The following is a 72089-nucleotide window of genomic DNA, read 5'->3' on the forward strand; positions in this document are numbered from 1 at the left end:
TCCTACAGTCTCTTTTGCAACCTCACTATTACTATCACTAGGATGAGACAAAATCTTCCTGTTTTCTTAATAACCAGGAAATACTTGGAATAAATACCCTGCCCTCTTTCTCCTGTTGAACTGGTTCGACCACATAGGCCTATAAGAAGGAAGAGATTTCCTCTGTAAGTAATTCCTGGAGTTGAGAGCTTAACTTTGATATTCACAGAGGGCAATTTGAAGGGACAGTTACCAATTGTCGGGTGTAATCGCTCCAGACTATTTTGAGAACCCACTGGTCTGATGTTACAAGGGGCCGCCTTTCTTGGAAAAAAAATTCAGCCTCCCTCCTACTGGAAGGTCAACTAGACCTCCTGGGGCCAGTCAAAAACTCATCCTTTGTTTTGACCAGGGAGACTGCTAGGACTTTTAAGACTTTTGCTACCTTGGGCGGGCGGGAGCAAAACCCCTGGTTGTTCTGGGGTGGCAGAGGTGAGGGATATGTACACCTTAGAGAGCAGTAGGTTCTCAATAGCCCTCCACCAGTATACCTCCCAGATATAGAGACCAAGCCAGGAGTGGGCCTGGACAGTGACTTGATGGAATCAATATGTTTTTTGATGAGGTCCGCAATCTCTTCAACCTTGTCACATAAAAGATTATCACCCCACCACAGAACGTTCGCCAGCTTCTCCTGAACCACAGGTTTCAAATGTGAGACATGCAGCCAGACAAGTTTGCGTAGACCAATACTCTTAGCAGGAAGCTCTGGATGCCATCTTGAAAATATTAGAGGTTGCCCAACGCATGTACTTTCCACAGTTCCACTCTTTGGCTACTAGCTGACTGGGGGCCAGATGCACTAAACAATCATTAGAGCCCTTCCCTTACCGATTCCCTTAGCGAATCGGTAAGGAACGGGCATGCATTAAGGAAAGGGAATGCAAATGAGCTGCTCGTTGTAGCTCACTTGCATTCTCTATTCCATCGTTAAACAGTCGGCCAACTGGCCGGTCAAGCATGCGCAGAGCTGCCAAGCGTTATGCTGGCTGCTCTGCGAATGCCAAATATGCCTCTCTATGCCGCCCAAAGACGCCGCGCTGCTCACCCCCTCCGATGCGGCTCGATCCAGAGGACAGTACAGTTGAGGACGCCCATCCAAAAAAACAGTCCATTTTGGCCATCATTTCCTCCCCCCCCCCCCCCCCCAATAATAAAAACGTCTTTTTTTGGCAGTGCTTCACTCAGCTGAGAGACCTGGAAGTCCCTGAGCCAATCACAACGCGTTTATGTGCTGTGATTGGCTCAGAGACTTCCAGGTCTCTCAGCTGAGTGAAGCACTGCCAAAAAAGACATTTTTATTATTGCGGGGGGGGGGGGGGGGGGGGGGGAATGACGGCCAAAATGTACGTTTTTTTTTTATGGGTGTCCTCAACTGCACTGTCCTCTGGATCGAGCCGCATCAGAGGGGGTGAGCAGTGCGCCATCTTCGGGAGGGGGGGGAGGGAAATGACGGACAAAATGGACGTTTTTTTAAAGCGGAGTGCTTTTTATTATGTTACTTTTGTTGCAGTTTTTCAATCCCGCGCAGCCCCAACAAGAGGTAACGACCTCTCGTTAGATTTTCCAGCATTAAGGCAATCAGAAAAGGTTAGTTAGTGCATCTCATTACAATAGGGGTTGTACACAATTTGCTCATCTGCATTCCGTTTTCGTTAGCTGCTACCATGGTCGGAGAAAAAAATCTTTAGTGCATGCCAGGGTTTACTACTTGCTCGTTAATGGCTCATTAAGTTTAGTGCATCTGGCACAGAGTTCTTCTGCTTTCCCTGGGGGGGGGGGGGGGGGAAGGTTACAAACTCCACAATGTGCACAATGTTCTGCAAGTGCAACCTCATTAGGAGCTAGTAAGATAAGATGCTATGCGAGAAATAAGCATACTGTTCTGCTAGCTATGCTATATGATTCTTATATTCTGCTAAGTTCACAAGAGATTCTAAGCAGATTACAAACAATAAATCCTTCAGGAGAATTTACAATCGCATATCTAATACATTGGCAGCTGGAAAGCCAGTTTTAAAAACTATATTTTATGTTAAGTAGTAGTAGTTAGTCCAATGTAGAGAGGTGTGGTAGCCGTGTTAGTCCACTTTTTAAAAGTCCAATAAAAAGGGATTACCTTACTTTTCATTTTCTTTTTATTAACCTTTAAAGTGAACTCACACTGCTACAATTCTACAACTACTCCGTCACCGTTCAACTTCACGCAGCTGCCAGCCTGTGTTCATGTGACATGTCGCTAAATATTTTAAGAAGGGTATTTGATACCCACTGGCTAGTTAGAGCAAATGTTTTTTTTTTTCAGTCAGTGATTCGATTGGCTATAGTGGGCAACCACGCTACCTCTAAACGTAAGTTGTGGTTGGCCAAAAAGGGTAGCGTCACGCGACTCTTTCGCCTGGCTACAATCAAGGAAGTTTGATTGGCTACAAAACCTACAATGGACGCTGCTTGACGGGCTGCCAGTGCGCTCACTGAGACAAGATGGCGGCCGAGGGCCTGACTCGGATCGTCGATGTAGACATAGATTCGGACGGTGTTTTCAAGTATGTCCTGATCCGGGTCCACGTAACCCAGCCTGTCGGCTCTGAAGAGGACAAAGACATCGTGCGGGGTTATAAGTGGGCCGAGTACCACGGTAAGCAAAGACGAAGAGGCAACGCGTGGTGAATGACAGGAATTCGTGGATGGCACACAGGCGCCACCTAGGATGAGCGCGTGCTTACTGCTTTCCAGTATTTGGGACCAACTTAAATCTCCTTGATTGGGACAAACAGGGTCCCATGACGGATCGCGCGCCGACGCATGCGCATAGTATACCGGTCCGAAATGGCTGTGAACGTGCGTATCGGAGCATGCGCTCTCCAGGGTGCTGACTGCTGACCCGGTCTCGTCACCGGAAGCCTGTCGTGTCGCCCAATCTTCTCCGTCCCCACCAGTGGTGGCGCTGCAGAAAGGCGAAGTAAAGGGAAGTCATTGTGTGTGGCCTCGCCTGATCAGCTTTTGGCCTTAGAAGAACTAGCTCTGGGCTACCTATGTGACGTGGTCTAGCAGTGGTTACATCCCATCTTAAGCACTTCCCCTCCCCCGAGCTTCAATACTTCCACCTGTAATTTCCCTGTATCACAATTTACTGGCCAAATCCCTCATATAGACTTGTAATGCAGGGGTTAACTTTCGTGCCTTTGGGGATGGAGTATCCAGCATGTACGTTTAGAAACAGAGAAACGTACAGTCATGATGGCTGCCCATCCATTCTGCCTTTCCGCCGTAGCCACTAACTCCTCCTTGTCCTAAGGGATCCCAAGTGCCTGTCCCACACTGTCTTAAATTACAACACAGTCCTTGTCTCCACGACCACTACTGGGAGGCCATTCCACGCATCCACCACCTTTTCTGTGAAATAGCATTTTCTTAGATTCCTCCTAAGCCTATTGCCTCTTAACGTCATCCCAGTGGCGTACCAAGGGGGGGGGGGTGGTCCACCCCGGGTGCACGCCGCTGGGGGGGCGGTGCCGCGTGCCTGTCGGCTCTTCGTTTTCATCCTCCAGAGGGAGCATGAAAACGAAGAGCCGGCAGGCGCACGGCACCCCCCCCCCCCCAGCGGCGTGCACCCGGGGGGGTTCTTTCGCCGGGGGATCAGGGGGGTTTTCGCCGGGGGGGGGGGCGCTGCACCCGCGGGGGGCAGGACGCATCGGTGATCCGCCCCGGGTGTCAGCCCCCCTAGGAACGCCACTGCGTCATCCTATGCCCTCTCGTTCCAGAGTTTTCCTTCATTTGTACGTAAGTATTGCCATACTGGGAAAGGCCAAAGGTCCATCAAGCCCAGCATCCTGTTTCCAACAGTGGCCAATCCAGGTCACAAATACCTGGCAAGATCCCAAAAAAGTACAAAACATTCTGTACTGCTAATCCCAGAAATAGTGGATTCTCCCCCAAGTCCATTTAATAATGGTCTATGGACTTTTTCTTTAGGAAGCCATCCAAACCTTTTTAAAACTATGCTAAGCTAACCACCTTTACCACATTCTCTGGCAACTAATTCCAGTTTAATTACATGTTGAGTGAAGAAGTATTTTCTCTGATTCGTTTTAAATTTACTACATTGCAGCTTTATTGCATGCCCCCAAGTCCTAGTATTTTTGGAAAGCATAAACAGACGCTTCACATCTACCCGTTCCACTCCACTCATTATTTTATAGACCTCTATCATATCTCCCCTCAGCCGCCTTTTCTCCAAGCTGAAGAGCCCTAGCCGCTTTAGCTTTTCCTCACCTCCTGCACATTAACGACACTGAGGTATTTAAACACCTCTATCATATATCCTCTCTTCTAGCATATACATGTAAGGTCAATAAGCCTGTCCCTATATATTTTATGACAGAGACCGTTTACGAATTTGGTATCTGCCTTCTGGACAGACTTCATCCTGTTTATATCTTTCCACAGAGTCTCCAGAATTGGACGCAGTACTCCATCTGGGGCCTCATCAGAGATTTATACAAGGGCACCATCACCTTTTTTTTTTCCCCCTGCAGGTCTTCCCTCTCTTTTTGCACCAAAGCATCTGTCTGGCTTGGACTGTCCTTTTCTACCTGCTTGGCCACCTTAAGGTCTTTGGACACAATCACACCCAAGTCTTGTTCTTCTTTTGTACACAGAAGTACTTATATGGTACTGTTAGGCCCAGCATAATGGCCACTTTTGCACCCCTGTCTTTCCCTGTTTTAGCTTCCTCTTCAGTGACCATGTCATCAGTGAAGCCTTTCCTAACCTTCACTGCCTTGTACATCATCTAATACGCCTACCACCCACACTGTCCTTATTAACAACCCTGGATGTTAATGCAACAAATATAACACTTAAAGAAATAGTAGTACATTTTAAAATATTTTTAATTTAAAAAAAGTGATTAGTGAAAACAGTAATATAAGTACATAAGTAATACCACACTGGGAAAAGACCAAGGGTCCATCGAGCCCAGCATCCTGTCCACGACAGCGGCCAATCCAGGCGGCCAATGGTATAGGATCTTAGTGTCCTATACCATTCATTTAAAAGCATTTGTATACCATCTTTCAACCATCAAAACTGCTTATAATGTTGCAAAATTCTTAATCCTTTCTGTCTCGTAAGCAGATTCCTGTTCCAGGATTTGAACTGCAAAATGTTTTTTGAAATCTGCTTTAGCAAAAAATTAGAGTGCTTATTCCAAAGTTAGCTCAACAAACCGCCAGTTTTAGAAATCCTACAGGGAGGTTAATCACAGACTAAGATAAAAATTGAACAACATTCTCCTGAACCAGTGCTTCCACCAATGATCATGACTGACCCAGAGTCTAAGGGCCAGATTTTCCATGAGCTCATTCCATACATTCAGTAGAAAAGATGTAAGTATTGCCCATGTCTTTATCTCAGTGTGTCTGGATGGCTCAAAGTATTCAGTTTGTGTGACTTGGAGGAAATAAATGCTATTTACCTTATTGTCTCTCTAGACCAGCCCAGACTGATGGGTTATGCGCTCCTACCATCTGCTGGAGACTGTGAATTCCTTACTTCTGGAGTAATCCTATAACTGTTCTGTGCAGTGTTCGTAGTAAGTCAGTATTTCAAGATCTCCAGCAGATGGTGGATGTGGTAAGCCTGTGCAGTCTTGGTTAGTTGTTAGTTTTGTAGGCCTGTTTGGGGGGGGGGGGGGCTGTCTCAGGGGTTCCCGACAAAAACAATAATAATAAATCACTCCCTCTAACTGCTATTTGGATGTACTTGTTGCTGATTAGGAGCTGAGACCCATGGAGGGTTTTGTTGCCCTGGGGGCCTGGGGGGTGTTACACTAGGCTGACCATGAGTAGTGACAGGCACTTCCACTATTTGGGTTTTCACACCGGAGTGTTGATTCTTTGAGGCAAGGATAAATCAAGATCAAGTATACGTATGATGTATTGCTTCATATCATATGCAATGAGTTTATCTTATTGGGCAGACTGGATGGACCATACAGGTCTTTATCTGCCATCATCTGCTATGTTACAATCAGGCTCATTTTCGAAAGAGAAGGACGCCCATCTTTCGACACAAATTGGAAGATGGGCGTCCTTCTCACAGGGTCGCCAAAATCGGTATAATCAAAAGCCGATTTTGGGTGTCCCCAACTGCTTTCCGTCGCGGGGACGACCAAAGGTCACGGGGGCGTGTCGGAGGCGTAGCGAAGTTGGGACTTGGGCGTGCCTAACACATGGACATCCTCGACCCATAATGGAAAAAAAAAAGAGCGTCCCTGACGAGCACTTGGACGACTTTACCTGGTCCTGTTTTTCTTACAACCAAGGCACAAAAAGGTACCCGAACTGACCAGATGACCACCGAAGAGAATCGGGGATGACCTCCCCTTACTCCCCCAGTGGTCACTAACCCCCTCCCACCCTCAAAAAACATCTTTAAAAATATTTTGTGCCAGCCTCTATGCCAGCCTCAAATGTCATACTCGGGTCCATCACAGCAGTATGCAGGTCCCTGGAGCAGTTGTAGTGGGTGCAGTGCAATTCAGGCAGGCGGACCCAGGCCCATCCCCTCCTACCTGTTACACTTGTGGTGGTAAATGTGAGCCCTCCAAAACCCACCAGAAACCCACTGTACCCACATGCAGGTGCCCCCCTTCACCCGTAAGGGCCATGGTGGTAGTGTACAGTTGGGGGTAGTGGGGTTTGGGGGGCTCAGCACACAAGGTCAGGGAGCTGTGTACCTGGGAGAAATTTCTGAAGTCCACTGCAGTGCCCCCTAGAGTGCCCGGTTGGTGTCCTAGCATGTGAGGGGGACCAGTGCACTACAAATGCTGGCTCCTCCCACGACCAAAGGGCTTGCATTTGATCGTTTCTGAGATGGGCATCCTTGGTTTCCATTATCGCCGAAAATCAGAAACGACCAGGTCTAGGGATGCCCATCACTAAGGACGACCTAAATTTCAAGATTTGGGCGTCCTCGACCATATTATCGAAACGAAAGATGGACGTCCATCTTGTTTCGATAATACGGGTTTCCCCGCCCCTCCATCGGGACATTTTACGAGGACCTCCTCAGCAAAACTTGGGCGTCCCTTTCGATTATGCCCCTGTATGAGTCAGTTTTGTGGAGGCATTAAGAAATTGGCATCAGCAGTTACTTTGAGGATGCCTTAAGAGTTTGCTTATCCGTAATGTGTGCCTTTTTCTAGTCTCCTTGCTGGTCAAGGTAGAAGGCAAGGGCTATCAGGGAGATACTACAAAGGCTGGCACAGTTGCATGTAACGAAACAACAACCACAGAAGAGCAAAAGTCCTCCGCACAAGAGCAGCCAGATAAGCAAACACAGCGGGGGTGACACGAAAGATGATGCAGCATAAGCAAGGTTGGACTCAAATTTTTATTCAAAGTTAAAATGGACTCATAATAAAAGCTTATGATATGAACTCTTTTGAGTCCATTGGACTTTGCTTGTGCTGCATCATCTTTCTGGCCATCCTTGCTGTGTTTGCTTATTTATACAGTTGCATGTAAAGCAGCCCTTTCCACTCAAGGTCGATATTCAATTTGTAGTCCCAAAGAAAGAGGAGATCCTTCAGCCTTCTTTGGATTTAAAGAGGATGAATCAGTCTCTCAGGGTACCCAGGTTTTGTATAGAGACTCTTCATAGTAACATGGTAGATGATGGCAGATAAAGACCTGAATGGTCCTTGTGGTCTGCCCAACAACCATACTCATTATCAATTCATGATTAAACCAACAATGAATGTGGTATAAAATACACATAGTTGATCCTAATCTTTGTTTGCCATTTTGAGGACACAGACTGTCTGCCTGGCATTGTCCTTTATGTTCCAGCTACTGGAGTTTCCATCGAAGCCCTCTCCAGCACATTCTAATCTTAACTTGCCATACACAGGACACAGACTGTAGAGCCTTAGTTACTCACAGCCGGAGTCACCATTCAACGTGCATGCACTCAAGTTTTGTCTTTTTACCATTCTTTTTCTAATTAAGGATCCTCTGTGTTCATACCACACCTTTATCACTGTTTTTGTCACCATCACCATAGAGAGGCATAACCATCAGAAGGGTATTGATGCCTTTGTATAAATCATTGGTGAGGCCCCACCTGGAGTATTGTGTTCAGTTTTGGGGGCCGTATCTTGCTAAGGATGTAAAAGGACATGAAGCGCTTCAGTAGAGGGTGACAAAAATGGTATGGGGTTTGTGCCAAAAGATGTATTAGAAGAGACTGGAAAATCTGAATATATATATATATTAGCTCTACCCGGCCACGCGTTGCTGTGGCTCAGTCTGGTTAAATGGAAAAGAAAGAAAAGAGGAAGCGCACGTTTCTAATATGTTTAATTTCACAATGCTTGTGGGTATACAATATTTTTTGTTGTTCCATTGTGTGTGCAGAGATAGAGATTGTCTGGTTTGCCGACTGTAGAACATGCAACATATAATTGTCCATGTGAGAAGCAATCCGTGTGTAGATGTAAACGGGTGAATTCTAAAGATTGGCCCTGAGCTTTGTTGATGGTGATTGCAAACGCCAATCAATTGGGAATTGCAATCTGTTAAATTGAAATGGCATATCTGTTGGAATCATAGGAATGCGAGGAATGAGGACATGTTCGGTCCTATCAAGATTGTTGCTTGTACGACATTGCTCATTAATTTTTTTACTGCAAGCCGCGTGCGGTTAGAAAGCTTTGGCTGGTTGATATTTCGCAACATGATAATTGGCACGCCGATTTTCAATTGCAGTACGTGCGGTGGCATCCCAGGCAGATCGAGTGAATTGAAAAAGTCTGTTGGATAATTAAGCTCTTCATCTGCTTCCAGAACAGTGTCGACGGACTTTTATGTGAGTGGCTCGCTTTGAATGTTAGACTGAATAATATTGTTCTGTTCGTAGACATCTTCTTGGCCGCAATAATAGCTAGTTCACTCAACGAATCATGATTCTTATAATTGGTTTGAATATTGGGAAATACTTTTTCAACCAATTGTTCTTTTGAGGTCACTAAATTGCAGAAGTTATGAGGCAATGAAATTCATCCTGAGGTCAGATCAACCGGCACCTTTCCGTTCCCAATTTTCAGCAATTGATGTGAGAATATCTCAGCTGATTGATAGTTTTGCAGCTGGACACGCATATTTGTAGTTAAGTTTAACGTCTTTACATGTTGCCACAAAGTAGAGTATTTTAGGCAAGCATTTATTTCGTCCACTGGTGTTGATCGAGGAACTACAGGTTACGTTTGCCTGAAATCTCCTGCAAGCAATATTAATGTGTTCCCAAATGATCCGATGTTTCCACACAAATCTTGCAATGATCGATCAAGAGCCTCGAGCGATTGTTTTTCGCTGTGCTGTTTCCTCGGCACGTATTTGAGCCATTCTTTGTCTGTTTCGCTCGTTCGCTGATGCCCGTTCTTCCTCAGTTTGATTTGCAATTGTAGGTATATAAAAACGCGCGTATTCGAATGCAATGTTGTGTCGAAATTTCAAAGCAATCGGTGAAGAACTTTTGGAGATTTAAGCCACTGTCAGCCTGTCGAGTTGATTGTGTTGAGAACGAAGCAGATCTGAAGCTGCAGAACGCGATCGCCGTGCTCGCAACTGTGCATCGTCAAGTGTGGCTGCACGTGGCTCTGCTGCTTCCTCGGCACGTATTTGAGCCATTCTTTGTTTCGCTCGTTCGGTGATTGCCGTTCTTCCTCAGTTTGATTTGCAATTACTCGTCGCACTGCTTCCGCTCCGCGAGTACGACAGCTGTGACATCTATATAATAGTAGGTATATAAAAACATGCGCGTATTCGAATGCAATGTTGTGTCCAAATTTGAAAGCAATCGGTGAAGAACTTTCGGAGATTTAAGATTTTGAACAAATGAACATTTACATTGTTATTTATATAGATATAGATAGATAGATAGATAGATATCCTATATAATAAAACGCACCTCCAACATTCTGAAGCTGACTGCATGGCTGAGGCATTCCTGCTCTCTGTATCCATCTCCTGAATTGACATCACGTACTTCCGGGTTCGTCACAAGCAGAAGTGACCAACCACACGAGGTTTCTCGGCTTCAGAATGTTGGAGGTGCATTCTATTAAATAGAATTGGTCAGTTCCTTGAAGCACAGCCAGAGCTCAGCGACCTGCATAGTAACGCTCAGACACCAGAGAGAGAGGGGGGGGGGCTGACACCAGAGAGGGGTTGGGGGAGGTATCTCTGTCACACACTCTCTCTCAAGTCAATGTCTTTCTCTCTCTCACTCTCACATACTCTGTCTCACACTCACTCTCTATGTGTCACACAGCCACTCACACACTCTCTTGGTCTCACACACTCAGTCTCACAGAGAGTCTGTGTCTCACACACAAACACTCTCTCTCTCGCACACACTGTATCTGTGTGAAACACACTCTCTCACACTGTGTCTCACATACGTACTTGCACACACTCGCACCCAGACTCACTCTTTCTCTCTCTCTCACACACACACACTCGCACATTCACTCTCTCACACACAGTCACTCTCACATACACTCTCTCAAACATACACACTCCGAGGAAAACCTTGCTAGCGCCCGTTTCAATTGTGTCAGAAACGGGCCTTTTTTACTAGTAGATATATAATACAGTGCAAGGGTCTGGGACCAAAGAAATACATGCAGTTAACCGGAGCGTGCACTTAACCGTTGTGACCCAAAGAAGCTTGACATCTGATAAACATATGTACTGTACTGTTTATTATACGTACAGTATACAGTCTCCGTTATATGACGTTAGGCTTACTTGACGTAATTAGTCATTGTCCTCTGTACACTATTGTGTCTGTGAGTTCCATAGACTGTCTGCCAGACGGTAAAAACTGTCATAGCACTGACATCCAGTGGCCTCCTGATAGGCCCGCACGGTGTTGAGACTCTCCAGCGCTCTTGCAAAAGTGACAGGAGGTTGTTGAATTTCGTCAGCATGTGCCTCGCTGCTCATTTCATCATCTGTTTCATCATCAGCCGTTGCCTGCATTTAGGTGCATATCTGGACATCAGTGCTGTCGTCAGCTGTTTGTAGATCGTAATCAACAGTGTTGAAACTTCTCTTCAGTAACACTGGCTGGGATGTCAATAGCCTGTTCATCTGACGCGTTTGCAACAGCTGCATCTGTTTCGTCCCTCTCCACATCCTTAACAAAGCTTGTTCGCTTGTAGCAATTCACAATGGTTGCCTGTGTAACATGATTCCAGGCTTCTTTCTGTATATGTAGGGAATCCAACAGTGATAGATTACGAGCCAGTTCAACAGCACGTTTATCCTTGCCAGTCTGGTCATCCATAACGCTCATCAGACGACTTAGCACAAGAGCCCGATAATGTTGTTTGAAATTGGCTATTATGCCCTTATCCATAGGTTGGATCAGAGAGGTAGTGTTTGGTGGCAGGAAGACCACCTTGACGGTAGACAGCCTGACATCATCACTGTGTGCAGCATAATTATCACAAAGGAACAAAATCTGACGCTTGTGTGCTCGCATTCTAGTGTCTAACTTCTTTAGCCACTGCTTCCAAATTTCCCCAGTCATCCATGAATTTGCGTTAGCCTCGTATGTATTGTTTTGCCAGTCTTCCAGAAGCTGATCTTTCTGCTTCAAGATACATGAAAATTTGACTGGGATTGACACCATATTCTTTAGCAATAGATGCTTGACTTTGTTTGTTTTCTGATTTTTTAAGAACTTCTATTCGTTCAGCCAGTGTTAAAGTCTTACAGTTGCGCAATGACAACAACTCCAGTGTACACTCTAACAACGTTCTTTCGCTTATTCTGCCTGTGGCAGATAACCAATGAGATTTCAAATTTATCGCCTCTTTGTCACATGCCAATCGGCTTCCATATTCCGTGCGTGCGCTTATGTGGAGTCTTTCCTACAGAGGAGCAGTCTTAAACCATGCATATAAGTGAATCTTGCACTTATCAGTGGTGCGCTAAACCGAAGTTTGTCCCCATAGAAATTGATGGCGCCAAAAACGGGACCGAAGTACGTCATGCAGTTAAACAGAGCATGCGCTTATCCGACGTGCATTTAAATGGAGTGCACTGTGTGTGTGTGTATATGTGTATATGTATATATATATATATATATATATATATATATATATATATATATATATACACACACACACCCTCCAGGGATAGGGGAGAGATGATACAGATGTTTAATTTTTTAAACTGATCTTTTCCATAGGCAGGGAAATAGAGAAACTAGAGGATATAAATTGAGGATATGGGGAGGTAGATATCCTCTAGTTTCTTTAGTTCCCTGCCTCTGGAAAAGATCAGTTTAAATATTTAAACATCTGTATCATCTCTCCCCTATCCCTGGAGGGTATATATATATATTCAGATTTTCCAATCTCTTCTCATACATCTTTTGACACAAACCCCATACCATTTTGTCACCTTCTATTGAAGCGCTTCATGTCTTTTTACATCCTTAGCAAGATATGGCCCCCAAAACTGAAAATACTCCAGGTGGGGCCTCACCAGTGACTTGTACAAAGGCATCAATACCCTTCTGATGGTTATGCCTCTCTATGCAGTCTTGCAGCCTTTTGGCTATGGCCACCACCTTCTCTGTGCATATCAGTCTCTCACCTTCTAGCACATACAGCTCCCTAGGATTTCTACTTCCGAAATGTATCACTCTGCACTTCTTCACATTAAAATTAACTGCCAAACATTAGACCATTCTTCTAACGTTAGCAGATCACTTTTCATGTTGTCCACTTCCTCCCACCTTTCTTTGCTCTGTCATTGTGGCTGTAAGGAAAGGGGGCGTTTCTTACCTACCTGGACCTGTCAGAAGCCTACCTCCACATTCTGATTCAACAGGGACACTAGAGAGTTTTTTGTTTTGCTATTTTGGACAGCATTATCAATTCTGTGCATTCCCCTTAAGTTTGGCTTCAGCTCCTCATATGTTCTCCAAGATGATGGTTGTGCTTGTGCAGAAATGGCTTGGATCACTTCATCACCTTTCATTTGTTTTCCTTTCTCTTTGTTAAAAAAAAAAAAAGAAGAAATCAACAAAACAAAACTGCACTAACTCCTCACAACTCTACACCAAACTGCCACCCCTAATCTTTCAAAACCTATGAAATTCCCCTATTCAGAACAAGAAGAGGACATTTTCTAGCCAGGGCAGCAGATTCAGGAGGGACTTAAGGAAAGCAAGTTAACAGTTAAGATTTAATTTCTCGTTCCTTAACATCCTTCCAGCCCAGCCTGATGGGAAGTACCAAAGCAGTGACCCTTAAGGGCAAAACCCTAGGATCCCTACAAAGAAGATTCTTGCCTCAAAGGCCGCATCCTGTCTAGCCTGAAAGTCCACTCAATAGTGTTGAGCAAAGTAATGCAGTGATGACCAGACCACCACTCTGCATATCTCTTGAGGCGGAACAGCAAGTTCTCTACCTATGAAGCTGCCTAGCCCCTTGTGGAGTAAGCCGTCAAGGCTTCCAGAATCAGCCAGCCTCAAAGATACAAGCTGGCACAATCACTTCCTTTATGCAACTGTTGCCTTGGACACTGCCTTGTCTGTCCTGTGATCTCCTAGCAACAGGACCAAATGGTCTGAACAGCAAAAGTCCTCTGTCTTATGCTATTACGAACACAATGCTCTCTTGACATCCAAATGATGCAACTGTCACTGTTGTTAGGTTCCCTTGCCCTCCAGCAATACCGACACCTTTTTTTCCTTCAATGCATTTTTCTTGTTTGGCCTGCAGGTGGTGTCTGACCTTTTGCATTTTAACAGTAGCAGAGTGCTTATTTTTTTCTTGCCTTCCCTGAGGAGGAGAGGGAGCCCTGAGGGAAAGTAACCTGCAGTGCTATTGGCCAGATACCTTCAAATTTAATGTTGTGGGCTCTAATTGGACCTGAAGTACAAAATCCAGCCAGAATATTCTGGATTCTCTGTCTCGGAGGGAGTGCGGAGAGTAAAGATCTCTGCACTGAGACCTTGTTCAGAATCTGCGAGCAGTTATTTTCCTTAACTCCCCAGGTACTAAGGTAGTAAGAATGTGTCTAGTTAGTTTAATGTTGATACCTGTTATTGTTACTATATTATGTTTACATCTTTTTTTCTCTGTTCCGCTTTTCTGATAATAAACCTGTTAGTTTATTAGCTCTGTTGTCCTGGTCTAAGTATCCTGGTAGTTTGTGTTTGGGTCTGTGGGTGTTTTCTAGGAACTGTGGGACCCTTGGGTTTGTGGCCCCAGTGTCCTTAGAAACCACCAAGGAAATAACTTGTGGGTGGGAGACTCGTTCAGAGGCGAGTGGTGTCTAGTACATGGGGTGGAGGGTTGGCTAGTGTAAAGCACGTGCACAGGTGCAGGCAGGCCTGAGCAGTACTGGGGACAGCCACAAGGTTAGTCTCGAGTGGGTGCTAGGCGTTCTGTGACGCATACCTTTGTCCCGTATTGCACCTATTTACTCAAACGACCTCCCCAATTATTGGCACTAATTAGCTTGTTATCCAGTTAATTTGTAAGCACAAATTGGGTTCACACACAAATTTTGAGCACAATTTATAGCATTTTGGGGTTAACGCTTGGTAAGTGTCCAAATTAACATATGCTGTAAGTGCAAAGCCTGAGCGCTGTTGGGCATTCCCAGCATGTTCCCCTACAGTTATCGCATGGTAAAGGGTTTTTGTGTACTGATAGTGGTAAGTGCATTCACACTATTTGCACCAGTGATAGCATGTGGTAAAGTTGGTAAAGTACTGTGTGCTAATTGTAATGAACAATCCTCATGCATAACTTGTCCATTTCATGTCTTGTAATTTATTAGGCAGTAGCACGTAAGTTAGCACATGCTGTCAAGCCAGGGTGATAAATTACAGTGCACACAAATTCACACACTAACTGTTTGTGGACCCTTTTTACTAAAGTGCTCTTACGCCTATATTTACTAAGGTGCGCTATGGATTTACGTGCGTTAAACGCTAACACACTCAGAAATGTATAGGCGCGTTAGCTTTAACGCGCCTTAAATTTAAAGGCAAAACACTAATGCACTTAGTAAACATACCCCTTAGTGTGTAATGTGTACTTGAAAGTCCCAGAAAACAACAAGGCAGAGGATCTGCAAAATCCAACGTGGAGAACAAACTAGCAGATCAGTCTAATATCCAAAAAACTTTATTGAAGATACCGTATATGAAACAATTGCCCGACACAGGCCATGTTTCGCCCAACAATAGGGCTGCGTCAGGGGCTAAAATAAACAACAAACATATCAATTTCTAAAACAGAGAGAATAAAATATATGTATGTAAAAATATATGAAACAATAATATGAATGCTAATGTACATGTAAAACAAAGACATGAATTAAAAATATATAGTCTAATAAACATTTAAAAATATTTTTTTAAAAACATATGGAATTATAATAAATAATAATTTAAAAGTATGACATAAAGATGCACATAGATATATATGAAATATATAAACAAATATATCAGAAAAATATTTTTAAAATATATCAAAAACTTGTACATTATACATTGAAAACTAAAAGTTGTCGACACGTATATTACATATATATTACAAATTACCAGCAAAGAAAGGGCAAACTTTTATCTTCAATAAAGGTTTTTGGATATTATACTGATCTGCTGGTTTGTTTTCCATGTCTACTTGAAATACACCCACTGGGTGGTCCTGGTGTTTGGACAGCATTTTATGTTCTTTGACCTGCTCATTAAAAAGTACTAACTTTCTGAACCTTAGGAAATATAAAAGTTGCCTCAAAGGAAATATGATTGAGGTTTTTCATTTGTTATTCCTTCAGAAAATCCATCAGAAGAAAATGGTTCATCTGCCCAGGTTTGTCTGCTTCTCTCGACAGTATATTACTTGCACTTCAAAAGAGTGTGCACCAGCCCTTTAATGATTCTGTTATACTCTCTAAAATAGTTTGCCAGAAGCCTTCATGTGTTTTCTTTCTCTTTTTCTGTCCAGCTGATATTTATGACAAAGTTGCTGCTGAGATCGAGAAGCAGGGCTATGACTGCGAATGTTTGGGGGGAGGAAGGATAATGCATAAGAGCCAGGAGAAGAAGATCCACGTCTACGGATACTCAATGGTAAATAAACAAGTGATGGAAAGTGACTGGTGCAATAGTCATTTTACGCAAACTGGTTGCTGATAAATTGAAGAAAAATATTTACTGCCTAGTATTCAGCAGATAAGTGCCACTGACCATGGCCATACCCAGATTTTCAGAAACTTGATTGAGATAATACTCCTGAAAATCTTAGTTCTTCTGATGCTATCTGGGGCCAAAGCTACAAGTTACCTAGAGACCAGTGACTCGGCACTGATAGCCAGATAACTTAGGACAACATGTAGGTAATGGTGCCGAATATCACCATTAGCCAGATAATTGCTGCCCTACCCATTGTTCTTGGATATTCAGTGCCAATATCTGGATAGTAGCTGGTGCTGGATGTTCAAATACATCTTCAAACACCCCAATAGTCATGTAAATGACATGCCAGCTGCAGAGTTTGAACATTGACCTATTAGAAAACTTCAGCCCCAGCTCATCCAGCTCAGAGTTTTTTCCTCAATTGGATTTTTTTGTTTGTTTTTGGTCCTGTTATGGTAGTTTCTTTTTTTTTTAATTGCAATTTTAGAAAATAACAGACAAGTTATACACTTGAATAAGCAACATGGAATCACAACCATATATATAGGATAAGAAAACAATATCAGGAAAAATCAGTCATTCCTTCTTAAACCTCGAAAATCAGAGGGGCAGCGGAACACCAAGGTAAGAAGGAGATCATAATAAAGAAAATACTAAAGAAAAAATAGCATGAAAAATAAAAACCCCTCCTATTAATTTGATTCGTATAATACCATCCATACTGGACCTTTCAAGTGACAATTTTCTTTAAATCCAAGAAAGCTCTCAGTTGTTCAGGCTGAAAAGAACAGATATTTATGCCCAAGTATCTTATCAAGCATTTACAGGGGTAAGCTAAAAGAAAAGACACCACCGCCCCCCCCCCCCCCCCCCCCCCCCCCCCAAAGTCTGTGTTTCTTGCCTCATAGCTAAAAAGCTTTCCTGTGCTCTTAAGTTTGCCTTGTTACATCAAGATATAGACACACCTTTTTATCATTAAAAAAAGCCAGAGAATTCCGGAAATATAACTTCATAACTGCATTCAAATCCTGTTCAAAAACAAATTTATACCAACAATGTTGCCCTTTCTAAGTCTTCAGTCATAGATGATTCAAGTATTGCTGATATATTAAGATCCTCAGTTCTTGGAATTTGAGCCATAGTCTCTGGCGATCTCCTGACAATAAATCTTGAAGGAACATAATAAATCTTGTTTAATGGAGGAATAGCTTCAGCAGGAAACTTTAAAATTTTTGTTAAATATATTTTAAACACATCCACAGGAGTAATCCCAGAAGACCTTGGAAAATTCAAAAAACAGAGGTTTGATCTATTCTCTATAAATTCAATCTTTCATTGGATAATCAATTTATCCGTAATTATAGTTTTCTTGTGTGTCTTGCAAAGTTTTTACCTCATCTTTGAGAAATAATCTGGCCAGAAAACTCACATTTGCACCCCTGTTTAGAAAGCCTCGCTAGCAGCTGGCAGTGCATTCACTTTGAATAGGCTTTGTCGGCAGTGCTGTGTGGCAGCTGCTAGCATGGATTTGTAAACAGAGGAGCTAGTTTTCTCCAATATTTTAGTTAAATCATCAAGTTTACTCACAAGCTTGCTGAGACTGCCACTGTTGTCTAAGCTCTGCAGAGTCTCCCATATACGCTCCAGAGATACTGCTCAAGGATTCTTACTGTCAACCCATTGCTGATTGCTCCCCAAAGTTGGCAGTTATCTCCAGCAGGTTGAATGGTAGCATTGGCCTTGACTGAGGTCTCCAAACTTGCGCCTTCCGCATGTGGAAGCCCACATCTTCCGCAGAGACTGATGGGTAGGGTGGCGGGTAGGACCCCAGAGGAGAAAGTGACGCATTAGACCCTGAAACCAAAAGTGCTCCTTCACTCTGTGCTACCGTCGTGGATTTTTCTTCTCGGTAATCTGTGTGTGTGGGGGACGGGTGCTCTGGATGCAAAGTGCTCAGTCATCTGCTGATGAGGGGACGAAGTTATGGTGGCCAAGGAATCCACCCAAGTCTTTTTCTGTTTAGTTTGGGGCATAATAATTTTGAAGAAACAAGAAAGACCAGCAGAAAGGTAAAGCTCTTCCAAACATATTGAGGCTCATATTGCCATCTTGCCACTCCCCGAAGCGCATTTATGTCTCTTTTGTTGTTTTACTTTGATAATTTATTTTCATCTTGTAGGGAGAAGAGGGTTTGTGTGTTAGCTTTTATTTTTCTCTTTTTTTTTTCTTCTTCTTCTTTTTCTCTTTTATTCTTTTTGACTCTTTTGCTGCCCCCTTTCTCCAGTTTCTTCATACTGTTGGTGACTTTCCATAGGCCTGGGAGGGCTTATCTGCCATTCTACGTAAGCCAATATCAGGCATTAAATTTTAGGCTACTATGTGATAAGGTGCCTTTGGTTTATGTACTCCTGTGCAGACTCGGGGACCCTTTTACAAAGCAGCAATAAGCCCAACGCGGGCTTACCACACGCTATCCTGGAACTGCTTTCAGCGGTAGTTCTGGCTCGAGTGCATGCCATTTTTTGTGTTCCAGAAAATATTTTATAATTTAATAGTACGGCGCTAACCTGGCAGTAATCGGGCATCGCCGGGTTACCGCAGGAGTACTCTTACTCCATGGCCATTTTTTTTTTTTAAGGAGCTTTTTATCTGCTGCAGTAAAAAGGGTCCTGACACATGGGGAAAAATGGCCCCCGCTGTTACCGTAGAGCCCTTTTTCCCACAGCTTAGTAAAAGGACCCCTGAGTTAACTTTTTCATTCAGGATTTACAGTGTTTTGATATCACAAAAATAGACCATCAATTCTTGATTATATCGGGTGAAATTCGTCAAGGGCTGTAATGTTGTGGCCAATGTTAGTAGGTTACTAGGGGTGGTAGAAAAGATACATCATAAGGACCTGAACACAATCCTGGTCAATTTCGATCTCGAAGATCTTCGGTAGCATGTTATGGGATAATTTCTGGTATGCCCTGATGTAATTCAGCTTTATGAGACTGATAGTTGACTGGATCAAGTTCTGTACACAGGCCTGAGAGCATAAATCCTCATGAATGGGAGAGTGTCTGCCCCAATTAGCTCAGGACATGGTATGTAACAGGGTTACCTTCTTATCCTAAACTTTATCCTATGTATGGAACCCTTAGTACAGAGATAGGATGGTACAGGGGATAAGAGTGGGAACCTATGAACTGAAGGCTTCCCTATTTGACTAGGATTTGCTGGTAATGCTGGAGGACCCCAGGGGTCCTTATAAAGGGAGGGGTAGGAGGTGTTGATGCCTCTCTACAAGTCGTTGGTGAGGCCTCACTTGGAGTATTGTGTTCAGTTTTGGAGGCCGTATCTTGCTAAAAAGACTGGAAGCAGTTCAGAGAAAAGTAACAAAAATGGTATGGGGTTTGCGTAGCAAGACATAAAGAGAGACTTGATGACCTGAACATATATACCCTAGAGGAAAGGAGAAACAGGGGTGATATGATACAGACATTCAAATATTTGAACGGTATTAATCTACAAACCTTTTCCAGAGACAGGAAGGTGGTAGAACTAGAGGACATGATTTGAGGTTGAAGGGGGGGGGGGGGGGCGACTCAGGAGTAATGTTACCAAGAGGGTGATAGATACCTGGAATACCTTACTGTGAGAGGTGATGGGATGAAAACAGTAACAAAATGTTAAAAATGCATGGAATAAACACAAAGGAATCCTGTTTAGAAGGAATGGATCCAAAGAAGCTTAGCAGTGATTAGGTGACAACACCAGTAATTGGGAAGCAAAGCAATTGCTGAGCAGACTTCTACCGTCTGTTCCCTGATCATGGCTGGACAGATTCAGCCTCAGAGAACAAGGCCAGTACTAGACAGATTTCTATGGTCTGTGCCCTGATCACTGCTGAACAGATTTGGATGGGCTGGAGTGGGGCTTTTCAGGGGCTTTGATGACAAATTCAGTAGTATTAAAACAAGGACAGTGTCAGACAGACTTCTACTGTCTATGCCTGGAAAATGGCAAGGACAAATCAACATCAGGTATACATACATATGAAGTATCATATGAGTTTGTCTTGTCGGGCAGACTGGATGGACTGTTTAGGTCTTTTCCATCATCTACTATGTTACCTGAAATGATATATTTAGCCCTGAATTCATGTGGCAGATGTGTTAGTAGCAAAAGAAAACTAATTAACTTCAACTTAAGTCCTAGAAAACTGATCAATCTTTCCTTTAAGCAGTTATTAAAGGAAACAAAATGTGAGTCTAATGAAATTCTCTTTCTCATTCTTCCTGCTTTATACAGTTAATTACTTCCACCATCTCCCTTTTACTTAACGCTTTTCACGGTTTACATTGTTTTTCGAAACTTTATTAAATCTTGATATAGTACAAAGCTGTCCAGAATCCCAGTAAAATAGAAAATCTATATTCCTGTACCCTCTAGTGTTTTGTTTTTTGTCTTTGCTAAAGGAGCAGAAATGAATGCAAATTCGTGGAGTTCTATAGATGATTGTAGAAGTGGGAGACTGCCCTGATATTTTCTTTTATTTCTTTTCTCTCAGAGACGGATACATTTTTGTAGAGATGTAAACATTAAGAGGCTGTGGTGTTGGTTTTAGAAACATGAGGGTAGATAAAGGCCAAGTGACCCATCCAGTCTGCCCATCCACTTCCTCCCCCTCTCCCTAAGAGATCCCATATGCTTGTCCCACACTTTCTGGAATTCAGATTCAGTCTTAGTTTCCACCACCTCCACCAGGAGGCTGTTCACATATCTACCACCTGTTTAAAAAAAAATGTATTTCCTTAAATTACTCATGAACCTAAAGCCTTTTATCGTCAATTTATGCCCTCTAATTCCAGAGTTTTCTTTCAAATGAAAGACTTGCCTCCTGTGAATTAATGCCACAGAGATATTTAAATATCTCTTATCATATCCCCTTTTTCATAACTTTCTCCCATTGTTGATGATATGTTGAAACCCTCTGCTCAGTGTGCTGCGGTGGCTAGAAAAGCAAATAGAATGTTAGGTATTATTAGGAAAGGAATGGAAAACAAAAGTGAGAGTGTTATAATGCCTTTGTATCGGTCCATGGTGAATATTGTGTTCAGTTCTGGTCACCTCATCTCAAAAAAGATATAATGGAATTAGAAAAAGTACAGAAAAGGGTGGCGAAATGATAAAGGGGATGGAACAACTTCCCTATGAGGAAAGCTGAAGCATCTAGGGCTCTTCAGCTTGGGGAAAAGACGGCTGAGGGGAGATATGATAGAGGTCTATAAAATAATGAGTGGAGTGGAATGGGTAGACGTGAATCGTTTGTTTACTCTTTCCAAAAATACTAGGACTGGGGGCATGCGATGAAGCTACAAAGTAGCAAATTTAAAATGAATCGGAGAAAATTTTTCTTCACTCTGGAATTCGTTGCCAGAGAATGTTGTAAAGGCGTTTAGCTTAGCAGGGTTTTAAAAAGGTCTGGACGGCCTCCTGAAGGAAAAGTCCATTATTAAATTGACTTGGAGAAAATCCACTGCTATTTCTAGAATAAGCAGCATAAAATGTATTGAACTTTTTCAGGATCTTGCCAGGTATTTGTGACCTGGATTGGCCACTTTTGGAAACAGAATGCTGGACTTCATAGATCTTTGGTCTGTCCCAGTGTGGCAATACTTATGTACTTGTGTAGTATGCATAAGGAGATCTAGAAGTCTTTTCTCATGTGCTTTATGATGAAGACCACTGACCAGTTTTGGAGCCAGCCTCTGGACCAACTCCATCCTGCATTATTTTGACAGCTCCTGTATTTTCTATCAAGCTTAAGTTAGCCTTAATGTTAAGTAGTAGTAGTAGTAGTAGCCTTGTAGTAGTCCACTGTTCAGCTAACCTGCTACATATATATAGTTCCTGATCACAGGCCTGTGCTATACAACTCATTTATTATTCAGAGTTCTGGAATCCAGTTTTCTTTCACAGCTGAAGAATTTAGTTATCATTCAAACCTTTACAGCAGAGAGATTTTTCACCTAGAAAACTCAGTTAACTCTCAGGGTTGCTTTAGTCACCACTGTTTTCAGAACTGTTGCTGTACCACATTTCTCAGTTGGGAAAGTCAGCCATGTTCCACAGTTGGTCAAGTTACCCATATTTTCAGTTAAAAGAAGAAAAATCAGTGTCACAATCTGTCACACTGGTCAGGAAAAGTGAGCCCTTGGGCCACTACCAATAACCGGCAGCGGCAGGAGAACCACCCAAACAGGCAGCAAGGCGGACCCCAGACAGACGGGCACAGCCCGGACTGGAGCAGCTCGACTGGAACAGAAGCAGTAAGCAGGAGAATAGTCCACGAATCAAGCAGAGTTTTACTGGCAGGCAGCAAAGCAGAAGGGAAACCAAGAACCAAACAGTCTATAGGCTGGCGGCAATCAGTAGTAAACCAGGAATCAAGCAGGGACTTGGACAGGCAGCAAACAGTAGAATAAACCAGGAAACAAGCAGGGTCTTGGGCAGGCAGCAAACAGTAGAATAAACCAGGAAACAAGCAGGGTCTAGCTGAAACTGAAAGTAGCAAGGTTAGCACTGCAACAAACTCTCACAGATGAAAACTCTTCTGAGAACCTCTGTTGCAAAGGCAAACTAGAAAGTTTCCAGGTGGTTAATAAAGGCAAAATACCAGGGAGGTCACCAGGTAAGGTTGCTGCTTAATTCCAAAAATCCCAAGACAGTCTGGAAGGCTGGAAGATCCAGACCGGAATTATTTCTGGAACATGGGAAACAGCAAGCAGACAGTCCATCACAGCCACCAGGTCTGACCACCAGGTAGCAAAATGAATGAGAGCATGAAACACGGGCACAATCGTGACAATCAGCAGCTGTGTTATCTTAAGAAATAAGATCTATTCACAACTGTACAATTCTACTTGGAGCTGAACATTCAGCTGTCATTTCAGTTGTTATGCTTTTAAACTCTGGTCACCTCAGCTCTGTTTCTAGGCTGTTTGGTGAGCATGAACTGGCATCAAGAACTAGTTGCTGTGGCAAAATGTAAAAAAAAAAGAAAGAAAGATTCAGTTGGTGCACGTTAGCTATATAATACAGCTCTTAAATTCACCTATGCCCATCTGCATAGGCCGCCACAGCTATTATACATCTGAGGAACAGTGATGTGCTTTGTGGATGTTCATTTCAATTATATAGAATGTTTAAGGAAATATGTGCTCGGCTGGACATGGCTCCTATATAGTGCACTTTCAGGAATCTGTTTGCGTGTTGACACTTCGGAAGCCAGCAGTACTTTCAGCCAGCTACCCCTGTTAACATCACTCCATTACTTTTGCTTGTTCTACACCTGCAACTTTGCTGGTGTCGCACAGTTCAACTAGCCAGATATTTTGTACGGCTGCAACACCTAGCTGTATTGCTACCTGCAGCAACATTTGTAACAGCCATCTGTATGATATGTACATAAGTAATGCCACACTGGGAAAAGACCAAGGGTCCATCGACCCCAGCATCCTATCCACGACAGCGGCCAATCCAGGCCAGGGGCACCTGTCAAGCTTCCCAAACTTACAAACATTCTATACATGTTATTCCCGGAATTGTGGATTTTTCCCAAGTCCATTTAGTAGCAGTTTGTGGACTTGTCCTTTAGGAAACCGTCTAACCCCCTTTTAAAATCTGCCAAGCTAACCACCTTCACCACGTTTTCCGTCAACGAATTCCAGAGTTTAATTATGCGTTGGGTGAAGAAAATTTTTCTCTGATTTGTTTTAAATTTACTACACTGTAGTTTCATCGCATGCCCCCTAGTCCTAGTATTTTTGGAAAGCGTGAACAGACGCTTCACATCCACCTGTTCCACTCCACTCATTATTTTATATACCTCAGCCGTCTCTTCTCCAAGCTGAAAAGCCCTAGCCTCCTTAGTCTTTCTTCATAGGGAAGTCGTCCCATCCCCGCTATCATTTTAGTCGCCCTTCGTTGCATCTTTTCCAATTCCACTATATCTTTCTTGAGATGCGGCAACCAGAATTGAACACAATACTCAAGGTGCGGTCGCACCATGGAGCGATATAACGGCATTATAACATCTTCACACCTGTTTTCCATACCCTTCCTAATAATACCCAACATTCGAATTGCTTTCCGAGCCGCAGCAGCACACTGAGCAGAAGGTTTCAGTGTATTATCGACAATGACACCCAGATCCCTTTCTTGGTCCGTAACTCCTAACGTGGAACCTTGCATGACGTAGCTATAATTCGGGTTCTTTTTTCCCACATGCATCACCTTGCACTTGCTCACATTAAACGTCATCTGCCATTTAGCTGCCCAGTCTCCCAGTCTCGTAAGCTCCTTCTGTAATTTTTCACAATCCTGTCACGAGTTCACGACTTTGAATAACTTTGTGTCATCAGCAAATTTAATTACCTCGCTAGTTACTCCCATCTCTAAATCATTTATAAATATATTAAAAAGCAGCGGTCCTAGCACAGACCCCTGAGGAACCCCACTAACTACCCTTCTCCATTGTGAATACTGCCCATTTAACCCCACTCTCTGTTTCCGATCCTTCAACCAGTTTTTAATCCACAATAGGACTTTTCCTCCTATCCCATGACCCTCCAATTTCCTCTGTAGCCTTTCATGAGGTACCTTGTCAAACGCCTTTTGAAAATCCAGATACACAATATCAACCGGCTCCCCTTTGTCCACATGTTTGTTTACTCTTTCAAAGAATTGAAGTAAATTGGTCAGGCAAGATTTCCCCCCACAAAAGCTGTGCTGACTTGGTCTCAGTAATCCATGTCCTTGGATGTGCTCTGTAATTTTGTTTTTAATAATAGTCTCTACCATTTTCCCCGGCACCGACGTCAGACTCACTGGTCTATAATTTCCCAGATCTCCTCTGGAACCTTTTTTAAAAATGGGCGTTACATTGGCCACCCTCCAATCTTCCGGTACCACACTCTATTTTAAGGATAAATTGCATATCACTAGCAGTAGCTCCGCAAGCTCATTTTTCAGTTCTTTCAGTACTCTATGATCAATACCATCCAGTCCAGGAGATTTGCTACTCTTCAGTTTGCTGAACTGCCCCATTACGTCCTCCAGGTTTACCCTGAAGTCAGTAAGTTTCTCCAACTCGTCCGCTTGAAATATCATTTCCGACACCGGTATCCCACCCAAATCTTTCTCGGTGAAGACTGAAGCAAAGAATTCATTCAATCTCTCAGCTACGCAGTGGCGTACCAAGGGGGGGGGGGTGGGGGCGGTCCGCCCCGGGTGTCAGTGGGTGGGGGGGTGATCCGCTTCGCTCCCGCTGCTCCCACTTTATACCTTTAAAATTTTTTTTTGAAGCGTCGTTGCAGGCAGCGCCTTGCGGCTGCCCTGCTTGTTGTAAAAGAAGTAAATCTCTTCGCTTCGTCGTCGTCGGGCCTCACTATGTCCCGCCCTCCTCTGAGGTAATTTCCGCGAGGGCGGGACATAGTGAGGCCCGACGAAGCGAAGAGATTTACTTCTTTTACAACAAGCAGGGCAGCCGCAAGGCGCTGCCTGCAACGACGCTTCAAAAACATTTTTTTAAAGGTAGGGTGGGAGCAGGAGAGTCGGGTCGGGGTGGGCTCCTCAGATGGGAGAGGGATATTGTGGGGGTTCTCACATGGGGAGGGGGTTTTCATATGGGAGAAGGGGACTGGGGTGGGGTGGGGTGGAGAGGGGTGTTGTGGGGGTTATCACATGGGGAGGAGAGGGGGTTTTCATATGGGAGAAGGGGACTAGAGTAGGGAGGGGGCTCTCAGATGGGAGAGGGGTGTTGTGGGGGTTCTCACATGGGGGGGAAGGGGTTTTTATATGGGAAAAGGGGACTGGGGTGGGGTGGGGAGGGGGTTCTCAGATGGGAGAGGGGTGTTGTGGGGGTTATCACATGGGGAGGGGAGGGGGTTTTCATATGGGAGAAGGGGACTAGAGTGGGGAGAGGGCTCTCAGATGGGAGAGGGGTGTTGTGGGGGTTCTCAGATAGGAGAAGGGGAGTGGGGTGGAGAGGGGTGTTGTGGTGGTTCTCACATGGGGGGAAGGGGTTTTTATATGGGAAAAGGGGACTGGGGTGGGGAGGGGGTTCTCAGATGGGAGAGGGGTGTTGTGGGGGTTGTCACATGGGGGAAGGGGTTTTTATATGGGAAAAGGGGACTGGAGGGGGGTTCTGGGGACTGGGGTGTGGAGGGGGTTCTGGGGATTCTCAGATGGGAGAAGGACTGGGGTGGGGTGGGGGTTCTCAGATGGGAGAAGGGGACTGGGGTGGGGTGGGGTTTCTCAAATGGGAGAAGGGGGCTAGAACTGGGGTCTGAGAAGGGGTCATGATGGAAAATGGGGCATGCCTGGGTCAGGTGGGAGAATGGGTCGGGCTGAAAAGGGGGGGCAAGGCATGTGGATGAAAGGGGCTGAAACTGGGGGCTGAAAGGAGGGTAGGTGGGATAAGGGGGCTAGTACTGGGACTGGGGGCTGAAAGGCGGCAGGGGCTGAAATTGTGGGGACTGGGGGCTGAAAAGGAGACAGGGAGAAGTGGCTGGGGCTGAAGCGGCTGGGGCTGAAGCTCAGGACTGGTGAGAGAAAAGGGCTGGGGTTGAAACTGGGGGCTAAAAAGGGGACAGGGAGAAGTGGCTGTGGCTGGGGGCTAAAGCTCGGGACTGGTGGGAGAAAAGGACTGGGGCTGAAACTGGGGACTGGTGGGATAGTGGGGCTGGAACTGGGGGCTGAAAAAAAGGGGCAGAGAGAGGGGACCGATCCTGGATGGAAGGGGGAGGAGAGGGAGGGCAGACCCTGGATGGATGGGAGAGGGAGGGCAAATGATGGAAGGGATAGAAAGGGCAGACAGTGAATGGAAGGGGGAGAGAGAGAGGGCAGACAGGGGCAGAGATAGAGGGCAGATGTAGATGGAAGGGGCAGGGAGAGAGGGCAGACATTGGATGGAGGGGACAGCAGAGAGGGCAGACACTGGATGGCAGAGAGAGAACAAAGACAGATGCTGGATGGAAGGAAGACAGTGAAAAGAAGATGAGGAAAGCAGAAACCAGAGACAACAAACTGTAAATAAAATATATATTTTTATTTTTTTTTTGCTTTAGGATAAAGTAGTATTGTAGCTGTGTTAATGTTTATAATAGAACATGTAAACAATACATTTTGGCTAACTTTCGGAGAACAAAACCCCCTTCCTCAGGTCCGGATAGGATATTATAACAGCACTATACTGTATTGACCTGAGGAAGGATGTTTTGGCCTCTGAAAGCTAAATGTATTAGTCCAATAAAATGGTATTATTTTATTTTCTATATTTGTTTTATTTCTATTTGTTAATTTGTAAAGTGGTGATTGGTACTTGTTAGTTTTTTCAAATTTACATCTGCTGTCTTTATATTTTGCACAGTACTAGGGGACATTTTCTGTTTCTGTGGTGTTGCATTGTATGCAGAGTCTGGCATCTTGGGGGTTCAGTTTAATTTTTGTCTAAATAGAAAGGTTATTATTGCTTATTCTATAGTGGATTAGGGTGTATCTGTGTTTGTGTAAAAGACATGGCTTTCGGTTGGCATTGACTGTGCAAGATGGACGATCTGTGTTATTCTGCCTGGTTTCGTTTTACAGTAGGTGAATTGATGTTCTAGTGCTCACTGTAGTGTTTAAGATGCTTTCCTTTTCCTTGTGTGACTTGTAGAAATTACTGCTTATGGTATGCTAGAATTGCTCTATAGGTCCTGAGTGTTTTGTATTCTCGGCATGCCTAGTACTAGATTTTGGAGGGGGGGTGTTAAAAAATGACCGGCCCCGGGTGTCAACTACCCTAGGTACGCCACTGCAGCTACTTCTTTGTCTTCCTTGATCGCCCCTTTTACCCCTCGGTCATCCAGCAGCCCAATCGATTCTTTTGCCAGCTTCCTGCTTTTAATATACCGAAAAAAAATTTAACTATGCTTTTTTGCCTCTAATGCTATCTTTTTTTCGTAATCCCTCTTGGCCTTCTTTATCTGCGCCTTGCATTTGCTTTGACACTCCTTATGCTGCTTCTTGTTATTTTCAGACGGTTCCTTCTTCCATTTTCTGAAGGCATTTCTTTTAGCCCTAATAGCTTCCTTCACCTCACTTTTCAACCAGGCCGGCTGTCTTTTGGAGTTACGTCTTTCTTTTGATCCTGCAGTGGCTGTTAGATTCTATATATGCGTGCAGTATAGAGTTCTGTGCAGCTTGCTATGTGCCATCCCTATATCTCCTACCTGTAAGGCATAGTGGCAGAAGCCGACTGACAGCCTTAGCTGCAGTACCCAGTATGGCATAGATGTGGCACAAAGCTTGATGGCATGGATGCAGCAGACATTGTTATAACATGCTTGCAGCAGGCATGGATACAATAGAATGGCTGGCATGCATACCAAGATCTGCTCTCTGCCATAGAGGCAGTGCCTATGGTATAGATACAGTTTGTAGTTATATGGAGCTCATACAGCAATCAGCTGAATGGCATAGCTCTAGCTGCCAGCTGTACAGCACAACTACAGTATCTCTCTTTATGGCATGGCTGCATCAGCTGGCTGGTTTTCTTCAGGTTCAGCAGCTGGCTGTGCGGCTCTCCAGCAACAGTGGGATGTACATTTCAGCTGCTGCAGTCCTCTATACCACGGCTGGCTGTATGGCACAACTGCAGTGGCTGACTTGGGTGGCTTATCTGCAACAATCATCTGTATAGCACAGCTGCGTACCCAGCTCTGTGGCACACCAACCTGTATAGTACAGCTGCTGCACCCAGCTATATGATGTGACTGTGGTAACTAGATCTATGGCACACCCGCCTGTATGGTACAGTTGTGGCAGACAGCATAATGGCATGACTATAGCAGCTCAAAGTATAAAAAGGGAAATAGGTAAAACAGCAACTCCCTACGAACTCTTATGAATAAAAGTTATAAATAATGGAGGAGGAGGACATCAGTTTTGTAGCTGTAAGGTAGTGGACCTCTCTCAGTGCACAGCTGTCCCAAGTCTTTTCAGATAACTGCTCGATCATCCGTCAGTCCTACCTAAAATTCTTAATGCAAATATTCTCAAAAAATCTTTAATAAAAAAACATTATTCAAAATAACATAAATAAAGAGCAGTCACTTAACTTCAAGCTTCAATCTGGAAATACAGAGCTAACTCCATATTACACACCTTACACCCACAAACCAGTGACGGCGTTTCGGCAGTGTGGCCTGCTTCTTAGGTTAGCAAGATAATTCAAGCTGCTCAAAAATATAACAGGCGGTATGCCGTACTTGATGGTGTATTGCCTGTTATCTTGAAGCAATACCCATCAAATATGACATACTGCCTGTTATATTTTTGAGCATTTTGAACTAGAAACTGTGAAGTCTAAGACGTTAACTCAGGGTTAGGGTGGTGTGAAGCTGAGAAAGAGTTGGAGAGGATTAGGATATAAGAGAGCATTGATGCATATCCTTACCCTGTGTATAGTGAAGGGGGAGGGTATGATGAAGGTGGGGGAGGGTCAAGAAGTAGTGTGGAGGGGTTTTTTGTTTTCTAAGGGGGGGATGGGGATATTAGTTTGATAAGGGGTGAACGGGCCTCCTAGGAGTATGGGGTTAGGGCTTTGGGCTGAGGAAAAGGTTGGGTTAGGGAGATGCTTGATTGTAGCCTACTAGAAGAGAGGGTGGACATAAAGTGGTGGGGGTAGGGTGGGTAAATTGGGGGTTAGGGAAGGATGGAGGGGGAGGGAACATGAGAGTGGGGCAGAGTGCTTCTGGGGTTAGGGATTAGGCTGCAAAGGCTTATTTTGGGTGGAGACTTCAATATTTCTATAGAGCCAGGTCTAGACAGTTTAGGGCAAAATTATGGGGAATGTGGGCATTGAGGGAAGTAGTAATACACCTGGTGATGGTTGATGTGTGGAGGGATACCCACCCAAGGGATAAAAATTACTCATTTTAGTCTGCCTCCCATGAATCATATTCCTGAATAAGACTATTTCCTAGTTGGGAAAGATGTGATTCGTCTGGTGTCAGGGGTGGAGATGGGTGGTTGGATCATGTGCCTGTAGTGCTCCAACTGAGGAGGAGAGGAATGGGGGTGGGGACAAAATATCGGCAACTTAGTGACATACTGTTGCTAGATGACAGTGGTTCAACACTTGAGAGATATTCAGGAATATTTTGAACTTAAATGTCCGTGGGGATAATGCCTGGACTGATTTAGGATAGGTTCAAAGCTACTATTAGGGGGATCATGAATTATGTGGGGAACACAGAAAAAGAGTGAGAAAGCCATGCACATGGAAGAACAACAGGTTGAGATTTGTAGACTGGAAGGCTTGGTATAGCAGGAGAGAGTTCCACAGGAACCCCAGGTAAAGTTAGATGGGCCTGAAGGGTCAGTTAAGAGCTCAATATGTGGAGGAGAGTAAGCATAGCATATTGTAGTTGAAGTGAAACAACTATTTTTTGAGCAGGGAAATGAAGCCAGTAGATTACTTGCTAGACAACAAAAGCAGAAGGAAGATAAGAAAATTAATAGAATACAAGATAGGGGTATTGAAATGCAAGCTTGGGAGAATATTACAGAATGGTTCCGTAGTTTCCAAGGAGGAAGCAGAGAGTTGGCCTCATATCTCTCTACCTCTTATAATGTGGGAGTTCAAAGAAGAAGTGAGGCTCTCAGGCTTTACAGTCAACATGAGCAAGTCGGGTTGGACCCACGACAGGAGCAGCATCTCTGACAAAGCATCCCTTTTAAATGGACAAACAACTATATCAGTTAAATTATGGGCTCCTGATAAATATCTTGAGCAGGTACTTATCATGTGGACTTGTCTTCACATTTCATGGTTGGGGAATATAGTGGGATCAACAAAACACGGTGGGATTTAGGTGATCCTGATAAAACAATCCTATATTGTAAAACAGCTGCCAGATATGCAAGGGTTGGGGAGTATAGTGAGCATCATCAAAATCGTAACTGTCTAGATGGTTCCCCTATTCCCTAAGCTGAGCAGGAGTCCTACAGCTGCATTGCCGCCAGTTTGGGGATGGTGTTTCAATATTTTGTTTTCAATGGTTAGAGCCAGGCGGGTTCCCCAGAGTCCTGCAGAGCTTGCTTGTTCCTCACTATTGAAAATGTGATTGTGAAACAGCACCACCTACTGGCAGGACTGTACAAGAAGGACTCCCACTCAGCTTAGAGGGAACAATGGATGGTTTCTCAATAATTTCAGGCACTCCCAATAGCAATAGTGGGGGGAAAACAACATTCAGATTGATAGATAAGAAAATGATAATGATATGTTTGGAAGGGAAGGCCTCCCCTAGTGGCAAAAGGTTCTACAGCTCCCTAAGCCTGAGAGAGGTTAGCAGTTTCTGACTGAAATATTATGGAGCTGCCCAGCTGCGAGCCATATATGATTGGAGCAGGAACAGTGGAAAACAATGGGCCCAGGTAGAACAGGCAGGGGGGAAGAGGGTTTTAGTCTGTGGCCTCGGCTATAGGGTGCTAGTTTAGCAGCCAGGGAGGGTAAAGTAGGCCCCTATGCACAACTTATTCTGCAGGGATGGTATAGATATAAGAGCATTCTGCAGGGGCAGAGGGAGTTTTCTCCATTAACACCTACTTGTGCCTGTGAGGGATTTACCCTAGTGCAGTGTCCTTTGGAATTTTAGGGAATGAGTGAGTAGGGAGGTTGTAAGGCTAGGGTAACTCCTTTTATAATGGGGGAAATATGGCTCGACACCCTGGAAGAGATCTACAGATTAGATCCCGGAGACTTTTTTTTTTTTTTTTTTTAGTTATCTGCAGCTGAGGATTTACTTGCAAAAAAAAAAGTGGGGTTGGCTCTGCAGGTACTGTGTTTGGGCTCCTTTGTTGGGGGGGGGGGGGGGGATTGTATCCAAATTATACACAGCGTTCAAAGCACATTTAAACTATTGCATCCCTTAGGCTGCACAGAATATTAGCATCTTGCTCTTCAGCCTGTTGGAGACAATGTAGGGAGCATGGAACTATGCTTCACATGTTGTGGGAAAAGGGAAATGGTTTTTTGAAACATGTATTAATGCAATGGAGGAGATCCTGGGATAGAAATTGGGTTGGTGCCCAACACTCTTTTTGCTAAGGGGTGTGGGGGGCGGCTCCTAGGACTTGAACACAATGGCTGGCATCTGTTGAAATATGACAGCAGCACGCTATAGGATAGCCACTTCCTGGAAGGGAGATAAACAGCCCTCTTTCAGGAGCTTTGGTTTTAGAATGATTGGCTTCTGTATGTTGAACAAAAGGGAAGATATGAAGGTTATGGAATTAGAATAAATGTAGTTTCATAAATATTTGACATGGCAGTAGCAACAGCTTTGAGTCCACAGAATCAGAAGATTTTCCTATATTTAAGAAAGAGACCCCCGGGGGGGTATGAGACATGTCAGGTTTAGTGACACAATCAAGAGCAGATCTCGCTCTCAATCGATAAAACTGTTTTGATGTTTGTTTGGAATTGATAGGGTAGGGGGTAGGAAGTGGGTTTAGAGCAGGGAGTGGGGTATGAGGGGGAAGAGGTGCTTTGAATTTATATATCTTTTTTTTAAACATATTTTTATTGAAGTACAGAAGCTGCACAGTACATCTTAAAAAACAATCCAACTTGTAAATAAGCCACGGGATACAGTCAGATAAGAATATAACTTGACACATTTAAACCATTCCTTGCCTCAGAAATGCAAAACTTCAAACATATATCAAACAAGTAAACATCTGTACACGCTCTTTTGATGACATCCCAATATATTGCATCATTCTGTACGAACATATCTGTCAACATCTTCCTGGGTGCACTCCTTTGTACCTTCTTTTTTGTTTTATCCCTCCCAACATTCCTTCCCCCCTACCCCCCCATCCCTTCCCCCACTCCTGGAGTCTGAATTTATATATCTAATATATTGAAAATGATAGTGTACATTCCTCTGGATTCTTTATATGGTGCTCAAAATTGTGCATGCCCAATTTATTGAGTAATGAGCCAAATAGCACAGATAATTGGACGCTAACAATAGATTATTGGTGCTAATTGGCAATTAGGATTTATGCATGCATCTTTGTAGTCAGTATTCTGTAAAGACATGTAGATCTGGAAGAGAGTGTGGCTATGGAAGGGGTATGAGGGGTCATGGGCATTCCAAGTATCTGTGCGCAGGGTTAGAATATAGCAGATTCGTACCTAATTTAGGTACGAGGATTTACACCAGGTATCAGCTGGTATAAATCCTCCCTCCCTAAATTGGGCGTGGATCTCACACTGGGTGCTATTCTATTAAAGGTGCCCGACTCGGAACACCGTTTATAGAATAGTGCTTAGCACTCACATTTGTTTTGGTGCCATATATAGAATCTAGCTCATTGTGTGGTTTGGCTCTTTGTGAGTTGTTTGATGATGTGCAAGCAGTTAAAAATAAATGAGTTAAATGGGGAAAAAAGGAATATGCCCTTGCCCTGTTCTTCATTTGCAGTGGGTGGGCTGAATTACCTAGAGCCCTACAACTAACTCAGGCCAGATTTGATTTATCCCTTTAAAAGGAAGCCTTGAGTCTGAACTTTGATTTGGAAAATAAGTCTTATGATTTTTTCTTCATGTATAAATTAGACATATTCATGCTGCTGAAGGGGTTGCTGCATCTCAACCAGTGGTGTACCCAGGAAGCTATTTCTGTAAACCTGCTTTTATCATGGCCATAGGAATCTGAGTATATTCTGGGTGTGGCTAGCAGTCAGTCATGTTTTTGATTCATGCCGTCTTCATTTGTTCAATTAGAATTCATTATAGGTCTGATCTATTTACATGGAAATAAATATAATCTGATACCCTTCTGGATGGAGGGGGTAGTGTATCCTAGTGACCACATCATGGAGCTTTGGATGCAAAGGCTGTTTTAGTTCCATTATCAATCATTTGCTCAGTGACCTTGAGAAAGTCATTTAACAGTTGTAGAAAAAAGAATACTGTAACCCATTTATATTGACACTAGCTCCCATGTAGATACACTCAAAAAACAGTCCTGAGGTACTGAGCTGGTGGAGCAGACTGGTAGTATTAGAAGCTGCTTTTGTTACCTTACGTTTAGACCATGTGCCCCAAATTAAAGAAATGAGTTGTCACTCTTAAATGTTGCTACAGAATACAAATTCTCTGTTGTATTTCCCAGAAATCATTCTTCAGTCTGAAGCACTTGTATTGAAACAAATTATGACAAAAATGTCCAAAGTATTGACTATGCTAATTCTGTTGCAGGGTTTTGGTCGAGCAAACCACTCTGTCTCCACAGAGAAGCTGAAGAAGAAATACCCAAACTACACCATTACCTGGGCTGATGAAGGATACTAACACCAAGAGCAATTTAATGTGGACGAAACGCAGTGCATGCCCTTAGTCCTGGGTATCAAAGGATATATCAGCCTAGTGCATAAGAAAACTATATAAGTCTAATAGACCATAACAAAAGTTCTTTAACACCATGACCACTATTTTCTACCACTCTTTCAACACCCACATGTATTATTTGGATATTGTCTCAAAGGGTCTCTCTGCTCTCTTGGGAGGAACCTCTGAGCTCTGCTCCTTGGAAGAAAGAGCGTGTAGTTGAAAATGCTGTGCAGTGAATATTTTACATGAAAACTAAATGACATTTTTTTGTCCATTTACGTATGTCAAAAGCTGAAGCAAATGACATCTTTTTCAATTCTGTGAATTTACAGGTTGTGGAGAAAGATAATGTTTATTTTCAATAGGTAGCAAGAGGCAGCAGGAGTGCTACAGCTGGTGGCATGTCACAAGATGCCATTTACAATAGCTGCAGCTTATCGGAAACCATGAAGGGGGTATGACTTCCATATTTTCCCTGATTGAAAATCCCATGCCAGTAAAAGCTGTGTACATTCAGAACATGCTGCATACAATGTTCTGCAAATAATCTTGGAGATTTTGAGTCTTATTCAGGAAGTTGAGGCTTTCAGGAGCATTGCTTCTTTTATCCTAATTACCATCCTCTCCTCTCCAGTTATTCCGAATGGGAGTAAATATAAAGCATGAGCTGTTAAGTCACTACACTATAGTTTCAGAAATAGGACAATTTAAGCAAGCATGGTGTTCTGCAACTCATGTATTCATCTAAATCTCATGTACATTTTGTTTTGGTAGAACTTCTTTAAGTGAAAAGGTGCCTTATATTAAATCTAGTTAATTCCATATCATCATGCTGATCAATCCATAGACTGGTGGGTTGTGTCCATCTACCAGCAGGTGGAGATAGAGAGCAATCCTTTTGCCTCCCTATATGTGGTCATGTGCTGCCGGAAACTGCTCAGTATGTTCTCTATCTCAGCAGGTGGTGGTCACACACAGCAGCAGCTCTGGCTAGGCCTCCAAGCCTAATTTTTAGGTTTTGTTGAGTGCCTGGGGTTGAGGGCTCTTCTTGAGCAAGTGCAAACCTGGTGGCGCCAGGTCCCTCCTTTTCTCCCCGGCTGGCTCCGCTAAAAAAAAAAAAAAAAATTTTGGACGCCCTTAAAGGCGTTTATTTCGACGTTTATTTAAACGTTTATTGCAGCTACTCACTGGGACACCAGGTCGTTACAGCTCGGAGCGAGAAGCAGGTAATTTTTACCTTTTTTATAGCGGGCAGGGGGTTCCCCGATTGATCTCCACGTGGCCTATGGCGTCGGAGGGCGAGGGCGCGAAGAATCGCTCCCCGGACCGCGTGTGCGCTCCTAGCGGGGATGCGGGGGTATTAAAGTCTGATTCGCCCTTGTTGGGTGTCAGTTTGGAGGCCGGTCAGTGTCCCGGGTCTTCCTCCGGTGCGGCGGTTTTTCCTGCCATAAACGCCCATCCCCCGCTGCTCGCCTCCACCATCTTGGCCGGCCACTCTGCTCGGACGGCTTCTTCTTGGGCCGCCCTTGAGCTGGGAGACGTTCATGCCATAAACGCCCTTGATTTGGGCGAAGGCAAAAAAGCGGCTAAAGTTAAGCGCCGTTCTTCCCGAGCGGCTCCTTCGCGGAGTGTCGCGCCGGACGCCATCTTGGATGCGCAGCATGTTTCTCCCCCGCTCTTGCGAGCGCCGGTTGAGGGTGCGTCTAGGGCTGTGGCCCAGGCTGCTGAAGTGCACAGTCTGGGGGGTTTCTCCCCCGAGTTTATTTTGCTGCTGCATCAGGCCTTCATTATGCAAAACGCTGCCCCTTCTCCCTTGTCCGATAAAGGGGTTGAGGCCCCCGGAAGTAAACGCCCTCGGGTGGATTCCCAGGCCTTAGAGGACTCTGTTTCCTCTGATGTAGATGAGGGCAGCGTATCTGAGTTCTCCCAACGGTCCTTTGGGGATTCCTTGGAGGAGACGGATTCCCGCTCGGATGGAGCGGATGACCCCTCTGCAGCATGAATCTTTCGCTCAGAGGATTTGCCCAACCTGTTAATGCAGGCCATGAGCATTTTGAAGATTTCCTGTCCGGAGGACGTCTCTCCCTCAGCCCCTGTTGGCTCCGCCATTATGCTGGGGACGAAGCACCCGCCTAGAACCTTCCACGTGCATAATGCCATGCACACCTTAATTTCGGCTCAATGGGATGTCCCGGAAGCGAGCCTCAAAGTGGCTAGGGCTATGTCCCGCCTCTATCCTTTGCCTGAAAGTGAACGTGAGGCCTTTCTTTGGCCTACCGTGGATTCTTTAATCACTGCGGTGACTAAGAAAACGGCGTTGCCGGTGGAAGGTGGCACGGCCCTAAAGGACGCCCAAGACAGAAGATTGGAGGCGGCCTTAAGGTCGTCCTTCGAGGCGGCTGCCTTAAGTTTGCAGGCCTCAGTTTGCGGCTCCTATGTGGCCAGGGCGTGCCTGACGATTGTGCAGCGGGCTTCCCCCTCGGATCCTTCCTTGAGGGCTGATTGGCCAGCCCTGGAATCGGGCTTGGCTTATTTGGCAGACTTACTGTATGATGTCTTGAGAGCCTCGGCTAAAGGTATGGCTCAGACAGTCTCTGCGCGGCGGTGGCTTTGGCTGAAACATTGGTCTGCGGACCACGCCTCTAAGTCCCGCCTGGCTAAGTTGCCTTTTAAAGGCAAGCTGCTCTTCGGGGTTGAACTGGACAAAATTGTGACCGATCTCGGCACGTCTAAGGGCAAGAGGTTACCAGAGGTCAGGGCTCGGGCTAGTGCTCGCCCCGGTAACTCCAGAGGACGGTTTCAAGAAGCCCGTCGGTACCGCCTGGGCAAGTCGGGCTCCTCTGCCCCCTCTTCCTTCAAGAGGAACTTCTCCCCCAAGCAGCATTCCTTTCGCAGAGACCGCCGTCCCGGAGGTGCGCCCTCCGGTCCTCCCCCAGGGTCTCGTACCCATGGCCCAGTGCAGATTGGAGGACGCCTGTCCTCGTTTCTGGGCGAGTGGACCAGGGTAACTTCAGACGCTTGGGTGCTGGAAGTCATCAGAGACGGCTACAAGCTAGAGTTCTGCCGACCCTTAAGAGACGGGTTTGTACTCTCTCCCTGCAAGTCTCCGGTCAAAGCTGTGGCAGTGCAGCAGACCTTGGACATCTGATCCGCCTGGGTGCGGTCGTTCCGGTGCCAGAACATCAGCTTGGCAAGGGACGTTACTCCATTTACTTTGTGGTACCAAAGAAAGGAGGTTCTGTACGGCCTATCCTCGACCTCAAAGGGGTCAATCGGGCCTTGAAAGTTCGGCACTTTCGCATGGAGACTCTCCGCTCTGTTATAGCGGCAGTGAAGGCAGGGGAGTTCCTGGCATCCTTGGACATCAAGGAAGCGTACTTGCATATTCCCATCTGGCCTCCTCATCAACGCTTTCTGCGTTTTGCAGTCCTGGGCCGACACTTCCAGTTCAGAGCCCTCCCATTCGGGTTGGCTACTGCTCCGCGGACCTTCTCCAAAGTAATGGTGGTCATCGCGGCCTTCCTGAGAAAGGAAGGAGTACAAGTCCATCCTTATCTGGACGACTGGTTGATCCGAGCCCCCTCTTATGCAGAGTGCGGCAAAGCTGTGGACCGGGTGATTGCTCTTTTGAGCTCCCTGGGGTGGATCATCAACTGGGAGAAAAGCCAGCTGCGCCCGACTCAGTCCCTGGAGTATCTGAGAGTTCGATTTGACACCCAAGTAGGCAGAGTGTTCCTGCCGGACAATCGGATTGTCAAACTTCAGGCTCAGGTGGACCAGTTCCTAGTAGCCTCTCCGCTCCGGGCTTGGGACTATGTGCAGCTGTTGGGCTCTATGACGGCCATGATGGAAGTAGTGCCCTGGGCCAGGGCTCATATGAGACCACTACAACACTCTCTGCTGCAGCGCTGGACTCCAGTGTCGGAGGATTATGCTGTGCGCCTTCCCTTGGACCCAGCAGTGCGCAAGGCGCTGAGCTGGTGGACGCAGACAGACAAGTTGTCTGCAGGGATGCCTCTTGTGACCCCGGAGTGGATTGTCGTCACGACGGACGCCTCTTTGACGGGCTGGGGAGCCCACTGCTTGGGAAGGACAGCGCAGGGGCTCTGGTCTCCTGCAGAGGCAAAGTGGTCTATCAACCTCCTGGAACTCAGAGCCATTCGGTTGGCGATTTTGGAGTTCCTCCCGGTACTGGCGTTGAAGCCAGTACGGGTCCTGTCGGACAATGCCACGGCTGTGGCCTATGTCAACCGCCAGGGAGGTACCAAGAGAGCCCCTCTAGCCAAGGAGGCCATGAATCTATGCCAGTGGGCGGAAGCGAACCTGGAACAGCTGTCAGCGGCCCACATTGCCGGGGTCATGAATGTCAAGGCGGACTTTCTCAGTCGCCATACCTTGGATCCCGTAGAGTAGCAGCTATCTGCTCAGGCGTTCTTGGGCATCACGAAGCGCTGGGGCCAGCCGAGCCTAGATCTGATGGCGTCATCGGCCAATTGCCAAGTGCCGCGCTTTTTCAGCAGAGGACGGGACCCTCGATCCCTGGGGGTAGATGCTCTTCTCCAACAGTGGCCGACACAGGAGCTTCTCTATGTGTTCCCGCCCTGGCCCATGTTGGGCAGGGTGCTAGACCGGGTGGCAAAGCATCCGGGCCGGATAATCCTGGTGGGTCCGGACTGGCCCAGACGTCCCTGGTATACGGACTTGATCAGGCTCTCAGTGGACGATCCTCTGCGGCTGCCAGTGGAGCAGGGCCTGTTGCATCAGGGTCCCGTGGTGATGGAGGATCCCTCCCCCTTTGGTCTTACGGCCTGGCTATTGAGCGGCAGCGTCTGAGAAAGAAGGGCTTCTCAGACAAGGTCATCGCCACTATGCTAAGAGCGAGGAAGCGCTCTACTTCTACTGCTTACGCCAGGGTTTGGCGTACCTTTGCAACATGGTGTGAAGCAGGCTCACTTTCTCCCTTCACTGCTCCAATTTCTTCAGTGTTGGCGTTCCTGCAAGAAGGTCTGGAGAAAGGCCTGTCGCTCAGTTCCCTTAAAGTCCAGGTAGCGGCTCTGGCTTGCTTCAGGGGCCGCCTGAAGGGTGCTTCCCTGGCTTCGCAGCCAGATGTGGTGCGCTTTCTCAAGGGAGTTAATCAGCGCCCTCCTCTGCACTCAGTGGTGCCTGCGTGGAATCTCAACCTGGTGCTAAGAGCCTTGCAGAAGCCGCCTTTTGAACCCTTGTCAAGGGCATTTCTGAAAGACCTGACGTTGAAAGCAGTCTTTTTGGTGGCTATCACTTCAGCCAGAAGAGTTTCCGAGCTCCAGGCACTCTCATGTCGAGAGCCCTTTCTGCAGTTCACGGAGGCAGGAGTGTCTATTCGCACAGTGCCTTCCTTCCTGCCCAAGGTTGTTTCTCGCTTCCATGTGAATCAGCAGCTCTGTCTCCCTTCCTTTCGTAGGGAGGACTACCCAGAGGAATACTCTGCTCTCAAATATCTGGATGTGAGACGAGTCATCATCAGATACTTGGAAGTGACCAATGATTTCCGGAAGTCGGATCATCTGTTTGTCCTGTTTGCAGGTCCTCGTAAGGGTCTGCAGGCTGCTAAGCCTACAGTGGCAAGATGGGTCAAGGAAGCCATTGCAGCGGCTTATGTGGCCGCGGGGAAGGTGCCGCCTATCCAGCTGAAGGCTCACTCCACTAGAGCTCAGGCGGCCTCGATGGCAGAGGCCGGGTCCGTCTCCTTGGAAGAGATTTGCAAGGCGGCAACTTGGGCTTCGGCCCATACCTTCTCCAGGCATTACCGCTTGACTGTGGCTGCTCGGGCGGAGGCCCGGTTTGGAGCTTCAGTGTTGCGGTCAAGGATTTCTATGTCCCGCCCTGGGTGAGTACTGCTTCAGTACATCCCACCAGTCTATGGATTGATCAGCATGATGATATGGAAGGTAAAATTATGTATCATACCTGATAATTTTCTTTCCATTAATCATAGCTGATCAATCCATAGCCCCTCCCAGATATCTGTATTGTTTATATTCTGGTTGCATTTCAGGTTCAAGTTTAGTCTTCAGTTCCTGTTCAGGAGGACTTCGTGTTCAAGTTTTTCAATGGATTCTTCAAGAGTTGAGACGAATTTGTGTTACAGTGAGCTGCTGCATTCCTCTCCCCTCCGTTTTACGGGGCTGGATTGAGACTTAAATTCTGCCGGCGCTCCCTCCCGCTTCGTGCGGCAGTAGGGCAGCTTTGTACCCCTCCCGCTTCGGCGGTGTTAGGGTCAGTCAGCTCCTCCCGCGGTTGCGGTTGCAGGATAAGCCAGATCCCCCCCGCATCGGCGGGTGTGGTGTCCCTCCCCCGCTCCGCGGGGATGAGCTGGACGGATTCCCCTCCCCCACTTGTGTGGGGATGAGCTGGGTTAATTCCCCTCCCCCGTTTCGGCGGTGTGCTGGGCAGAGTGTCCCTTTGTGGGTGTAATTCTCTAAGTGCTGAGTCCTGTGGATGGAGCTTGGATATCGACATACTGAGGAGTTTCCAGCAGCACATGACCACATATAGGGAGGCAAAAGGATTGCTCTCTATCTCCACCTGCTGGTAGATGGACACAACCCACCAGTCTATGGATTGATCAGCTATGATTAATGGAAAGAAAATTATCAGGTATGATACATAATTTTACCTTATGTTACCAGAATAAAGTGAACCTGTTGAACTTCTAAGTTTCCAACTCCTCGAGCTCTCTGTATCTAAACTTTTGAGGCTCGCAGACTAATACTGTGCCCGCTTTGCTTCTTTAAACACATTTTTTGCAATGAATCAAATGCCATTAATGTGTTTAGTACATTGGTTCTAAATCTGGTCCCCAAGACACACCCAACCAGTCTGGTTTTCAGGATAACTACAGTGAATATAAATGAGAGATTTGCATGCACTGCCTCTGTTGTATGCAAATCTATCAATATATTTTCATTGTGGATATCCTGAAAACCAGTCTTACTGGGTTCAGAACCTCTGGTTTAGTGTTTTGTTATCATATCCTTCTCTTTCCCCCCCCCCCCCCCCCCCCTCTCTCAACCCCTTTGGGCTGACCAGGATTGGTATGATTTTTTTCCATTCTTTGGTGCTTGAGCAACTACTGCTGAAATGTAAAAGAGAGGTTTGAGAATAATTATCTGGTCCAGGGCAGGGGAACATCTTTTTTGTTGGTGGGGCCAAACAGACCAAGCTCAGGCTCCATCCCTAAGCTCTCTAAGTGGCTGTTTTACTAAGCTGTGTTAGGCACTAACATGTGCCTAATGCAGCAAAAAAATGGAATACCATGGCACACGCTCAGGCATCCTGTGGTAACTTTACAGTCTGCACATGTTTAAAACAATATATCTGTTCTTTCTTTTTTAGGGGGTGTGTCAGGGACAGAGAGTGGGCATTCCTGCGCTAACCAGTTAGTACACAGATAACACAGGAGCCCTCACCACTTACAAAATAGGTGGCGATAAGTGCTCCTGCAGTAATTTTGAAAAATGGCCTTGTGCTATTAATGGAAAAAAATAGAAAAAAAGCATTTTTACATCTGCAGTAAAAATGGCCTTAGTGTGTGGGAATGACCTGTGTAAGGGCGCACTAAGGCCACTTTTTACCGCAGCTTAGTAAAAGGACCCCTAAGTGTTGATGCAACCTAAATATCAGGCCATGGCCGTAGCAGCCCACCCCATTTGGCTGCCTGTAAGGTCACATGACTAACTCCTGGGTATAATTCTGCATGAGTATTTTATTTATGGCCATTACATTTTCCTTTGTTAAGCTGCCTGTAGTGTATTATTGGTCGGGTGTAACATAAATTTCAGTAAATCATTTTATAAAACGTTTAAAATTGGTGATTAACTGATTGGCTGTTGGGCTTTTATTTCTTTAATTTATACTCTGCCAGATTCCTAGGCTTGTGGGAATGATTACTTCTTTTGATAGCATTGGAGGTGATAATAAGAACCCCTAGGTAAACATATTGGCAGAGCAGCATTAAACACCCCGGGCGAACATTTGTTGATGAGTGCACTTCCCCTCACTAGTGGTATCTCTAGACTGAAAGATTTGGCTTGCACTCCCCAGTATTTAGCTTGCTCCCCTGTTGCCACCTGAAATTAATATTTCTGCACATAATCCTCCAAAGACCCCTATGCTTAAAGACCCCCCCCCCCACACACACACACATAGTAAAGCTGTGACCTGTTATATGATTGCCAATGCTTATTCTATAGCATCCCATAGATCAATCCAGAGACTTGTGGGTTATGTCCCTCTACCAGCAGGTGGAACTGGAGAGAACTTCAGAGGTTTACTATATGTGGTCATGTTCAGCCACCTTAATTTCAGTATTCTCTCTATCTAGCAGGTGGTTGGTCATATCTGTGCAGCTCTGGATTGATTGACTCCTGGCCTGGTTCCCTGGCTCTAGTCAGTTTTCTAGGGTCTGAGGTGTCCCGGTCCTGGGGTGCACACCTGGTGGTGCCAGGTCCCTCCATTCCTCCCTTTGGAGGCCCAGTAGACCCCTGCGGCTGTTCTGTGGCAGCGAGAGCCTTAAGCTGCAGCTTGGAAAGTACTGACTATCTGAAAGTCTTCTGGTGGAGATGCCTGTGTTTCACTAGGTGATTTATGGTTTGGGTACACTCTCAGTTGCACTAAGAATATTTCTGGACCCTCCTCGAGGAGGTTCATTGTGTGCATACATCATTAATGAAGGAGAGAAAGGGATCAGGATTAAGGGATCCTACTCCAAGTTTTTCACTCTTTCCCTTTCTCAGAGCATGGCAGTACAGATGGGGTTTGCTTAGGCAGTGGTGTGCTGGTAAATTTTTAACAACAGGCTCTCTCCCCGGTCCACCTCTGCGCCCCCCCAAAATTGCAGAGCTGGCTTTAGCCGGGGGGGGGGGGGGGGGGGGGGGCAATGCATTACTCTCGCCAGGAAAAAAACTATTAAATGATCCCAGGTTCTAATCTAATTCATGTTTAATGTGGGATAAAATGCCATAAATAAGTAAATAAATATAAACTTTTAATGCTGAGCACCTGATTCTCAAAGTGAACCTATTCCAAACACTGTCTATAATGAAAATAAAATGATTTTTTTTCTACCTTTGTTGTCTGGTGACTGTTTTTCTGATCATGCTGGCCCAGTATCCGATTCTGCTGCTATCTGTCCTCTTAACTCCGTTTCCAGGGCTTCCTTTCCATTTATTTCTTTTCTCCTTTCTTTTTCATTTCTGGTCCTCAGCTTCTGCCTATTTTCTCCATCCATGTGCAGTTTTTCTCCTCTCTTCCTTTTCCCTCTTCTCATCTCCTTCCTCACTCTTCCCTCCCCTCCATCCATGTCCAGCATTTCTTCTCTCTCCCTTCCCTCTCCTCCACCCATGTCCAGCAACCCTCCTCCCCCCTGCCCTCCATCCACCCACCCATGTCCAGCAACCCTCCTCTCCCCTGCCCTCCATCCACCCACCCATGTCCAGCAACCCTCCTCTCCCCTCCATCCACTCACCCATGTCCAGCAGCCCTGCTCTCCTCTGCCCTCCATCCACCCATGTCCAGCAACCCTCCTCAACCCTCGTCTCCCCCCTGCCCTCCTCCCCTCCATCTGCCTTCTCCCCCCCCCCCCCCCCCCACTCCCACGGTCGTCTGTATGCCCTCTGCAGCTCTGTGACTCCCTCATAGCCATTTCCTTCTTATGCGGCACCCCACCTTTAAAATTTTTATTTTCCCTCGAGGCGCGCTGGCGTTGAAGGCTTGAAGCGAAGGCAGCAGGCTCAGCTTGGTTCCAGGCCTTCCCTTTGCATCACGGCTCCGCCCTCACGCAAACAGGAAATACGTCAGGCGAGGGCGGAGCCATGATACGAAGGGAAGGCCTGGAACCAAGCTGAGCCTGCTGCCTTCGCTTCAAGCCTTCAACGCCAGCGCGCCTCGAGGGAAAATAACATTTTTAAAGGTAGGGGTGCGGCGTAAGAAGGAAACGGCTATCAGGGACTCGCAGAGCTGCAGATGGACGACCGGGGGAGCAGAGGCGAGCCGGCTTGCAGGGGCCAACAACCGGCTCGCAAGATGCCAATACATTTAACAACCGGCTCTTGCGAGCCGGTGCGAGCCGGCTCCAGCACACCACTGGGCTTAGGGCTGTTGACTCCATGTTTCTGTGAGAAATGTTACATTTGGAGGCTAGTGCACTCCTCTCAGGTTTCTCTTGGTCTCCATGGTAATCCTGCACTCTGTGCTGCCATGGTGGCATTTGCTCTGTGTGCACTGTTTACATCAAATTAGTTTTATTTAGGAAGGTGGCAGGCCTTTCTGCCTGAAGGGTTACAGGTTCAAGGCTGGTTTATCCACCCTATTGGAAACTGTGGACTCTACTATGTTTCCAGTGGGGCATATTTTATTTCATTCTCTCTTACTGCTTGCCTGGCTGGAACAGTCAATTAGTTTACTAAAGATTGCCCTCCTCTCTCTTTTTGCACACTGATACTGGCCACACCTTTGCATACTAGCCCCAGCTACCCCGGTATCTGCAGCGTACCCGGTACCTCTAATTGCTCCTATGGCATTTTTGGCATCTTTTCATGGTATGGGGTGCCTAAATTTCATGAGGAGTGGTCCAGGAACTACTTCATTGTAGAGATAGCTTAATAGTTGTTACAGCCAGCTAAGAGTAAGCACAGAGATCTCGAGGTGCTGTGTGTGAGAAATATGTAAAAATATTTTGCTTTCTCATTTAACATAATTGCAAAATAACATGCCCTGGTAGAAAGGAACTCTTTAGGGATGAGCTATACTTCTGTAGGCCCGTCCTAACAAACCACCATATTATAGCTTTTTAAAATCATTAACAAAAGAAATTTTGTTAAAGTAATGTGTGCAAAGTGATAAAAGTGCTGAGAGAGAGAGAGAGAGAGAGAGAGAGAGGAAAGGGAGGGGTAAGAAGCCCAAAGAGCTAAAACAACAATGTATCTAAGCATGACACCATGAAGCTGTAAGACTATGGACAAAGGGGAGGATGGAATATGCCATGTGTTGAACTATGCAGAGCTCTCACTACTACTACTATAAATCATTTCTATAGCGCTACCAGTCGTACGCAGCGCTTCACAATTGAACATGAAGAAAAGACAGTCCCATAAAGGTTTAAAGATACAAAAATGCAAACCAAGCAGAACTTACAATGATAGGGGCTCAGCTGCTAGGGTGATGGAAAATATTTAGAGGACTGTCATATGATAATTAACAATGATGTATTAGGGGTTGGTAAATGTGATCACTATCCAATGAAAAACTTAGGGGCAGATACTTAACGTAACTAAAAGGAGAGGGTATATAACCTGTAAACATTACATAGGGGTGTGCCTCTTGCTTCTAGAGACAACCATCTTTGCACAGGTGTATTTTGAAATAATAAATTAATTAAGATCTGTTTCACCAAATCTGGTTTCCGTAGCATCCCACAGATCAATCCAGAGACTTGTGGGTTGTGTCCCTCTACCAGCAGGTGGAGATAGAGAGAACCTCCGAGGTTTGCTATATGTGGACCTGTGCAGACAAGTAAACCTCAGTATTCTCTCTATTTAGCAGGTGGAGGGACATCTCTTTGCAGCTCTGGTTTGATCTGGCTACTGGTGTCCTTTGGGCCTAGTTTAGCACAGTCAGGGGTTGAGTAACTGTTTGTAGCTTTTGGTGTACACCTGGTGGTGCCAGGTCCCTCCCAGTCTCCCTCTACCTTTCCTCTGTCGTCTGGGGCTGTGGGCCTGATCGGGTGTTGCCTTTCTCTCCTGAGTAAAAAAAAAAAATGTAAGTGTTTCTTTAAGATACTTTGTTTTTGTTTAATCATACGGAGGAGCTAGACGGGCTGCCGAGTCTGTTTGAGGGGCAGGCGTTTGTGGAGCATGTCAGTGCCTTCTGAGGCAGCTAAGCACTGCTCCCGTTGTGGGGGCTGGAGAGCAGCATCGGGGGAGTGTGAGTCGTGCCGCCATCAGCCCACAGCGGATATTCAGCTTGACGGGGGTTCCCCTCAGGTGTCCAGTGAGTCAGAAGCGCAGGGGATAGTTTCAGCGGTTTCCTCGGGGCAGTTAGTACAGCACGCCTCGGCGAGTGCCATTTTTTCCTCTAAGGCACGACCAGCTCCACACATAGTGGTTGACAGACAGGAGGCACAACGCACTTCTGTGGCACAGGCTGCGATGGAGGAAAGCAATTTAGAGGGAGCAGGGGAGTCCCTTTCAGTTCCTTTTTCCCCAGATTTTGTTTTATTAATGCACAATGCCTTTCTTCTGAAAAAGTCAGGAGCTTCTCTTCAGGCAGCCCCGTCTCTTCCTCAGCAAACTTCAGTTGCTGCAGCCTCTCAGTCTTTCCTGCCAAAACGTCCCTGGGTGGAGATTTTAGATCCCAAGGAGCTATCTGACACAGATTGCCCGGTTTTGTCTCCGGGCTCTCCCTCAGAATCATTGGATTTGGCAGATGAGGTCACCCTGCCTTCTGAGGAGGGGGATGATCCGACGGCTGCCCGCCTTTTTCGCAGGGAAGAGCTTCCCTCCCTGATTATTAGGGCTTTTGAGGTTTTGGCCATTTCACCCCCTGAATCGTCAGGGGGAACAGTTCCGGTGCCCTCTATTATGTCTGGCACCAAATTCCCACCTCGTTCCTTTCATGTGCATGAGCCCATGAAAATCCTTATTTCGGCACAGTGTGATACACCGGACAGTGGGATTAAGGTTGCTAGAGCGATGTCGCATCTTTGCGCGCTGCCTGCTACTGACTTAGACTTGCTGAAGGTTCCTACGGTGGATTCATTAATCTCAGCAGTCACTAAGAAAACCACTCTCCCTGTGGAGGGTGGCACGGCGCTCAAGGACCCTCAGAATCGTAAGTTGGAGACTTGCTTGAAGCTGTCCTTTGAAGTAGCAGCCCTTTCTCTGCAAGCTTCAGTTTGTGGCTCCTATGCAGCGTGGGCATGCTTATCCTGGCTCACCCCTGACGACTCTGCCTCAGTCGCGGCTCTATGTCATGGAGGTTATCTTTTCTCCCATTCTCCCCGCCCAGTTGGCCGCGGTGGCGTCGTCGGGTTATTACTTTCGCCCTCCTGCAGTTTTCAACCTCTCCTGCCGCAGTCTCACTGCTTCCCATCCTTTGAAGTTCACTCCATCCGTCTATTCTACCCGCTGCCACTCAGAGTTGCAGTCATTTACCGCCCCCCTGATAAGTCCCTCTCTTCCTTCCTTACCGACTTCGATGCCTGGCTCTCCATTTTTCTTGAGCCCTCATCCCCATCCCTCATTCTTGGAGACTTTAACATACACACTGATGACCCATCCGACTCTTATGCTTCTCAGTTCCTCACTCTAACCTCCTCCTTCAACCTCCAACCGAGCTCCACCACCCCTACTCACCAATCTGGCCACTGTCTTGACCTCGTCCTCTCCTCTACCTGCTCACCCTCTAATTTCTGTGCCTCAGCTCTTCCTCTCTCTGACCATCACCTGATCACCTTCACACTTCATCACCCTCCCCCTCAGTCCCGCCCAACACTAACCACTACTTCCAGGAATCTCCAGGCTGTCGACCCTCCCACCTTATCCTCTAGTATCTCTAATCTCCTCCCTTCCATCATGTCCTCCGAGTCTGTCGACAAGGCTGTCTCCACCTACAATGCTACTCTCCTGTGCTCTGGACACCCTTGCACCATCCATCTCCCGTCCCACTAGGTGTACTAATCCCCAGCCCTGGCTGACCCCTTGCACCCGATACCTTCGCTCCTGCACCCGATCGGCTGAACGCCGCTGGAGGAAATCTCGCACCCATACTGATTTCATTCATTACAAATTCATGCTATCCTCCTTCCAGTCCTCCCTATTCCTCGCCAAACAGGACCCAATTGACTACTTCCCTCAGCTCCAACCCTCGCCGTCTTAACACCCTCCTCAAAGTGCCCTCCGCTCCCACCCCTCCCTCACTGTCCCCTCAATCACTGGCTGACTACTTCCGCGACAAGGTGCAGAAGATCAACCTAGAATTCACCACCAAACCATCTCCTCCTCTTCACCCTATAACCCACTCCCGCAATCAACCAACCCAGGCCTCCTCCTCCTCTTTTCCTGATATCACCGAAGAGGAAACCGCCCATCTTCTTTTCTCCTCGAAATGCACCACCTGTTCCTCTGACCCCATCCCCACCAACTTACTTAACACCATCTCTCCTACTATCATCCCCCCCCCCCCATCTGTCATATCCTCAACCTCTCTCTCTCCACTGCAACTGGCCCTGACACCTTCAAGCATGCTGTAGTCACACCTCAAAAAAACATCACTTGACCCTACCTGTCCCTCCAACTACCGCCCCATTTCCCTCCTACCCTTCCAGTCCAAGTTACTTGAACGCGCCGTTCACAGCCGTTGCCTTGATTTTCTCTCCTCTCATGCCATCCTCGATCCACTTCAATCCAGCTTTTGCCCCTTACACTCAACAGAAACGGCACTATCTAAAGTCTGCAATGACCTGTTCCTTGCCAAATCCAAAGGCCACTACTCCATCCTCATCCTCCTCGACCTATCCACCGCTTTTGACAATGTCAGTCACAATTTACTTCTTGCCACACTGTCCTCATTTGGGTTCCAGGGCTCTATCCTCTCCTGGTTCTCCTCTTATCTCTCCCACCGTACCTTCAGAGTACATTCTCTTGGTTCTTCCTCCACCCCCATCCCGCTCACTGTTGGAGTTCCTCAGGGATCTGTCCTTGGACCCCTTCTTTTTTCAATCTACACCTCTTCCCTGGGCTCCCTGATCTCATCTCATGGTTTCCAATACCATCTTTATAATGACGACACCCAGCTTTATCTCTCCACACCAGACATCACTGCGGAAACCCAGGCCAAAGTATCGGCCTGCTTATCCAACATTGCTGCCTGGCTGTCCAACCGCCACCTGAAACTGAACATGGCCAAGACCGAGCTTATTGTCTTCCCACCCAAACCCACTTCTCCTCTCCCCCCACTCTGTCTCAGTTGATAACACCCTCATCCTCCCCGTCTCATCTGCCCGCAACCTCGGAGTTATCTTCAACTCCTCCCTCTCCTTCTCTGTGCATATCCAGCAAATAACCAAGACCTGTCGCTTCTTCCTCTACAACATTAGCAAAATTCGCCCTTTCCTCTCTGAGCACACCACCCAAACTCTCATCCACTCTCTCATTACCTCTCGCCTTGACTACTGCAACCTACTCCTTACTGGCCTGCCACTTAGCCACCTATCCCCCCTTCAGTCCGTTCAGAACTCTGCTGCACGTCTTATCTTCCGCCTGGACCGATATACTCATATCACCCCTCTCCTCAAGTCACTTCACTGGCTTCCAATCAGGACCGCATACAGTTCAAGCTTCTCCTACTAACCTTCAAATGCAGACGATCTGCAGCCCCTCCCTACCTCTCCACCCTCATCTCCCCTTACGTTCCTACCCGCAACCTCCACTCTCAAGACAAATTCCTCCTTTCAGTACCCTTCTCCACCACCGCCAACTCCAGGCTCCGCCCTTTCTGCCAGGCCCCCTCCCTTCCCATCTTCAGATCCTTGCTCAAAGCCCACCTCTTCAATGTCGCCTTCGGCACCTAACCACTATACCTCTACTCAGGAAATCTAGACTGCCCAACTTGACATTTCGTCCTTTAGATTGTAAGCTCCTTTGAGCAGGGACAGTCCTTCTTTGTTAAACTGTACAGCACTGCGTAACGCTAGTAGCGCTCTAGAAATGTTAAGTAGTAGTAGTACAGAAAGCCTCCTCTACGGAGGACCTCGTGGCTGTTTTGCCGGCCTTAGAGTCCGGTTTAGCCTTCCTTGCGGATGATCTTTATGATATTTTGAGGGTTTCGGCGAAGGGAGGTTTCCCTAGGGGTCACCGCGTGTCGCTGGCTGTGGTTGCGACATTGGGCTACAGACGTGGTCTCTAAGTCACGACTGGAAAGGCTTCCTTTTAGGGAAAGCTTTTGCTTGGGACAGACCTAGAACAGATTGTGAAGAACCTCGGTGACTCTAAGGGCCAGCGCCTCCCGGAGGACAGGTCCAAATTTGTGCGACAAGCAGGACCTAGACCTAAGTTTAGGGATACATGTCGTTACTGTCCAGGTCTCTGGGCCTCTTTTCAGAGAGCAAGGTCTTCTCAGAGACCTCAGCCCTTTCGAGGTGACAGGCAAGCCTTCCTTTCCGGTGACAGAAACCAGCCCGCAGCCAGGTCCGCCCAATGATGGGGCCCTGGTCCATCTCCAGCCGGTTATTGGGGGCAGGCTGTCCCTATTCTTGGTGGAGTGGACCAGGTTACCATCCAACGGATGGGTCTTGGAGGTTATCAGAGACGGCTACAAGTTGGAATTGGCCTCGTCTGATAGCAGACTAGTTTCTGGAATCTCCTTGCAAATCTCCCACCAAGGTGCGGGCAGTTCGTCACACCTTCCTCAACTTACTATGACTGGGAGCCATCCAGCCTGTACCCCCAGCAGAAGGTGGGTGCGGTCGATACTCCATTTATTTTGTGGTGCCAAAAAAGAGTGGTTCTTTGCGTCCCGTCCTAGATCTCAAGTGCGTCAACAGGTCCTTACGGGTTCGGCAATTCTGCATGGAAACCCTCCGCTCGGTGATCGCAGTGGTACAGCCAGGGGAGTTTTTGATGTCTCTTGATCTCAAAGAGGCCTATTTGCAATTTATCCTCCCCACAGGTGTTTTCTTTGCTTTGCAGTGTTTTGTTGTCATTTTCAATTCAAAGCGATGCACTTTGGCCTAGCCATAGCACTTTGGACTTTTTCCAAGGTCCTTGTTGTAGTGGTGGCTTATCTCAGAAAAGAAGGGATTCAAGTCCATCCTTATCTAGATAACTGGCTTGTGCGAGCTGTAAACCCCCAGAGGTCTCTCATATGTGCTGAGGCCCTCTAGTTGCTCCTGTCCAGACCCACATGCTCTCCATCAGTGCTTACCAGCACTTGGCTTTCAGAGAAGGACTCCCAACAGGTCTCCTCTATGGCGGCTTGTACACCTTGCCTCAAGGACTGGGGCTCCTCCTTCACTCAGGGTGACTGTTCCCCAAGTTATCACCGCTTCTGTGAATCCTTCCCTGCTATACCCTCTGGTAACTGGTCACCCTTCTGGTACTCCAGCAGTGCCCCTTGACACCTTCTTTGGGGAATATAGCCCTGGTCTATCCGCTTTCACCAAGATGCAAATACACTTTATTATCACCTGGCTCCAGTCTTATGGGGAACACTTCTTTCCAGCTTATTAGTCAATTGGTTTCTTCTCCACTGAGCCCACTTACTGAAGAGACAGGGGTCCCAGTGTAAAACAGCCACCTCCCCTGGATATGACTTTCCTCACTCTCCTTAACTCTACAGTCCTATCCTCCACCCCACGGCTGTTAGTCAACTTCACATAATACATTTCTGTCCAAAAGGCATACCAGTTGAGTACCTTCTGGGCTTTTAGAGAGAGCCTTCTCTTTCAGCTTCCAGGGGTTCTCCTCCAGCAGGTCTCTTCCTTCACTTCTGACCTCAGGCTCCATTTAATCCAGGTTCCTATCTCCTCTCCCTCTCTTGTCTTGGAGGGCGCTCTTTATAGGGTGACCAATAATCCACTACCTCTTCACGCCTCTCCCCCTGGTTCCAGAAAGGTCCAGGCCCATAACTCTCTTCACCTGTCTCTCCCCAACTCTGACCACTCCCCTAGTGGCCCCTTACGGAAAAACAGGTCCTGTATCCTGAGCACCCCCTAGCTGTCCCTCCAGGTCATTACGGGGACGTGCCTCTCTTGGCTCCCTCTAGTGACCAGAGTGAGCATTTTCCCGACTTTCTGTAGGAGAACACCCTCTGGCGGCCTCCTCAGGGTAGAGCAGAGTCGACGGGCAACCGACAGAGTGGTCGAGTTGTTTAATCGCTTGGTTGGGTGATCAACTTCCCAAAGTGCAGCCTTATGCCCTCCCAGACGCTGGAATACTTGGGAGTGTGCTTCGGTACCTGAACAGGGGTAGTTTCTCTTCCTTCAGCTCGAGCACAGCAGTTGCAGGGTCAGTTGCGAGCTCTGTTCCAAACTCTGAACCCGTGGGTTTGGGACTATGTACAAGTTCTGGGTTCCATGGCCTCCACATTGGATGTCGTAAAGTGGGCCAGAGCTCACATGCGCCCCTTGCAGTGGCACCTTCTGAGCCGTTGGTCTCCTCTCTCAGAGGATTACGAGGTTCGGGTGCCATTCGACCCGTCTGCACACAATCATGCACTGGTGGTTCAAAAAAATCTGGTGTCAGGCATTCCTCTGCAAACCCCGGGATGGAAGATCGTGACCACGGATGCGTCACTATCTGGTTGGGGGGCTCATTGCCTCCAACAGACGGCCCAGGGCATTTGGACCTCGACAGAGGCGTCTTGGTCCATCAACTGCTTGGAGTTGCGGGCGATTCGTCTGGCCCTTCGGGAGTTTCTGTCTCTTCTCTGTGGTTGCCTGCCCAGTTCGAGTTCTCTTGGACAATGCGATGGCAGTCACCTATGTGAACCGTCGGGGCACCAGGAGTGCACCACAAGCGCGCAAGGCGGCCCTGATCTGCAGTTGGGCAGAGACTCATCTCTCTCTTGACGGCAGCTCATATAGTGGGGTCACAGAATGTGCTAGCAGACTTTCTCTGTCGCCACCAGTTGGAGCCAGGGGAGTGGACAGTCTCCCCTCTGGCCTTCGATCAGATAGCTGCCTGTTGGGGGATGCTGGTGATGGACTTAATGGCCACCGCATTCAATGCGAAGGTTTCCTGTTTCTTCAGCAGGGGAAGAGAGCTGGGCTCGGAAGGCATTGATGCTCTTCTACAACCTTGGCCCAGGGGCCTGCTCTATGCCTTTCCCCCGTGGCCTATGGTGGGCAGGTTACTGACTCGCATTGCCAGTCATCCCGGTCAAGTGATCCTGGTGGCCCCGGATTGGCTCAGACGTCCCTGGTACGCGGATATGGTCAGGCTCCTGTTCGATCGTCCTCTCCGGCTCCAGGCACAGGACGGTCTTTTGCTGCAGGGACCAGTCATGATGGAGGATCCCTCCCCCTTTGGTCTTACGGCCTGGCCCTTGAAAGGGTGAAGTTGAGAAGGAAAGGGTATCCGGACGCGGTTATCACTATGATGCTTCAGGCTCGGAAAAGATCCACCTCGATAGCTTATGCTAGGGTGTGGCGTACCTTCGATTTGTGGTGTGCGAGTTCGGTATTGTCAGCGGCTTCGGTATCGGTTATCCTCGTGTTTCTTCAGGAGGGTGTACAGAAATCACTCTCGCTGAGTTCTCTTAAGGTGCAGGTGGAAGCTCTGGCATGCTTTAGAGGCCAGCTATCACCTCCCACCCGGATGTGGTTTGTTTTTTGAGGGGCGTAAATCAGTTGTGTCCTCCGCATGTGCCAGTTCTGCCATCCTGGAACCTTAATCTAGTTCTCAAAGCGCTTCAGCATCCTCCTTTCGAACCCTTATCAGGGATTATGGTTAAGGATCTTACCTTGAAGGCGATTTTCCTAGTAGCCATTACTTTGGGTCGGAGAATTTCAGAGTTGCAGGCTCTTTCTTGCAGAGACCCCTTCCTGCGTTTTACGGAGGTGGGGGTATCAATTAGGACAGTTACTTCGTTTTTGCCCAAGGTGGTTTCTCGTTTCCATTTGGGGTAGTCTCTGCATTTGCCGACTTTTCGCCGGGAATATTACCCTGAGCAATTCCGGGCTCTTCGCTGCCTCAACGTGAGATGGGCTCTTCTCAGGTATTTGGAGGTGACGAATGAATTTCATCTTTCTGACCATCTCTTCATCCATTTTGGAGGCAGTAAGAAGGGTCATATAGCTTCCAAGGCCACCATAGCCCGTTGGGTGTGGGAGGCCATCACTTCGGCCTATGTGGCATTGGGCAAGCAAGCCCCTGCGCAAATTTGTGCTCAGTCTACGCAAGCTCAGGCTTCCTCCTATGCAGAGTTCTGTTTGGTTTCTCTGGAAGATATCTGCAGAGCCACTACATGGGCTTTGGTCCATACGTTCACTCATCATTATCAGGTAGATGTGGCAGCTCGGCAGGATGCGGTGTTTGGCTCTTTGGTGATTTCTGCCAGGTTGGGGGTGTCCTGCCCTACTTGAGGACTGCTTGGGTTCATCCCACAAGTCTCTGGATTGATCTGTGGGACGCTATGGAAGGAAAAATTAATTCTTACCTGATAATTTTCTTTCCATTAGTCCCAACAGATCAATCCAGAGGTGCCCCCCCCCCCCCCCCCGGATTTACTGTCTGCGGTTTTGTTTTGGTTGGTTAGTTTTTTCGGGTTTCATTGTTCTGAATGTTCCTTTGTTTGATTAAATAATAAAAACAAATTTGGAAGTGGTAGAAATATGTTGGGCATTTGGTCTGACAATGTCAGGAGAGTTTTCTATTGTTTCCATTCCACTGCTTTGGTATCGTTCATACTGAGGTTTATTTGGCTGCACAGGTCCACATATAGCAAACCTCGGAGGTTCTCTCTATCTCCACCTGCTGGTAGAGGGTCACACCCCACAAGTCTCTGGATTGATCTGTTGGGACTAATGGAAAGAAAATTATCAGGTAAGAATTAATTTTTCCTTTATAAGTTCTTTTTTTTTTATATAAGTTCTCAGGTTATCTAGGGGCTATTTATAACAATTTGGGGGCTCGTCCGGGATAAAGTCATCAGAGACATTGGTGGCCGGTTGCTGACTAAGGGAAGACGCGTCCTATTGATTTCAATAGTCCCTGGGTTTGTAGCGGGAAATCGAGGTTCCTGACTGACACCTGATCCCGAGACACTGGAATTGGTGAATCAAGATAAAGATTTGTAGGCACATTGATCAATTGGCCAAGCAAAATCTGTGCACAGAACCAAGGTGAGAAAATTGACTATTAAAGTATTACTTTGGTGGCCGGAATGTGACTGGGATTGTGAGAACAGAAGTGTGTGAAGTGAGACGTGTCAGAGACACAAAGCGAATGTGGAGTCCTGATCCGTGGTTCCGTATTTCCGCGAGGGAAACGGCCAGAGACGGATGAAGTGAAAGTTGAGAGCTGAAAGACTTCTGGGTGCTCACAATGGGAAATAGGCTAGCCAGGAATAAAAGAAAAGGGAAGGTGGACTCCTTCAGATATTCCCCCCAAAATAGTCCATAAGAGGAGGGGATATGGCAAAATTTAATCTTGTACAAGAGAAAAGGACAGAAAGAAAATGATTCACTACTGCAGTTTTGAATGATCAAAACAGAGTATTATACATGGGCAGAACTGATGTCCATATTAGAAATTAAGTCCTCTTTATAGGAGAGGAGAGAGCTGTGATAAGAACTGCTGCTTTAAAAATAGACAGTTCCCCAGAAGGGAGGGGGATGCAGGGAGACATATACCGGCAGAGCAGAAATAAAAGAATCTGACACTAGAAATTAGGATGTTTAAGAAACAGAGAAGTAGAAAAAGGAAGGGGCAGGGGGATTCCTAGGGACAGAAATCCCCAGCGGATGGCCTCCTGATCTAGAGGTGTGGAATGTGGGGAGAGAGGGCATTTTAAGAGAGGGAAGAAAAAGTTTTCTGTCTCATGGATTCTATGGAACCAGAGCAGCCAGAGCTAACGGAATCAAAGTACAATCACAGAAGTCTGTGGGAGGGGAAGGATTTTCAGTTCCCCTGTTGGAAAAACGGTGATTAGAGCAGAGACTTAATAGTACAATTAGGTCTGGGAATGCAAGTCATAGACGGGCAAATAACTATTAAAATTACAAATCATCTGACTGCAGAAGATGAAAAGGGAATCGATCCTGGGGTATGGGTCAGAGAAGGGAATCAGGAGGGAGGGATTAAAAGTTCCTCCATTAAAAAGTAAACAGAAGCAGGGGAGTGAAGTGATATACATGGAAACAAAAAAACAAAGCAATACCCTATTTCCTCTGAAGGAAGAAAGGGTCTGCAAACAGTGATAGAGCAATGAAGGGAAATGGGACTTGATATACCACCTTTCTGAGGATTTTGCAACTACATTCAAAGCGGTTTTTGTACCAGGGCCAATGGAGGGTTAAGTGACTTGCCCAGAATCACAAAGAGCTGCAGCGTGAATCGAACTCAGTTCCCCAGGATCAAAGTCCACTGCACTAACCACTAGGCTACTCCTCCACTCCAGAATTATATATTGGCACAGTCTTCTTCTTAATCTCATTTAAGGAAAAAAAAAGGTTACTGGTCCAGACTCTATCAATTGAGTTTGCTGTCCATAAGATCCAGCTGGGAGAGTGGGTCCTGGTCAAGATAAGTTAATTAAGCTATGCATGTCCCCCTTTAACACTCCAGTTCTCCTGGTTCTTAAACCAGATGGAACATATAGGTTAGGGCAGGTTTTAGGGCAGGTTCTGGAATGGTTCCAATTGCAACCTGAATCCACCCTTCTCCAGTAAGTAGATGACCTATTGATTACAAGGAAAAAGAAAAATACGGTGAAAGAAGTCGGATAATTTGCTAATTTTTCTGGGAGAGCAGGGTCTGTGAGTGACCAAAACAAAATTACAGTATGTGGAAAAAGAAATGAAATATCTGGAACATTTAATCAGTGAAGGACAGAGGCGAATAAATCCAGAAAAGAATACAAGGAATTGTAGAATCACAGCTCCCAAAAATAGAGAAAGTGTTAAGGAAATTCTTAGTTCTGAGAGGATCTTGTAGGCTGTGGATAATCCCACTGAGAGATTAAGATGGGGAGGAAAGAAACACAGAATCATACTTGCTCAGAGAGCCCACAGGTGGCTAACTGATTCTAGGTTGTTAAAGTATGAAGCCATATTAATGGAAAAGGATGATTTAGTCCTGACTACAGAGAATTGTGTTAATCCGGCTTCTTTCCTATCAAAAGGGTTGAATGGGGATCAAGACATATCACATGACTGTTTGGAAATCATTGAATATCAGACAAAAATCAGGCCAGATTTAAGGGATAGGCCTTTGCACACAGGGAGACAATTATTTGTGGATAGATCTTCCTGGGTCTTGGAAGGAAAAAGACATAGTGGATGTGCAGTAATAGATGGAAATACTCAGAAAGTATTGGAAGCAGAAAGACTGCCCAATACATGTTTAGCTCAGATCTGTGAGCTGTATGCCTTGAGTCAGGCATTATTAATCCTGAAGGAACAGGATAGAACCATCTATACTGATTCACAATATGCCTTTGGGGTGGTACACACTTTCGGGAAAATATGGAAAGAAAGGGGATTAATCACAAGTACAGGAAAAGAATTGGGACATGAGAAATTAGTGACACAGGTGCTTAAGAATCTGTTGCTGCCAAGGGAGATTGCAGTGGTGCATGTCCCGGGGCATCAGAAATTATTTACTCTAGAAGCTAGGGGAAACAGGTTAGCCGATGAAGCGGCTAAGGAGGCTGCTCTCCAGGAACAGCCCACAAAAATATGTGTCCTAATCTCTACGATCCCAGAAGCAGAACAGTTACCCTGTTTCACTAGGGAAGAGAAAGGTAAGCTTATCTAGCTAGGGGCTGTACAGACAGAAGAAGGAAAGTGGCTTCTGCCTGATGGCAGGCAAATGTTAAAGCTGTACTGAGAGAGGTGATGGCCATACTGCATTAGGGGAGTCAGTGGGGGACTAAGGTCCTGTGTGATGCAGTACTAAGAAGATATGGAGGTCTGGGAATGTATACTGTGGCTAAACAAATTTGTGAAAGATGTGTGATATGTCAGAAAATAAATAAAAAGGTACTTAGAAAAGCTATCCCTGGGGGAAGGGAACCAGGGCTTAGACCTTTTCAAAGTATACAAGTGGATTTTACAGAACTACCCCCCGTGCAGAGATTAAAATATTTACTGGTAATTGTGGATCATCTGACCAGCTGGGTAGAGGCAATTCCAATGGCCTCAGCCACAGCACAAGGGGTGTCAAAGATAATCTTGGAACAAATAATTCCCAGATATGGGTTAGTGGAAAATATAGATTTAGACCAAGGGAGCCATTTTACCTCGAAAGTCCTGCAGGGAGTGATGGAGGGTCTGGGAATTACCTGGCCCTTCTACACTCCATGGCACTCACCCGCCTCTGGGAAGGTGGAAAGAATGAATCAAACATTGAAAAAGCAGATTTCCAAAATAATGCTAGAAACCAAATTACCCTGGACAAAGTGCTTATCAATTGCACTACTAAGAGTTAGGACTGCACCACGTAGGGACTTGGGAATTTCCCCCTATGAAATGTTGTTGGGTTACCTTATATGGTAGGAAAAGGGGGGTTACCCACATTTGAAAACAAAGATGTGTATTTAAAGAATTATATACTGGCACAGTCTTCTTCTTAATCTCATTTAAGGAAAAAAAAGTTACTGGTCTAGACTCTATCACTTGAGTTTGCTGTCCATAAGATCCAGCTGGGAGAGTGGGTCCTGGTCAAGTCCTGGAAAGAGTCCAAGCTACAGCCCTCCTGGGAAGGTCCTTATCAAGCCTTGCAAACCACTGAAACGGCAGTCAAGACAGTCGAGAAGAGTTGGATACACTATACCAGGATAAAGGGACCAGTAGAGGCACCTGCAAAGTCCCCCGGATGGACAGTGATAAAGACAGAGGATCCTCTCAAGATAAAGATGAAAAGAAAGACTGAAAACATTGCATGAGCAATTCCTGTGAGAAACATGTGTTGAGCTGGAATCCAGGCCCTGATGATAATCCTGCCTGGGATCCTGTGACCAGATTTTGTAGACTGTGTGAACCACAAATAGACACTTGGACTGTTGGGCCAGGGACGTTCTTTATGAGGAAAGGGGGCATATTCTATGGGTATGCTAAGGCAAGGGCTGAGCAGGGCAACATATCACTATACCGACCTAACAAGGGGGAATTGGTAACATTTTGGTTCATTACATATGAAATACTGGGAGGAGGTTGGCAACTGTGTTTTGTTCTGCTGCTTAAATAAGGAAAGGCTTTGGGGGAGACCAAAGGGGGACAAAGGAGATGATTTAGAATTGGTTACCTTTAACCAGTCCAAGGTCTAATTTGTCTAACATGAGTAGTCTCAGCCTTTCCTTATTGGTAATCACAATACTGATGTTAATGAGTCATGATCATGCTTTCATGGTCGCATATACCACTTTCCCGAAGTCAGTTCATCCTATTCAGAATAAGCCTGTGAAGCTTACAATAAGGATAAACGAAACCACTAAACCCCAGGTAATTAGGTTTGATGTGTGCAACCTAATTGACTGTGGAGATTTAAAAGCAGAAAGAAAATATAGCAGGGAAGACAAGTATATGTGTCTAGATGCACCCTGTAAGACTTGGTATTACATATTGTGGACTACACAGACATAAGGATGGACTGCTACACCTAGTAGGGAAGACACGAAAATAACTAAGCCCCAGATCTCTATCCTTAAGGGACCACCTCAGTCTGACTGTAAGGATAAGGAGTGTAATGCTGTTTTCATGACAATCATTGGTACAAAGTGGACAGAAGAGGTTAATGGTAAGACCTATACCAAGGACATACATAATACTCTGTTTGGGATGGGATTAGATGTATCAGGAAGAGACCCCTTACCATGCTGTTTAAAGATTATTCTCCGAGGACAAGCAGGCTGCTTGTTCTCACTGATGGGTGACGTCCACGGCAGCCCCTCCAATCGGAACACTTTCTAGCAAAGTCCTTTGCTAGTCCTCGGGCGCCGATGTGCACCGCGCATGCGCGGCCGTCTTCCCGCCCGAACCGGCTCGTGCCGGCCAGTCTTCTTTTGTCCACGCTCGGTACGGTCGTGTTTCGCCGTTCGCGCCCCAAAGTTGACCTCGCGCGTCGTTTATTGACTTCGTTCTTCAAAAAAAAAAAAAAAGGTGTCGGAAGGAGACCTTTATGGTTTTCTCCCTTCCCGTACTTCTAGTTTTGCCCCGGTAAGTTTTCTTTCGTCGTCGGGGTAGGCCCTATTTAGGCCTCGGTCGAAGTTTTTCTTCCCCCTATTTTTGTGGTGCCATTTTCGCCATTTCGAGTTTTGATCTCGCCGGCGCGATTTTTCCGTCCATGACATCGAAGTCTTCCAGCGGCTTCAAGAAGTGCACCCAGTGCGCCCGGGTAATCTCGCTCACTGACAGGCACGCGTCGTGTCTTCAGTGTCTGGGGGCTGGGCACTGCCCTCAGGCCTGTAGTCTGTGTTCCCTTTTGCAAAACCGGACTCAGGTAGCGAGATTAGCCCAGTGGAACGTTTTGTTCTCGGGCTCTTCGTCGGCATCGGCACCGGGAGTATCGACTGCTTCGACGCCTTCATCCTCGCCCCCGATTGCATTGAGGCATCTGCCCTCTGCATCGGGGCGGCATCGGAGGCCTGCGTCGGCGTCGGTGGTATCGAGACCTCCTCGTCTTCTGATGTCGTCAGACGGTGGTGCTTCGTCTGGAGTTCAGGTGAGGGCTGTCCATTCCCCTGCTGGTGGCGGTGAGCCTTCGGGTGGGTCTCCCCCTACCCTGAGGGCTCCTGCGGTACAGCCCCCCCGAGACCGACCCTCTTCGGCCTCAGCCCCGAGGAAGAGACGGCTGGATTCTACGCCCTCCTCGTCGGTGCCGGGAAGCTCCGGTGACGTGCTTCGTTCCAAAAAATCGAAGAAGCATCGTCACCGGTCCCCTTCCCGTGTCGGCACCGAGAGCTCTGGGTCGCCGAGGGAGTCGGCACCCAGTAAGCATCGGCACCGAGAGGACCGCTCGCCCTCTGTTCAAGAGGTGTCGATGCGCTCCCCTTTGGACAGCCCGGAACAGCCTCCACGCCCGGAACAGGTTCTGACATTGACTCCTGCATCGGCTTCCATGTCTTTTTCCACAGCCGCTCTGCACGAGAGCCTCCGGGCCGTTCTCCCAGAGATCCTGGGAGAGCTGTTGCGTCCTACCCCTCCGGTACCGGGGGTGCTTGCACCACCGGTACCGTCGAGCGAGGCGCCGGCTGGCCCATTGTCCGGGGTGAGGTCTCCGACATCGATGCCGCTTGCGGTACCGAGTGCGGTAGCCTCCCAGGAAGGCTCCCCGACTACGTCGGCGGAGGGAGCTTCACCAGTGCGGGCGAGGGAGTCTACCTCTCGACGCTCCCACAGTGGCCGTGGTTCCACGGAGTCGAGCCGGGCACGGTTGCAGACACAGGTCCGTGAACTTGTGTCTGACACCGATGGTGAGGCCTCGTGGGAAAAGGAAGAAGACATCAGATATTTCTCTGACGAGGAGTCTGAGGGTCTTCCTTCTGATCCCACTCCCTCTCCTGAAAGACAGCTTTCACCTCCTGAGAGCCTGTCTTTCGCTTCCTTTGTCCGGGAGATGTCTACGGCCATCCCCTTCCCGGTGGTTGTGGAGGACGAGCCCAGGGCTGAAATGTTTGAGCTCCTGGACTATTCTTCTCCACCTAAGGAAGCGTCCACAGTACCCATGCATCATGTCCTCAAAAAGACATTGCTGGCGAACTGGACCAAGCCTCTAAGTAATCCCCACATTCCCAAGAAGATCGAGTCCCAGTACCGGATCCATGGGGACCCAGAGCTGATGCGCACTCAGTTGCCTCATGATTCTGGAGTTGTGGATTTGGCCCTAAAGAAGGCCAAGAGTTCTAGGGAGCATGCTTCGGCGCCCCCGGGCAAAGACTCTAGAACCTTGGACTCCTTTGGGAGGAAGGCCTACCATTCTTCTATGCTCGTGGCCAAGATTCAGTCCTACCAGCTCTACACGAGCATACACATGCGGAACAATGTGCGGCAGTTGGCGGGCTTGGTGGACAAGCTCCCCCCTGAGCAAGCCAAGCCATTTCAGGAGGTGGTCAGGCAGCTGAAGGCGTGCAGAAAATTCCTGGCCAGAGGGGTGTATGACACCTTTGATGTTGCGTCCAGGGCCGCTGCTCAAGGTGTGGTGATGCGCAGACTCTCATGGCTGCGTGCCTCCGACCTGGAGAATAGAATCCAGCAGCGGATTGCGGACTCGCCTTGCCGTGCGGATAATATTTTTGGAGAAAAAGTCGAGCAGGTGGTAGAGCAGCTCCACCAGCGGGACACCGCATTCGACAAGTTCTCCCGCCGGCAGCCTTCAGCCTCTACCTCTACAGGTAGAAGATTTTTTGGGGGAAGGAAGACTGTTCCCTACTCTTCTGGTAAGCGTAGGTACAATCCTCCTTCTCGACAGCCTGTGGCCCAGGCTAAGCCCCCGCGCGCTCGCTCTCATCAGCAGCGTGCACCTCAGCAAGGCCACTCGGCTCCCCAGCAAAAGCAAGGGACGAGCTTTTGACTGGCTCCAGCAGAGCATAGCCGACATCCAAGTGTCAGCGCCGGGCGACCTGCCAGTCGGAGGGAGGTTGAAAGCTTTTCACCAAAGGTGGCCTCTCATAACCTCCGATCAGTGGGTTCTCCAAATAGTCCGGCAAGGATACACCCTCAATTTGGCCTCAAAACCTCCAAATTGTCCACCGGGAGCTCAGTCTTACAGCTTCCAACACAAGCAGGTACTTGCAGAGGAACTCTCCGCCCTTCTCAGCGCCAATGCAGTCGAGCCCATGCCATCCGGGCAAGAAGGGTTGGGATTCTATTCCAGGTACTTCCTTGTGGAAAAGAAAACAGGGGGGATGCGTCCCATCCTAGACCTAAGGGCCCTGAACAAATATCTGGTCAAAGAAAAGTTCAGGATGCTTTCCCTGGGCACCCTTCTCCCCATGATTCAGGAAAACGATTGGCTATGCTCTCTGGACTTGAAGGACGCCTACACGCACATCCCGATACTGCCAGCTCACAGACAGTATCTGCGATTTCAGCTGGGCACACGTCACTTCCAGTACTGTGTGCTACCCTTTGGGCTCGCCTCTGCGCCCAGAGTGTTCACGAAGTGCTTGGCTGTAGTAGCAGCGGCACTTCGCAGACTGGGGGTACACGTGTTCCCATATCTCGACGATTGGCTGGTGAAGAACACATCCGAGGCAGGAGCCCTACAGTCCATGCAGATGACTACTCGCCTCCTGGAGCTACTGGGGTTTGTGATAAATTATCCAAAGTCCCATCTTCTCCCAGTGCAGAAACTCGAATTCATAGGAACTCTGCTGGATTCTCGGACGGCTCGCGCCTATCTCCCAGAGACGAGAGCCACCAACTTGTTGTCCCTCGTCTCGCGGGTGCGAGCGTCCCAGCAGATCACAGCTCGGCAGATGTTGAGATTGCTGGGCCACATGGCCTCCACAGTTCATGTGACTCCCATGGCCCGCCTTCACATGAGATCTGCTCAATGGACCCTAGCTTCCCAGTGGTTTCAGGCTGCTGGGGATCTAGAAGACATGATCCACCTGTCCACGAGTTTTCTCAAATCCCTGTATTGGTGGACGATTTGGCCCAATTTGACTCTGGGACGTCCTTTCCAAATTCCTCAGCCACAAAAAGTGCTGACCACGGATGCGTCTCTCCTGGGGTGGGAAGCTCATGTCGATGGGCTTCACACCCAAGGAAGCTGGTCCCTCCAGGAACGCGATCTGCAGATCAATCTTCTGGAGTTACGAGCGATCTGGAACGCTCTGAAGGCTTTCAGAGATCGGTTGTCCCACCAAACTATCCAAATTCAGACAGACAACCAGGTTGCCATGTATTACGTCAACAAGCAGGGGGGCACCGGATCTCGCCCCCTGTGTCAGGAAGCCATCAGTATGTGGCTCTGGGCTTGCCGTCACGGCATGGTGCTCCAAGCCACATATCTGGCAGGCGTAAACAACAGTCTGGCCGACAGGTTGAGCAGGATTATGCAACCTCACGAGTGGTCGCTCAATTCCCGTGTAGTGCGACAGATCTTCCAGGTGTGGGGCACCCCCTTGGTAGATCTCTTTGCATCTCGAGCCAACCACAAGGTCCCTCAGTTCTGTTCCAGGCTTCAGGCCCACGGCAGACTGGCATCGGATGCCTTCCTCCTGGACTGGGGGGAGGGTCTGCTGTATGCTTATCCTCCCATACCTCTGGTGGGGAAGACTTTGTTGAAACTCAAGCAAGACCGAGGCACCATGATTCTGATTGCTCCTTTTTGGCCGCGTCAGATCTGGTTCCCTCTTCTTCTGGAGTTGTCCTCCGAAGAACCGTTGAGATTGGAGTGTTTTCCGACCCTCATCACACAGGACGAAGGGGCGCTTCTGCATCCCAACCTCCGGTCCCTGGCTCTCACGGCCTGGATGTTGAGAGCGTAGACTTTGCCTCTTTGGGTCTGTCAGATGGTGTCTCCCGCATTTTGCTTGCTTCCAGGAAAGACTCCACTAAGAGGAGTTACTTCTTTCTGTGGAGGAGGTTTGCCGTCTGGTGTGACAGCAAGGCCCTAGATCCTCGCTCTTGTCCTACACAGACCCTGCTTGAATACCTTCTACACCTGTCTGAGTCTGGTCTCAAGACCAACACTGTAAGGGTTCACCTTAGTGCAATCAGTGCATACCATTACCGTGTGGAAGGTAAGCCGATCTCAGGACAGCCTTTAGTTGTTCGCTTCATGAGAGGTTTGCTTTTGTCAAAGCCCCCTGTCAAGCCTCCTACAGTGTCATGGGATCTCAATGTCGTTCTCACCCAGCTGATGAAACCTCCTTTTGAGCCACTGAATTCCTGCCATCTGAAGTACTTGACCTGGAAGGTCATTTTCTTGGTGGCAGTTACTTCAGCTCGTAGAGTCAGTGAGCTTCAGGCCCTGGTAGCCCAGGCCCCTTACACAAAATTTCATCATAACCGAGTAGTCCTCCGCACTCACCCTAAGTTCTTGCCGAAGGTTGTGTCGGAGTTCCATCTGAACCAGTCAATTGTCTTGCCAACATTCTTTCCCCGTCCTCATTCCTGCCCTGCTGAACGTCAGCTGCACACATTGGACTGCAAGAGTGCATTGGCCTTCTATCTGGAGCGGACACAGCCCAACAGACAGTCCGCCCAATTGTTTGTTTCTTTTGATCCCAACAGGAGGGGAGTGGCTGTGGGAAAACGCACCATATCCAATTGGCTAGCAGATTGCATTTCCTTCACTTACGCCCAGGCTGGGCTGGCTCTTGAGGGTCATGTCACGGCTCATAATGTTAGAGCCATGGCAGCGTCGGTAGCCCACTTGAAGTCAGCCACCATTGAAGAGATTTGCAAAGCTGCGACGTGGTCATCTGTCCACACATTCACATCTCATTACTGCCTGCAGCAGGATACCTGACGCGACAGTCGGTTTGGGCAGTCAGTGCTTCAGAATCTGTTCGGGGTTTAGAATCCAACTCCACCCCCCTAGGCCCATGTTTGTTCTGTTCCAGGCTGCACTCTCAGTTAGTTGGTAAATTTTTTTAGGTCAATCTCAGTTATGTCCTCGCCGTTGCGAGGCCCAATTGACCATGGTTGTTGTTTTGAGTGAGCCTGGGGGCTAGGGATACCCCATCAGTGAGAACAAGCAGCCTGCTTGTCCTCGGAGAAAGCGAATGCTACATACCTGTAGAAGGTATTCTCCGAGGACAGCAGGCTGATTGTTCTCACAAACCCGCCCGCCTCCCCTTTGGAGTTGTGTCTTCCCTTCTCTTTGTCTTGCTACATATGAGACTGGCCGGCACGAGCCGGTTCGGGCGGGAAGATGGCCGTGCATGCGCAGTGCGCATCGGCGCGCGAGGACTAGCAAATGACTTTTGCTAGAAAGTGTTCCGATTGGAGGGGCTGCCGTGGACGTCACCCATCAGTGAGAACAATCAGCCTGCTGTCCTCGGAGAATACCTTCTACAGGTATGTAGCATTCGCTTTGTGGAAAAGAAGGTTCATAATATTCCAATTGCAACAAACATGCCTATAATAAAGCCATTTCAACCACTTCTAAATTATCCTAAGGTAGTGCAAGTAATAGAGGTTAAGGATTTGAGACAAACATTTGAGATAAAAACAGGATATGGGGAAATAAATGCCTGGGTCAAATTTACAGTGGCAAGTCTGAACAAAAGTGTTTGCTATGCATGTGCCTCAGGCAGACCGGTGCCTCATGTTACTCCTTTTTCTTTGCAATTCAGATCCCAATGCAATGAGATGTAAGCTGGCTCTGTTTCAGGAAGAAGGAGCATGGGGAAATGACTCCTGTAAATCGTTAGCACTACTGTTCCTGACACTAAGCCTTAAAGATGTGCGAATACCACCAGCATTCTCACCAGGCCATGGGAACCATTCATCCTGTCTCTCAAGATAGGGGGAAGGGGCAACCAGGCAGGTAGGAGTTTTATGCACATGCACACACATGATGAATGTGACTGGGAAGCAGGCTAGTGAAAACTATTCAAACCTGAAAATAGCCAGAGCAGATGTGTATTGCGGGGGAAGAATTCTTAGGCCAATCCTGTCTGCAGACTGGACAGGCACACGTGCATTAGTACAATTGGCTACACCATTCACCCTGGCATTTGAAAAAGGGCCCAAGTTACATAATAGACACAAGAGAGGTACCATAAGTACCTCTTTTGATGATAGAATTTATATAGACAGTATAGGGGTTCCTAGGGGTGTACCAGATGAGTTCAAGTCTAGGAATCAGCTGCAGGATTTGAATCTGCCTTCTTTTGGTGGTCAACCATCAACAAGAATGTAGATTGGATAAACCAGCAAAGATTCATAAACTACACCTGAAATGCAGTAAAGGGCATAGCCAAACAGATGCAACCAGTAGAATGGCATAGGGGAATAGAGTGGTACTAGAGGGGCAATGCTGTACTTTCATACCCAATAACACAGTTCCTGATGGAACAATCACTAAAGCCCTCCTAGGACTTACAACTCTTGCAGATGAATTGGCAGAAAACTCAGGTATAGATAATTCTTTAACAGGATGGTTAGATATATGGTTTGGAAAATTGAAGAACATTGCAAAATCTCTGATTACATCTCTGATAGTGGTGGCAGGAGTCCTAGTGGGATCTCAAAGAAAATGCCTTTAGGCCCACCGCCCTATTTAGAGAATGTAATGCTCTTAGGAGAACAGAGGGTCAAAGAAAATGATGAAGAGTGTGAAACTATGTTAAAAAGATTGGAAGAGTGTTGTGAGAGACTGAAGATGAAAGAGGCAATAAAAGGATTAAAGAATAAGAGTAGGGCATTGTGAGAAATATGTAAATATATTGCTTTTTCATTTAACATAATTGCAAAAATAACTTATGCCCTGGTAGAAAGGAACTCTTTTTTTTTTTTTTTTTTTCTTTATTTATAAATTTCAAATTTTACAAGCATCAAACTTGATATAAGAAAATGATTTTAGAGGTTACAAATTTTCCAAGCAAAATTATTTTCTATATAATTTTCCTCTAATCAATATAAGTCCACACTTATGGGAGTTCAAAATGAGAGAAAAACGTTGAAGCAAAAAAAAAAAAAAAAAAAAAAAAAAGGAAAGAAAAAATAAAGAAGAGAGTGGAAAAACAACTCTAACCGTTATTACAATACTATTGAACAATAATACTAGTGGGAGCATTAGTTCCAACTATCCTTCTAGATGTTATAAAGTTCTCAAGTTGAATAGGATCAAAAAACGTAAATTTTTCGTTTTGGTAGGTGACTAAACATTTGCAAGGGAATTTAAGGAAAAACGATGCCCCCAAAGTAAGCACTTCTCCTTTCTTCTGTAGAAATTTCTTCCGACGTAATTGTGTTTCTCTTGAAACATCTGGAAAGATGCTGATCTTTAAACCTTTGAAGAGTTTTGCTGAATTCTTATAAAATAATCTTAGTATCCAAGCTTTATCCGGAGATAAAACTACCGTTATTATCAGTGTAGCAGGCAATACTTGTTCAGTGTCAGAAAGTTCTAGTAAGGCGGATACATCCAAAGGTTGATTTTCTATTTGCTGTAAATTTCTAGATGGAATATAATAAACCTGTGCCAAAGGAGGAATATCTTCTTCTTTTATTTGGAGGATTTCTTTAAAATATAATTTTAACATCTCTTTAGGAGCCATAGTATTTAAGAAAGGAAAATTTAAGAAACGAAGATTATTACTTCTAGAAAAATTTTCCATTATTTCTGCCTTTCTTCTTAGATTACTTAAGTCCTTAATGACTACATTTTGCACTTCCTGTAGAGATTGAATATCTTTGGCTTGTTGTCCCACTTGTAAATTTAAGGATTGAACTTTCTCTTCCAGTTTTTCAACATCCTGTTTAACCGTTTGTATTTGAGGCACTAAAGCTTTACCTAAGTCCATGATAAGTTTCCAAAGGGATTCAAGAGTCACTTCAGGGGGTTTAACTTGTGTTGAATCAAATGTAAAGACTCCTACCTCCATCTGTACGTTTTCCACTCGACTTGAGAAAATACCCTCCTCCATCGATGTTCCGTTCGGCCCAGCTTTCTCCTGATCTTTAATCGTCCCCAGCGCTCTTACTTCTACATCTCCTTCCGGAGTTCGAGTCGATAGCGCCGCCAAAAAAGGAGATTGCTCGCGAAGCATAGGAGGAGGAGGAGGTGTTCGTGCGTCCGGGCTCAGTGAGACTTCCAGCTCACAGCGAGCCGCCCGTCGGCGTGCTAGCGGTTTGAGCCCGCAGTAGGAACGAGTCTATTGTATTGCTTCGAGTCGGGGTCCCAAGTCGCTGGGGGGCGATAGCCGCGGCTTTCCCCCTTCTTTTCGGCATAGTGAGGAAATATTTAAGGAAAAACCGAAGTTTTTCCAAAATTCAAAAGGTAAGTTCCTCGGGAGCTACAAGAGTATGTCTTTCCCTCTCGGCAGCCATTTTGAACTCCAGAAAGGAACTCTTTAGGGATGAGCTATACTTCTGTAGGCCCGTCCTAACAGAAACCACCATATTATAGCTTTTTAAAATCATTAACAAAGGAATGACCGGATCCAAGATGGCCGCCTAGAGAGCTGTTGTACCAGACGCGCTCAATTTGCTCTTTCAGAACACTGCGGGAGAGCTTTGATTCCCTATCATTATGGGGAAAAGGAGAGGAAAAACTCGGGTTAATCCCTCAACTCCGAATGGAACCCACCTTCTACAGCAGCCGACGCTGGAGCAATTTGGTGTGGTTTCTGGCCTGAGTCAAACATCTTCCCCTGCTATCGGAGCCAGAACTAATGAGCTGGCTGACAGTGTAGATGGGGTTTCTTTCAGCCCCGTCATGCGCACGGCTCCCCCGCAACCAAGAGGATTGGAAGCTGGAGAAAGTCCTGTGTCACGGCTTCCCGCAGAGGAGCTGAGAGAGCAGGGAGGGAGCCTATCTTCAGCTGTGTTAACATCGAGGGTTGAACCGGTGGAAGAGCAGACTGTGAGTACACTGAGGCAAATTGTTAATGCCCCCCCTCTGGTTTTTCAAGTGGAATGTGTTAAAAAAACCTGCTGTGGTGACATTAGAGTCACTTTGGGATCAAACTGCTGCTTTGCATTTCTCTTTACAACAACAAACAATAAAGAATTCAGCTGAAATTAAGTTGTTATCTCAAGTTGCCCTCCAGCAAGCACAGACAACTAATCAGCATACTTCTAAAATAGAACAATTGGGAGAGAAAATGCAATCTTTGGAAGTTATTAGTCAAACCTCAATTAGGGATAAAAATTATATGTTACGACGTTTAGAATATCTTGAAAATAAATCAAGAAAACTTAATTTGAGATTCACGAACTTTCCAAGATCTCCCTTAATCTCCCCAATTGATATGGTGAAAAAATATCTGACTGAGGTATTAGTAATGGCAAGTGATTCCTTACCTCCTATCATTCGGGTATAATATCTACAAAATAAATCAAATTCAGAGACTCTCCAACCGAACAGAGGAGAAGCGATGAACTTGACATCATTTCTTGAATCATCTTTGGAAGTAATTTCCCAGAGGTTGACTGCTTTGGTTGTTTTTGCTTTAGAAATGGATCGCGACCCAGTCTTAAGACTTTCATTTAGACATTTAGAATCTACTTTTTTTGGATCTAAAATAAGAATATTTCCTGATATGGCTAGAGAGACCCAAAAAAGACATAGTGCTTTTTTAGCACTATGTCAGAGGACTCTGGCACTTGGAGCAAATTATATGTTAAAATTTCCTTGTATATGTTATATCAAGGCAAATCGTTCCAGTTTTTTGATCCTAAACAGTTAGAGGAGTTTTTAGTTTCAAAAGAGGATGTGAATGTAGTAGTAGGATTACCAGACCACACTGTATGATACGCTTAGGGAACAACAACCCCACTGTAACAATTTTGGTTTTTTTTTCTTTTCCTTTCTTGGATCCTATTACTTTATATTTCTGGTCGAAAGTAGAGTATAAACATTTCAATTGTAATAGATATATTATAGATATTGTAAATTTTTTCATATTGTAATCTTCTCTTGTGAGTTGTTAAAATTGGATGAAAATTATAAATAAAATATTTTTAAAAATCATTAACAAAAGAAACTCTATTAGTTTAATGTGTGCAAAGTGATAAAAGTGCTGAGACAGAGAGAGGAAAGGGAGGGGTAAGAAGCCCAAAGAGCTGAAACAACAATATATCTAAGCATGACACCATGAAGCTGTAAGACTATGGACAAAGGGGAAGATGGAATATGCCATGTTCTGAACTATGCAAAGCTCTCATATAAATGTTTAAAGATACAAAAATGCAGACCAAGCAGAACTAACAATGGATAGGGGCTCAGCTGCTAGGGTGATGGAAAATTTTTAAAGGACTGTCATATGATAATTAACAATGATGTATTAGGGGTTGGTAAATGTGATCAATATCCAATGAAAAACTTAGGGGCAGATACTTAATGTAACTAAAAAGAGAGGGTATATAACCTGTAAACATTACATAGGGGTGTGCCTCTTGCTTCTAGAGACAACCATCTTTGCATAGGTGTATTTGAAATAATAAATTAATTCAGATCTGTTTCACCAAATCTGGTTTTATAAGTTCTTTTTTTTTTTTATAAGTTCTCAGGTTATCTGGGGACTGTTTATAACATGCGCAATGGTGCAACAGCCATATTCTGCTACGCCATCTAGCTCTAGTTCTCAGCCGCACTTGTTAGCTCCAATGCGCAGCAATTATAGTGCACAGTCACACCAGCCAATTCTTGACCCTATCTGCAAGAAGTTAGCGCTGGCTTAGGCATCAGACCACTGATGTGGCTTCAAAGTCACATTTGGCAACCTGCCTTTTGGAATAATCTTGGGACTGGAGAAGATCTAGGGCAGTTGGGTAAAGACCTGAGGGACTCCCAAGTCTTGGAGATTGCCAGGGGACAAGTCTATGGATGATTTTTAATCCTCTTGGTTTTGTCGTAGGTTTTGTGGGGCCAGGAAAACCACTTTCAGGGTTTCCACTTTCACTATGACAAGCCATCTGGCTGCTGCTAGAATGAGCTCTGTTTCAACTCCAGGTCTACCTGTGCCTGCTGCATCTTCCAATGATGGA

At 46.4% G+C, this 72089-nt stretch overlaps 1 protein-coding gene across 1 annotated transcript; it reads left to right on the plus strand.

Moving 5' to 3' along the window:
• Positions 1 to 2458: 2458 nt before the first annotated feature.
• Positions 2459 to 35608, plus strand: PHPT1 (phosphohistidine phosphatase 1). The gene is made up of 3 exons (XM_030207003.1): positions 2459 to 2677; positions 16091 to 16215; positions 34592 to 35608. Exons 1-3 carry the CDS (start codon positions 2524 to 2526, stop codon positions 34682 to 34684), a joined length of 372 nt encoding a protein of 123 aa, XP_030062863.1. The 5' UTR covers positions 2459 to 2523; the 3' UTR covers positions 34685 to 35608.
• Positions 35609 to 72089: the final 36481 nt, after the last annotated feature.

The sequence above is a fragment of the Microcaecilia unicolor genome, chromosome 6, assembly GCF_901765095.1.
Source record: "Microcaecilia unicolor chromosome 6, aMicUni1.1, whole genome shotgun sequence".
Lineage (NCBI taxonomy): Eukaryota > Metazoa > Chordata > Amphibia > Gymnophiona > Siphonopidae > Microcaecilia > Microcaecilia unicolor.

Coding starts and splice junctions, on each gene's coding strand:
- PHPT1 (XM_030207003.1), top strand. CDS start 2,524: ATGGCGGCCGAGGGCCTGACTCGGATCGTCGATGTAGACATAGATTCG. Junction 2,678..16,090: donor TAAGTGGGCCGAGTACCACG/GTAAGCAAAGAC, acceptor TTTTCTGTCCAG/CTGATATTTATGACAAAGTT. Junction 16,216..34,591: donor ACGTCTACGGATACTCAATG/GTAAATAAACAA, acceptor ATTCTGTTGCAG/GGTTTTGGTCGAGCAAACCA.